At 39.8% G+C, this 72089-nt stretch overlaps 2 protein-coding genes and 1 pseudogene across 2 annotated transcripts in view; all 3 read right to left on the bottom strand.

The window, feature by feature from the left end:
- Positions 1–15607: 15607 nt before the first annotated feature.
- Positions 15608–47500, bottom strand: LOC129379621 (NACHT, LRR and PYD domains-containing protein 3-like; annotated as a pseudogene).
- Positions 47501–53836: 6336 nt separating this feature from the next.
- On the bottom strand, positions 53837–64607 carry LOC129379620 (NLR family CARD domain-containing protein 3-like). The gene is made up of 8 exons (XM_055060433.1): positions 64555–64607; positions 63486–63564; positions 63099–63324; positions 61130–62933; positions 60538–60711; positions 58446–58619; positions 54715–54761; positions 53837–54571 (listed from the first exon to the last, which is right to left on the bottom strand). Exons 1-8 carry the CDS (start codon positions 64605–64607, stop codon positions 54039–54041), a joined length of 3090 nt encoding a protein of 1029 aa, XP_054916408.1. The 3' UTR covers positions 53837–54038.
- A 3265-nt stretch (positions 64608–67872) lies between these two features.
- LOC129379619 (ribonuclease inhibitor-like) overlaps positions 67873–72089 on the bottom strand; it is a gene marked incomplete at its 5' end in the record, with an annotated part of 12197 nt that continues 7980 nt past the window's right edge. Inside the window, one exon of the mRNA XM_055060431.1 lies at positions 67873–67898. Within this exon, the coding sequence (XP_054916406.1) occupies positions 67873–67898 (26 nt within the window). The remainder of the gene's footprint in view (positions 67899–72089) is intronic.

Genomic DNA, 72089 nt, shown 5'->3' with positions numbered 1-72089 from the left:
CAAAGCTGCAGATTTCTTTGGTTTCACTAAAGAAATGATGAACAAGTTCCACCAAGCTGAACTTTTTCTCTTTCAGCACATTCAGCTCTCTGAATGTGAATGGAAATATGAACTGGATGTTCTGGTGGGCTTTGTCTTCAGCAGTCCAGAGTGAACTTCTGTGTTAGGACTGTTTTCCCAATGCCAGCCACGCCCTTTGTCATCACTGTTCTGATTGGTTGATCTCTTCCAGGTGGGACTTTAAAGATGTCTTCTTGTCTGATTATTGTTTCTGGTCTGTGTGGTTTCCTGAATGCTGTTTCAATCTGTCTGACCTCATGTTCATCATTGACCTCTCCAGTCCCTCCCTCTGTGATGTAGAGCTCTGTGTAGATCTGGTTCAGAAGGGTTGGACTTCCTGCTTTAGCAATTCCCTCAAACACTGGAACTTCTTCTTCAGACCAGATTTAAGTTGATGTTGACAAACTGGAGCAAAAAGTCCTAAATTACACAATAACAAAAATCAGATACAAAAGAAAATCATCTTTCCAATTTGATTACATCACTTCAGAAAATATGTAATTTTTCTATCATTTCTAATCTCTTTAGAAATCCTCTTACTGCTCTGCAGATGGTCAGCCAACTTTGGCTGCTTCATCTTCCTCAGGAAGTTCAGTGTGATCTTCATCACTGCCTCTCTGCTGCTCCTCCTCTGCTCTTCATCATCACCTTCCAACACCTCATCGTCTCTCTGACTCTCTGAATGTTCTGGGTAATCTGGACTCAGAACTTTCTGGATTTTCTTCAGTTCTTTCTTCACAAAAGTAACAATGTTTTCCTCCAGCAGCTGGAACAGAATAATAGATGAAGGAAACATCAGAGTGAAATCATGGAGCCAAACACCAGATGGATGTTGGACAGACTGACAGTCCTCTGGTCTACAAAGTGCAGCATGAAGGTGACTTTGAACAGAACTCATGGAACAGATCTGTACATGGTTTGTATATGTTGTTAATATACAAACCATAAATATGGAGTCCAGCTGTGTTTGATGCTGCTGGGCAGATGGACCCCTGGGAACCTCTGAGCTCTGCTGGTCCACTCTGTGGAGGAACCAGGAACAATTTGGAAGTCAGGGAAGATTAATCCAGCAGTATTCACAGAGGAAAACAGAGCATTACATGAACACAATTCAAAGTTAGGAAGATGATCCACACTCATGAATACCATTAACACCAGAATAACCCAATAGCCATGTGAAAAAGTTGATTTTGCCAGTAAAACAAAATTCATTAACTGGATTAATAAAATATCCACAACCTTACCAATGGAAAAAATTAGTTTTATTATAAAAGGGAAACTCTCGCTGTTTCAAAAATATTGCGGTCCTTTTATAGAACATCTTGAAAACATGGACATGAGAGGTATTGGGGGTGAGTTATAGTTGCGGGTTGATCCCCTGCAGTGTCCTAAGATCCATCCATCCATTTCCTTACACCCTTGTCCCTAGTGTGATCAGGAGGTACTGGTGTCTATCTCCAGCTAACATTCTGGTCGTGAGGTGGGGTACACTCTGGACAGGTCACCAGTCTGTTGCAGGCTAACACAGGGAGACAGGATAAACAACCATGCACTGACACCTGGGGAGAATTTAAAGAGACCAATTAACCCGACAGTCATGTTTTTGGACTTTGGAGGAACCCATGCATGCACAGGGAGAACATGCAAACTCCATGAAGAATCAAACCCGGGACCTTCTTGCTGCAATTACCAACTGTGCCACTGTGCAGCTCAAGGTGTCCTAAGATAATCTTCTTCATTTGTATACTTGACTACTTTTCTTGAGTTATACATTTGAGATTGTATTTTCTGAACCACATAAAATATTAAAATAATTTGGGCTACCACCTGGAAAATAGAAAAACTGTTATTGTTGTAATTGTTGTTTCTTCTCTGGGGGGTTTGATGATTGGGGGCATTGTTTTTCTATTCTCATATACTCTTAGAAAAGAGTATATTGGTGGTGCTCTAAAATATCATATAACAGCCTGGAGTGTTGATTTTGAAGTACGACTTCAAACAGTCCAAACTGTCAGCAGATCTGATGCTGGTGGAGACAGTTTCCCAGAGCTTGGGGACAGTGGAAGTGAAGGCTCTGTCCACACAAGTCTTCAGGACAGTGTGGGACATCCATCAGGTCCTGATGACTAGATCTGAGGTGATGGAGGAGATCTGAGGTATATGGGTGTATCCATGTAGGGTGCTATCCTGGATGTTTTAGAGGGGATTTTAAACTGGATCCTGTAGATCCCTGGAAGCAGTGATGGGCCGTGAGGTTCATAGCTGGTGAGACACTGATGTCATCAGAATCAGATTTGCAAATAGATTCAGCTTGATTGAAAGTCCACTTGAGAAAACTTTTGGTGTTGAAATGTAGCTATCCATGTTGAAAGTCGGGATAGGCGAGAGGAAAAAAGTTATTTCTATCTTTAATAATCTATCGCTGCACTTGACTTGCTTACTGTATCATTTAGCTTAGCTCGCTGTCACTCTCTGCAGTTGTGAGCGCCCCCTGTCATGAGGCAAGAGAACTGCCTTCCTCACCTCCAACCTGTTCTCTGCCGTTTATAATAGATCAGCACAGGAAACACTTTATACAAACACAGTTGGTGACAAAAAGCACTGTCCATTATATGTACAGCTAAATGATTGAAAATCAGTTCACATACAATTTTTTTGACGCCGTACAGCAACATGCTCTTTCCGCTTAGCAGCCAGCGCAGGTAGCCAGGTAGGTGAGGCTGAGCTCGCTGCTGCCTCACCGGCATCGCTTCCAAGCATTTGAATGGGAAATTAAGAAAATTCAGCGATTTTGAAGAAAGAATAATCGAAATTGGTGAAGAATGAAGTTTCTTTAGTACAAACCAATATATGAATATGACAATTTAAATTATTTTATTATTATATTTTTTCTTTCTTTCCATGATGGCAGGTGAGGCACTGCCTCCCCTGACCACACGTCACTGCCTGGAAGCCAGTGAGCTCACATTGTATCTGTCCACATAGAGACAATCAGGGTAAAGGTCCATGAAGTGATATCTGGATGTGAGCAGTGAACCAGGTGATCTAAGTAGTTGTAAAGATTTAATGTTCCTGCTGATCCCATTAAGAACCAGCAGAACCTCTGATGGTCCACATCAGCTCAGTTTGGTTGAGTTCCAGCAGATCTCACCAACCACATCATGAAGCTTTCCTTCCCTGCTGAACTGCTCTCACAATGCACACAGGAACCAAGTCCTGATGGACCAGAATGGCTTTACCAGGTATTTCCCAGTGGAAATGTGATCCACTGTTAGTCTGACATGGAGCCAGGAAGCAACAGAACATCATCATCAACATCCAGAGATAAAGATATGAAGGTGTTTTCATGAGAACAGAGCAGCTGATTTCTGTAGATAATGGATCAAACCTCTGGAAATATAACTGGAAACATCTGAGTCTTACTGGTTCAGTTTCCAGAGTACAGCAGTTAGAAACAGCTCACCTCTCTGATGGTGGAGATCCAGGAGATTTAAAATAAATGAAGTCTTCCTTTGACATGTCACTCTTAAAGGACACACAGCTGGTTCTGGTTCTGGTTCTGGTTCTGGTTTGAGTCTCTGATAGATCCTGACAGAAACATGATGATTAAAACTTAATCAGCAAAGAGGAGCAGCAGCAGCTTCATCACCACGTCTGTTCTGGCCTGATATAGTGAACGCTGTGTGAAAAGGGCTGTGGACAGTTAGAGATGGTGACCTCACCTCTGACCTTTGCTCTGGCTCTCATCTTCCCCACAGAGTGGTTTTAGAGGGAGGGACTCCCTCCTCTCTGTCATAAGGAAGAGGTTGCACCCTGTCCACCCTGTGGCTGACTATACATAAAACTTGTTCGACTGGAACTGACTCTGAGACAGGGAGTGACACGTTGTGTAACGAATCCTACATATTGTGAGAGCTTGCAGCTCCTAGTCAGAACTCATTGAAGCTCCTGTGCTGTGGTTACTGTGTATTCTCCATTTGCAACGACAGAAATAAAGATTTTGGTATTTGCTATTTACCAGACTCTCAACCCTGATTTGTTCAACACAGATTAAATTTTTTTTGTCCACAGTTTCATTTGGAAAAATTGGGCTAAAACAAAACAGAATAAAACACAGTTAAATGTTTCTGGTCCAAATGTCATGTCAACATTATAGTTTATAAGTGAGTCCTGACTGAGGATTTATAAGATTCTTTCTGTATGGAGTCAATAACTGTCCAATGAATGATGGTTAAATTGATGTCAGGTAAACATCAGATCAGATTTAGAGATTCTGTTAACTAGTGAAGCTCTGGGTAGAGACTGTGGATCCAAACGGACCTGTTTGATTTTTATACAAAGGATCCAGTTGAACTTTATTGTGTTCATAGTAACATGTTCATTATTGGAACATGTTTCATTGGAGACATCATACGTATTACATCTTTGACGTATGAAAAGAAAAATAACCTGAAATTGAGTCCAATGTTTTCATGACAACAGAACCCAACAGAACTTATCATCACATGGCCACAATAACAGATATAAACAGAAGTTACAGCAATTAGATACAGCTCACCTCTCTGATGGTGGAGATCCAGCAGATTTAAAGTAGATGAAGTCTTCCTTTGACATGTCACTCTTAAAGGACACACAGCTGGGTTCTGGTTCTGGTTCTAGTTTGTGTTTCTGATGGATCCTGACAGAAACATGATGATTAAAACTTAATCAGCAAAGAGGAGCAGCAGCAGCTTCATCACCACATCTGTTCTGGCCTGATATAGTGAACGCTGTGTGAAAAGGGCTGTGGACAGTTAGAGATGGTGACCTCACCTCTGACCTTTGCTCTGGCTCTCATCTTCCCCACACAGAGTGGTTTAGAGGGAGGGACTCCTCCTCTCTGTCCTCACACTGATCCATGCTGCTGAATCCACATCAGCTCACACACACTTTCTAGCTTCACCTGCAGAGGAAACACACATCATTCATCTGCACATCAACTCTGATCATCCTTTACATCATTAGTGCTGGAAAGATCAGCTGCTCCTCCTCTGATTGGCTCTTCTTCTCTGCTTCATATCAGTGTCAGGTGAATGCAGTCAGACAGCAGAGAGGCAGAGGAAGCTGCCATCAGCTGCTGCACTTCTACTATCAGTCCACTAGATGGAGACATGGAGCAACATTTACATTCACTGATTCAACCTGAACAACAGGAAATATTTTAGATAATTATTAAACCATACAAGTGGATTAAATGTGCCACTAAAGATTAACTATGTAGTAATTTGACTGAATTGAACACATTTTACTATAACAGCATTTAATTCTGAAAGGAAGCAGGACAAACTTGTGTCTGACTTTAATGGTGGAGACCAGAGTTTGATACAAGGAAATAAAAATCATGAATCATTTGTTCAGAGAAAAAACATCACGTTTATCGCATTTGATTCTAGTTCATCAATAATCCTGTAGATTAACCTTCAAACAGCAGAGATTAAAGGTTGATGTGAAATTAGATGTTAACATTTTCTCCAAACTTCTGAGAGAAAATAAGAAATAGATATTAATATTCTTGAAGACAATGTTTGAGTAGAAAACAAAGCAAACTTACAATTTGTTCAAATGATCTGAGGAGTTGTACAAGAATATGTGATCAACAAACTGAGACCCAACAGAACCAGACTGTTACCACACCTTCACAGGTGAGTTTAATCAGAAACTATTCTAAGTAGAAATGAGGCCAAACTGGTTTGACTGGTTTACTGATAAAAGTTTATCTGTTGACGTCTGAAGACATAAAATCTACTCATAACTCTCAGTTTGAACTCAAATGTTCTGCTGCTGTTATTCTGCTGATCCAGGTTCTGTTCAGTTCCAATGGAACCAGAATCTGTTTTAACTTGGAACCAACTGGACTCTTCATTGGTGGGGAAACTACAACCTGAATGACGTCTGATTATTAAACATATGAAGGGTTTTAAACTATCCAAATAGTTGTAAAAAAGTGACCAGAACCAGAACCAGTTCTGCTGTTCATTGACCAGCACATAAATATAAGATCATTTGTTCCTCAGCAGGTCTTAAAATGAAGTTAAAACAACAGCAGTAAAGATTATATTGAGTTATTATTAATTGACCTTGAACCAAAAGACTGAGTGAAAAACTAAGTACATCCTTTCTGCTTCCACAGCAGGTCAAAGGTCAGCATCTGCTGATCTGATAGAAATATAAACTTTAGCAACTTTTCTCCTTAGCACTAAAAAGCAATTATTATCGGGTTTGTGGAATTATGGCAAACAAAAAGAAAATCTAAGAAACAAGAACAAGGGTTGGCAGCTTGTTGGATGTTTGGAGGAGAGAAGCTGAAAGTTCAACCTCCAGGTTTTACAGCTGGATTCTGACTTCAGCAGCAGAAACAACGACACATGAAACCAGTGACTCCTGGAAAATGGGATTTTGGATCTGAGCAGGTCTGCAGATTCCACTGCAAATCAAGGTAGAAACTTTACACTGATGATGTAAAATCTAATCATCCTTTACATCATTAGTGATTAGTGAAAGATCAGCTGCTCCTCCTCTGATTGGCTCTTCTTCTCTGCTTCATATCAGTGTCAGGTGAATGCAGTCAGACAGCAGAGAGGCAGAGGAAGCTGCCATCAGCTGCTGCACTTCTACTATCAGTCCACTAGATGGAGACATGGAGCAACATTTACATTCACTGATTCAACCTGAACAGGAAGTGATTATAGTTAGTTAATTATTAATCTCTACGATAGGATTATCTGCTGCATCAAAGTTCAACAAATTAATAATCTGACTGAATCAAAGACATTTTAAGAATAACATTATTTCATTTTGAAAGGAAGCAACAGGACTTTCTGGCTTTAATGGTGGAGACCAGAGATTGATTCCAGGAAATAAAACCAAGCATCAGTTTGTTCAGAGAAGAAAATAAAGAAAACCAGATGTTCAACAGAGAACTTCAAACAACAGAGGTTTTAGTTGTTTAGCTGATATCAGAAGTGAACATTTTGTCCAAACATCAGAGCAGAAACAAGCAGGAATATCCTGATGACAAAGTTCAAGTAGGAAACAAAGCAAACTTACAGTTTGTTCAAATGATCCAAAGATTTGATAAAGAAAATCTGAACAACAAGCTGAAACCCAACAGAACCACGGTAGATCCAGACTGGTGCCACAAATAAACTGGTTAGTTTAAACTGAAAGTGTTAAGAGGAGAAAAGAGCCCAGACTGGTCAGACTGGTCTGACTGGTCTGACTGACTGGGAGTCAGAGGAAAGGCAAATTTATTTACATAACACCTTTCAGCCAAAGACAATTCAAAGTGACTTTGCAAGAAAGTTTAAAACAGATAGAACAAGAAAATAGTAATTAAAATAATAAATAAAAAAATCAAGAAGATTAAAAATTGACAAATTAAACATTAAAATTTTAAATGTAGTTCATGAATTAACTGTTAATTAAATGTTTAATAGGCAACTTCAAATAAGAAGTTTTTTAACCTTGTTTTAAATAAACTCAAGGTAGGCGCAGTCTTACAATGAGCAGGAAGTTTATTCTAAATTGTTGGAGCATGAAATCTAAAAGCTGCTTCACCAAGTTTATGTCTGACTGTTGGTATAGTTAATAGGTTTGATTCTGGTAGTTTAATAGGTTTGATTCTGGTGATCTTAAAGGTCTGAGTGGTATATATGGTTGAAGAAGATCAGAAATGTAGTCTGGGCTTCTATTATGAAGTGTTTTGTAAACTATTAAAGATATTTTAAATTATATTATTTGAGCAACAGGAAGCCAGTGCAGGAATCTCAGAACTGGGCTGATCTGCTGATCTTTTTTTGTTTTAGTTAGGACTCTTGCAGCAGCATTCTGGAGAAGCTGGAGCTCTTATTGTTTTTTTTGATAATCCAGTAAATATGGCACTGCAGTAATCGAGTCTACTATAAACAAAGGGACTAATTTCTCAGAGTCTTGTGGAGTCGTCTAATTTTAGCAATATCTTTTAAATGGTAGTATGATAATTTTATGATAGATTTGATGTGGTTTAAGTTCAGATCAGGATTTATGATCACCTCCAAATTATTGGCTTGTCAGAGCATTTTAATCCAACAGATTGAAGGTGGGTGATTGTTTTAAATCTATGTTCTTTTGGTCCAACACTAATATTTCAGTTTTATTTTGGTTTAGTTGGAGAAAGTTTTTGCTCATCCAGACATTAATCTGCTCAATACATGTAGTGAATATTTGAACCTGACTGTAATCTCCTGGTGAAAGACTAATGAATAACTGTGTGTCATTGGCATAGTTGTGGTTTTCTATCTCATTATTTGATATGATTTGAACTAATGGAAGCATATTGATATTAAAAAGAAGTGGCCCCAGGATGGACCCGTGGGGAACTCCATAAGTAATTTAATTGACCTTGGATTTAAAGCGGAATATTGAAACACAAAAGGTTCTGTCAGACAGGTAAGATTTAAGCCAGCTGAGAAATACACCGGAATGCCAACCCAATTTTCTCATCAAGATAATGAAATATCATGATCAACTGTGTTGAATGCAGCACTAAAGTCAAGTAGAAGTAATATTGACATTTTATTAGGGTCGGTGTTTAGATGGAGGTCATTGAATATTTTCAGTTTCAGTTGACAGAAGCCTGATTGATGAACATCAAAACAGTTGTTCAGGGTTAGAAAAACATTTATCTGTTTAGAAACTATTTTTTCTAATATTTTAGCTAAAAAAAGGTAAGTTTGATATTGGTCAATTATCGCTTAGAATTGATGAGTCCAGATTCTGTTTTTTGAGAAAGTGTTTTAACCACCACAGTCTTTAAAGCCTGAGGAAAAACTCCAGAGGAGAGTGAATTATTAATTATTTGTAGAAGATCAGGAGCAAAAACATCTGAGACCTTTAAGAATAAACTCGTAGGTATGATGTCAAGGGAACAGGTGGATGAATTCATGATGTAAATTGTAACTCAAATGTTTTTGAGTGACCAGGTTAAAGTGGGTCATTATAGGTAAGTCCTGTTTGGTGGAAAACAGTTAATTGTTTCCTAACAAAAGACACAGAGGAGTTCATGGTCTCCCTTATTTTCACCATTTTATTTACAAAATAGGTGGCAAGTTTGTCACAGACCTCAGAGGAGAAAAATTCATGAAAAGAAGAAGGTGGATTATCAATCTGTCAACAATTGAGAACAGAGCATGAGAGTTGTTGATAGAGGTGGAAATGACAGTTGAGAAAAAACTCTCTTGCATTTCTCAGTTCAGAATTAAACATTTTGAGTTTATCTTTGTAAATATCTTAATGGTTTTGCAGTTTAGTTTTACTCCACTGATGTTCTGCTTTCCTGAATTCTTTCTTCCCTTTTCGAACCGACTCTAAATTTCTCCAAGGTCGTTTATGTTTCCCAGAGATTACTTTTGTAGTAACAGGAGCAATGGTGTCAATAACCTTCTCAATTTTAAACATAAAGTTGACAATTAGATCACTCAGAAGTACAGGAGTTTATAGCAGATGAAGGAAAAGCCTGAATAAATTGATCAGCTGTAGTTTAATGCATCTTTTTGAAATGACTTGTTTATAGTTGTCTTTTTGAGCAGGGAGAAAACTGTCCCAAAAAATACAAAAGTGATCTGAAAGTGTTACATCAAGGACTGAAATTTTAGATATAATGACTCTTTTAGAAATAATAAGGACCAGAGTGAGTCCATGATTATGTTTGGGTTCCAGGACATGTTGGAGCAGTCTGTAGTTATTCAGGATCTGATGTAGCTCTTTACTGTCTTGATCCAATGGATTGTAGATATGAAAGTTAAAATCACCAACAATAAGAACAAAATTAAAATCAAGCAAAATTACAGACAATAATTCAGTGAAATCATCAAAGAAATTTGGAGAAAATATTCCCCATCATTTGAACTCAAAGTTTAATCTCTCTTCCTTTTAATCTACAGGATTATTAGATTACTGATGAACTGGAATCAAACAACATGATGAGCAGCTGATGTTTCTTTGTTTTCTTCTCTGAACTGATTCAGATTTTTATCTGGTATCAAATTCTTTTCTCCACCTTTAAAGTCAGAATCAACAGTTTCCTGTTGCTCCCTTTCAAAATAAAACAAATATTGTTAAAATGTGTTTGATTCAGTCAGATTATTAAATAGTTAATCTTCTCCACTTGTAGAGTTTAATGATTGTGAACTAAAATATTTCCTGTTGTTCAAGTTGAATCAGTGAATGTAAATGTTTCTCCATGTCTCCATCTAGTGGACTGATAGTAGAAGTGCAGCAGCTGATGGCAGCTTCCTCTGTTAATCTTTTTTAGCTGCTGTTGCCAACAGCAACAGCAGTTTAATGTCTGAACCATGTTGGAGAAAGAAGAGAGGAAAATATTCTGCTTCTCTGACCTAAAGAACAGGCCTTCTGATGGTTGTCATTTTATTATCAATTTGCTCATAAAAAGTTCATATTTTAGTAAAGACCGTCACCGGTTCTGTAAGAAGGAACGGACGAACTCCAGCAATGAATCATGAGAACCTTGTGGAAGGAAACCAGAACATTTGACCCAAATTAGACTGAAGGAGATTCTGACCAAACCTGAGGAGATGGAAGCAAACTTCTGAATATTAAGTTATGAAACTGTCTCCAATACATATTTATATTATTATTCTCTTATTTCTGAATCATGATTCATTTCACATTCCTGGGTAAAAAGTTACTCAAAACATCAAAATGTACAAATAATATGAATTATAATTTACTAGAAGTTACCTGTGGAAAACCACAAGGGTCAGAACTGGATCCTAAACTTTATTACTTTACATAAATGATTTATGCAATGAATCTAATTTGTTAACATTTACTTTATTTGCTGATTCATTATTTTGATCTGGTCAGTTTGGAGCAGCAACAGTTTAATGGAAGGAGAATTACAAATATTAATGATGTGACAAAAATAATTATAACTATTATGGAAACGTTTTAATATTTAGTAACAAGAAAATAAATAAATGAAAGTGCAAACTTTAAAATGTTCTGATTTAGTAGAGATCAGAACAACATTGATTATTTACAAAGTCTATAATAAACTTTCATGGTGTAAAGAAACATTGTTAGAAATGAAAGAAACTATAAACTAATAGAAAATGATTTATTTAGGATGAATATTAAAACAATTGTAGTTCAGTTAGAGGGATTTCTAGTTTGCAATAATTTAGTGAGGAGATAAAAGTGTTTTTCTCTCTTTAAAATATTTGCTAAACAAATAAAATAAGATTTATGATGTTTTTTTAGTTTCTCTACAAACTTAGCTGGAAATCCTTGAAGATGTTTTATAAAAATAAACAGGAAATATTTTGCTGCTTTGATTTGGATGATTTATGTAGAAAAGAGTGAAAGTTTGAAGTTTGTTTTTCTATCTGAACTTTTTCAGTCTACACTTTGTATTCTTGCCATTAACAGTAATTTGAACTATTTCTATAATAAAATTGCCCCTCCCTCTGCTTTTGGACAGCTGGCTAAAAACCCTTGATCCACCGACTCTCTTTTTAATTTCTGCTGCTCCAAGTCGTTAAGATGAGTCTCTTGCAATAGAGATATTGAACTTTTAAGCCATTTTAATTCAGCTAATATTTTCTTCCTCTTTATCGGATGACCCAGTCCTCTCACATGATAACACACAATATTTAAATCACTCATAATATATAGTTGTTTTAATCATGTCGACCTCGACCTCTACTTTTTGACCCTTTGACCTTAATTCTGGATGTTGCATCTGATCTGTTTCTGCCTCCTGTTGGTCACTCAGTGTGGCCACAAACATGTCAAGGAACAAGAACATAGTAACACAGAAATAGTTTGAACACATGAAGCCCCAAGGACTCCCATCAACCCGCCTGGTTCTATTAAGACCACATATAATCTGTGGTGGCCTCCTGACCAGCCCCCGATGTAACCAAGGCAGAGCGCCGTGTGCCCGTAGTCGCTCTGGGGAAAAAGCACTAAGTGCTTCCAGATCACAAAGAACAGCAATAATTCCCTGCTGAGATCTCCACCCAATTGGGATAACGATAGTAACCAGGTGATATTGGTGACCCATGAGATCAGAAACATTTGAAATACAGATTCACTATATAACTATGTAACATTGGCTGTTTCCATAACGTCTTCTTCTCCCCTAATAATTGTTGCTAAAACATCCCTTATATCCTCCAGAGTTCCTCTGTTTATGAACATTTTGTTCTCCTCAGTCTTCAATGTAAACTTTTAGATGTGCATCAGGTTGTCCCCCTTTTCCATGTCTCCTGTTGTTGACTCTCGGAGTCCAGGCCTCTCTGGAGGCTCCGCTTCCATCCTCTCTCTCTCACTCATCTGCACCGAGACGTCCAACCTCTCCAACGTCGGTACCGCGTCCACAAGAGGAGGGAAGCTTTTTGTTCCCAAGTCCATTCTGAGTTGCGCCGGAAAACCACATTTTGCCTGTTTTCCTTTAAGTTGCTTGATGAAGCTCCGCAGTCTCACTCTCTTCTTTTGGAGCTGGAGAGAAGTCCTAGTCAAAGTATATTGTTTTCCCTTGGAGAACGATGTGTTTTAGTGACCCGGCCCGTTGCAGCTGCGCTTCTTTTCTGGTGTAATCCATGAAGCGGCCAATGATGGAGCGAGGCGGGTTGGTGTCAGCGGGCCTCGGTCCCGGCGCTCGGTCTGCTCTTTCAATGCGGAAATCCTCCTGCAGAAGAAGCCAGGTTCTGATTCATTCCTTTACGAAGCCGATCATGTCCTGTTTCTGGCTTCTCTCCCTCCAGAACCTGCTAGATTCTGAGATGGTTCCGGCCCAGATGGTTCTGCATTTCAGGGTTTTTTAACCTTTTCTGAGCCAAGGTTCATTGTTTTCATTGAAAGAATCACGAGGCAAACCACCGACCAAAAACATAAACAAATAATACTCTATAGCCGCAGATATTAAATATATAGTAATTATTATCAAAGTGTCTTGAATAGAAATCAAATAAACACAAATATTTATTTTTTGTCATATTTTATATTTCTTATTTCAAATTGCACTTAACATGTTCACTTCAAAAATACAGCTGAACAGAGGCACAACAATGCAAGCAGCTTTGCGTAATTGGACCCTCATTTGTCAGATATACTCTGAGTTCCTCCTGCAGCTCATCCACACGAGTCAGTACCTTGTTACCATCGGACCTCCGTAGGAAACGGCAAGATTTGATGCTCCGCTCCCATTTCCTCACACAAAGATGCAAATATGCGGTTTTTCACAGGTCGGACTTTCATAAAGTTTACCATCTGCACAACATCATTCAAGGTGTTGGGTCTGCTGGTAAAGTGTTGGACATGAGGGCCTCACGGTGTGAGAAACAGTGTGTAATGATTACATCTGGGTTTCTTTCCTTCACTCTGCTTACAGAGCCTTTGGTGCCCGACCATGACTGCAGCTCCATCAGTGCAGAGACTCTGCAGTTTCCCACTTAAGTCCTCCTTGTTCAAGATGTTCTGATGGGACCTGAAACATTTCCTCTCCTGTTGTCCTTTCTGGCAATGCCTTGCAAAATAGGAAGTTTTCTCTGATTGCGTCTCATCCACAAAACGCACATTGGCCAAGAGTTGAGCATGTCCACTAATATCAGTACATTCATCAAGTTGCAATGTAAATTTCAGGCGGGTAATATGAATGTCTCTGCCACAGTGTGGGACCTTTTTGATTTAGCTACAGGTTCAGCTACATGCTAGCTAGCTAGCTTTCAGGCTATTGTTGAAATAGGGTTGTAAATTAGCACAATAGTGCACAGGATAGCCTTGATGCATGTGAGGTATGCCATGGAAGGTTGGAGTGCACTCTATGTTCACATAAAATTAGATAAAGATCCAAACTAAAACAACTGCTCACTCTCTGAACTTACATAAATCTATAGGGGAGGGTTTTACAGATAGACAGGCCTGCACTCCCTTAACAGACAGAGAGGCTGTCTGCCAGGCAATTAACAAATTCCTTTAGTATGGTTCAGAAGTTCATTAGGACATTAAAACTTAAAAAAAATCTTATCCATACTAGAATTAAAAATATATATAATAAGGGATGTTCCTTAAGCATTAAACAACATGTTTTGAATTAGTTATTTTGTAATCACACTATTTGCATGCATTTTATATTACAATAGATTTAGAAAAACTACTTTTAAATATTTTCTGACATTCTAAAAAATATTTTTTTCTTTAAATAGAAAACATTTTAGTTCTTATATCCAAACTTATAGTTATTATTTAGCATTAGATTTTGTGCGAGTTTGTTTAAAAATACAAACTATTTTCTTGTTGAATCATTTTGAGGCAGAGAAAAATCCAGCTGCACGTCATAAATCATGGTCTGGGCAAGAGGCTGGTACGAGAAGATCTGGGTGTTTCAGATCTTAATTTTATTACCCTTAGGGGTAATAAAATTAATATTAAGACAGCCCCCACAAAGGAAAAAACACACCTTCTAATTGCATATGGAAATACACAGTTTTTTAAAACGCTTTGCTTACAACAGAGGAGTTGAATCTCTTTGTGCTGAGTGAGTGATTCCCAAAGATGCATCTTTGTTTTTCTTTTCAAACTCATTGCAGGTATTTTTCTATTTGTCATTTTTGTGGACTTTTGATTTCTGGGTGAGATGCTGATTGTAACATTCTGTATGCATTTGAATTCTCTGGATAAACTCTAGATATCTGAAGTCTGATGTCGTATGATTGCTCTTTCTCACTGTGCACGCCAAGACTCAAGAATCAATTAGCTAAATCAAGTTATTCCTCTTTAATTCTTAACACTCATTTACTTCTGTGGTTTTTCTCATTAAAGTTACCTGTTTCTCAGTGTTTACGCAGGACAACAAAATAGTCTTTATTCTTGTTTTGAAGCAAAGGCTGTTTGGTTTTCAGATTAACTTTAAGCTGCTCGGTATCTTAGAACCGCTGGATCGCTTCTCACCGCACACCGAGCACAACGGAGTCGGTGTCGTTGCTTCCCAGTCAAAGTAAATCCACATGAAATGGAACTTTCGCAACACTGTCTCCAGCTCACGGGATTTGCCTTCTTATTATATTAAATAATGTCCAGTAAATATGGAAGCCCGTTCCCATCATTCTGTTAAAAAAAAAAGAAGATCTCATTATAATGAGATAGTGTTTCTGGTAAGCTGGCTGATTAATGCAGGTAGAAGTTCTGAATGAAACAGAAAATATTAAGATTTTACCACTTTATGCTTCTAAGCATTGACCTCTGACCTTCATGGGATGGGAATGTTTTACTTTAATTAGGACTTTCTGAAATGCAGAGCTGATAAAAAAAAAAATTTTAATGCAAATATTTTAATCTGAACAGGAAAAGAACAGAATGAGCAGCAAAAGAACCAAATGCAGAAGAAAAATGTTTTTATTTAAAACACATGAAGAAAAACCTCAGCAAATTTACAAAAGGAAGATTTAATATTCAAATCTGACATGTTGAGAAAAATAGGAGCCGATAGAAACAGAAAATGATCAGATTGAAAAAAAATGATCAATATTTCAATAAAATCTGATGAATGAAAGGAAAAAATGAGAGAAACAACATCTTGATATTCAGTGTGAAGCTTTGACTGGAAACAAAGAGAAAAACATGAGGATCCTGGAATAATCCTGAATAATCCTGGAATAATCCCAGCTTCAAAATTTAAAGGACTGGAAGAAGAAACGTTTCCAAGGACTCAATCAGAATCGTTTCACCAAGAAATAGATTGTAGAGACTGAACTATCTGTTCAACAGTGAGAGAGTTTCTCTGACAGGAGGAAAAACTTTAGACTCTTTAGATTCAAATCAGCTCAGAAACATTGAGGAACCATAAGACCAGATCCCAAATCCAGGAATCAGAGGTTCAGTGAATGTGGTGTTGAAGGTGTGGAGGAGGATCAGTGAGTCAGAGGAGACTCTGTAGAAGGACAGAATGCCAGCAGGACAGTCCACATACACTGCTACTCTGTTAGAGACAGAGGAGGAGAGACGAGTTTTTATCATTGTGCCAGACAGAGTAACCAACATCAGAGCATCTCAGACTCCAGGAATGATCATTATATCCAAACCAACAGTCTCTACTGTCTCCTTTCCTATTGATTCTTCTGTAACTCACTGATATATGAACATCTCCTCTCCACTCAACCTCCCAATAACAGCGACCAGTCAGACCAGTTCTACACAGCAGCTGAGGGTCATCAAATCTGTCTGGATGATCAGGATATGGCTGAAGCTCCTTCACACATGTCACCTTCCTGGTGTCTTCAGACAGTTTGAGCTCTCTGTTAACTGTGTTTGTGTCGATGGTGAGTTTACAGGAATCTGATGGAGAGAACAAACACAATCCAGCTGCAGTTATTGATCATTTATTGACACTTTGACTCCTGAATGAGTGATGTGACAGTTTGAAGATGGTTGAATGTGAGCTGCTTTGTTGTCATGAATCAGATGAAAAAAACACTTACATTTCCTCAGACCTGGAGTCAAGAATCGGCCTTCAGCAGGCTCCACCCTGAAAGGAGGAGGGGGGTCAGACCATCAGTCTCTTTCAGCAGCAAACCTGGACATTACATGTCTCTCAGACACACATTGTCCTCCACTGAGAAAGGAACAGTCCAACATCTGGATTGCAAACTGCAGTGGATGTAGGAAGGACAGTTGGTGCTGCTGCAGCACAACTCATTTCTCCAAACACAGGAAAAGCTCCAACAGAGATGAGAAAGGAAATCCCTCAGTAACAACCTGAAGAAACTCACTGAAGCCTAAAAGTTAAAACTTAAAAAAAAAATCTTATCCATACTAGAATTAAATATATATATATGAAAACTAAGGAAACATTTCTGGAAGCTCAACCTGATTTAATAATCAGCATTAAAATACAATCAATCTAAACTCTGATCAACACCTGGATACCTGATTCATCCACACTCCCACACACAGATGAAGGAATGAAACACTAAACAGCCCTGCTGCTGAAAACCTGCTGTGGCCTCACTGTAATATCCAGAAATACAAACATTAAAAAGGAGAAGCTGCATCACATTCAACAAAGATTCAACAAGAATCGCAGATTTGAAGCTGATAAACATTCAGCTTCAAACTAAATGTTTCCCAGCAAACTGACTAAAGACATTTTTCCCTCTTCCTCCTCTATCAGACCTCCTCTGCTCCTGCAGCAGGTTCCTCCATACCTGAGAGCTTCCAGTCTCCAGTGTGGATCCTTCAGTCCAGCCGACAGCAGCTTCACTCCTGAGTCTCCTGGATGATTGTAGCTCAGGTCCAACTCTTTCAGATGGGAGGGGTTGGAGGTCAGAGCTGAGGCCAGAGAAGCACAGCCTTCCTCTGAGACCAAACAGCCTGATAAGCTGCAGACACACAATTCATCACATGATGAGAAAATGACAACATTATGCTTCTTTTTGCAGCAATTTGTCAAGAGCCCGGAGTTACCTGAGAGTTTCCAGGTTGCAGTTTGGACTCTGCAGTCCAGCAGAGAGAAGCTTCACTCCTGAATCCTGCAGGTTGTTGTTACTCAGGTCCAGTTCTCTGAGACTGGAGGACTGGGAGCTGAGAACTGAGGACAGAGCTTCACAGCTTCTCTCTGAGAGGTTACAGCCACTCAGTCTGAGGAGACAGGGAGGAAAATCTGTTATTAAACAATTCCTAAAAATTGTCTTTTTTCCAGTCAACTCTGTTCCTCCTAGCAATTGTGGTTGGGTCACAATCTTTGAAGGACTGATTTAAAAAGAACAAGGAGGTTGGCAAAAAAATTTTTGAATTCCAGAATAAAACTAAATTCATCCAGTCTCAGTTTTAGCAGAAAGATACATTTTGCTTAATCTATAACGATGATAGGGTAGTTACGGTGATCGTGATACATGTATCCCTCATGTATCCCTATGAGCAACATCTGCGAGACAATGCATCAATAAATAAAATAAAACAACATGAATCAATATTTAACGCATCATTAAATGTTTTTACTTGATCAATAATAAATACAGTAACATGCTGTGTCCTTACAGAACTTTCTTGGAGGCTTTAACTACTGGCAGCAGCCTCAGAAGAACCTCCTCTGAAGCAGAGTATTTCTTCAGGTCAAACACATCCAGATCTTTTCCTGATGTCAGTAAGATGAAACCCAGAGCTGACCACTGAGCAGGAGACAGTTTATTTGTGGAGAGACTTCCTGAACTCAGAGACTCTTGGATGTCCTCCACTAGAGAACAATCATTCAGTTCATTCAGACAGTGGAACAGATTGATGCTTTTCTCTGCAGACACATTCTCATTGATCATCTCCTTGATGTACTGAACTGTTTCCTGATTGGTCTGTGAGCTACTTCCTGTCTTTGTCAGTAGACCTTGTAGGAGTCTCTGATTGGTCTGCAGTGAAAGTCCCAAGAGGAAACGGAGGAACAAGTCCAGGTGTCCATTTGGACTCTGTAAGGCCTGGTTAACAGCTCTCTGATGGAGAGATTTTAGGTCAGATTCATTAAGCAATGCTAATTTCTTAGATCTTTGTGTTTCTTCCATCAAGTTGACACCAGACTTGATGAAGGTCAGATGAACATGAAGAGCAGCCACAAACTCCTGAACACTCAGATGGACAAAGCAGAACACCTTGTCCTGGTACAGACCTCTCTCCTCTCTAAAGATCTGTGTGAACACTCCTGAGTACACTGAGGCTGCTCTGATATCGATGCCACACTCTGTCAGGTCTGATTCATAGAAGATGAGGTTTCTTTTCTGCAGCTGATCAAAAGCCAGTTTTCCCAGAGACTCAATCATCTTCCTGCTCTCTGGACTCCAGTGTGGATCTGTTTCAGCTCCTCCATCATACTTGACCTTCTTCACTTTGGTCTGAACCACCAGGAAGTGGATGTACATCTCAGTCAGGGTTCTGGGCAGCTCTCCTCCCTCTCTGGTCTCCAACACATCCTCCAGAACTGTAGCAGTGATCCAGCAGAAGACTGGGATGTGGCACATGATGTGGAGGCTTTGTGATGTCTTCATGTGGGAGATGATCCTGCTGGCCTGTTTCTTATCTCTGAATCTCTTCCTGAAGTACTCCTCCTTTTGAGGGTCATTGAACCCTCTGACCTCTGTCACCATGCCAACACACTGAGGAGGGATCTGATTGGCTGCTGCAGGTCGTGTGGTTATCCATAGGAGAGCAGAGGGAAGCAGTTTCCCCCTGATGAGGTTTGTCAGCAGAACATCCACTGAGGTGGACTCTGTAGCATCAGTCAGGATCTCCTTGTTGTGGAAGTCCAGTGGAAGTCGACTCTCATCCAAGCCATCAAAGATGAACAGAACCTGGAAGTGTTCAAAGCTGCAGATTTCTTTGGTTTCAGTAAAGAAATGATGAACAAGTTCCACCAAGCTGAACGTTTTCTCCTTCAGCACATTCAGCTCTCTGAAGGTGAATGGAAATATGAACTGGATGTTCTGGTGGGCTTTGTCTTCAGCCCAGTCCAGAGTGAACTTCTGTGTTAGGACCGTTTTCCCAATGCCAGCCACTCCCTTTGTCATCACTGTTCTGATTGGTTGATCTCTTCCAGGTGGGACTTTAAAGATGTCTTCTTGTCTGATTGTTGTTTCTGGTTTGTGTGCTTTCCTGGATGCTGTTTCAATCTGTCTGACCTCATGTTCATCATTGACCTCTCCAGTTCCTCCCTCTGTGATGTAGAGCTCTGTGTAGATCTGGTTCAGAAGGGTTGGACTTCCTGCTTTAGCAATCCCCTCAAACACAAACTGGAACTTTTTCTTCAGACCAGATTTAAGTTGATGTTGACAAACTGGAGCAAAACGTCCTAAATTAAAACAATAACAAAAATCATATATGAAAGAAAATCTTTTGTGTTTGATTACATCCCTTCAAAAAATGCGTAAATCATCCATCAAATCGAATCTCTGAAAAAAATCCGCTTACTGAGCTGCAGAAGGTCAGCCAGCTTTTCCTGTTTCATCCTCCTCAGGAAGTTCAGTGTGATCTTCATCACTGCCTCTCTGCTGCTCCTCTGCTTTTCATCATCACCTTCCAACACCTCATCATCTCTCTGACTCTCTGAACGTTGTGGGTAATCTGGACTCAGAACTTTCTGAATCTTCTTCAGTTCTTTCTTCACAAAAGTGACAATGTTGTCCTCCAGCAGCTGGAACAAAATAATAGATGAAGGAAACATCAGAGTGAAATCATGGAGCCAAACACCAGATGGATGTTGGACAGACTGACAGTCCTCTGGTCTACAAAGTGCAGCATGAAGGTGACTTTGAACAGAACTCATGGAAAAGTATTTGTTGTTCATATACAGACCATAAATATGGAGTCCAGCTGTATTTGATGCTGCTGGGCAGATGGACCCCTGGAAACCTCTGAGCTCTGCTGGTCCACTCTGTGGAGGAACCAGGAACAATTAGGAAGTCAGGAAATATTCATCCAGCAGTATTTACAGAGGAAATCACCAGGAGTTTCACATTAAAAGTCCTTAATATAGAAAAACAAAGCATGACATGAACACAATTCAAAGTTAGAAAGAGGAAAATGATCTACACTGATGAATACCAGTAACACCAGAATAATCCAGTAGCCATTTTAAAAAGTTGATTTTGAACTTGGACTTCAAACAGTCCAAACTGTCAGCAGATCTGATGCTGGTGGAGACAGTCTCCCAGAGCTTGGGGACAGTGGAAGTGAAGGCTCTGTCCACACTGGTCTTCAGGACAGTGTGGGACATCCATCAGGTTCTGATGACTAGATCTGATGTGATGTGGACATGGAGGAGGTCTAAAATATTTGTGTGTTTCCATGTGGGATCCTCTCCTGGATGTTGTAGTTTGGGATTTTAAAATGGATCCTGTAGATCCTTGGAATCCAGTGAGCTCACATTGTATCTGTCCGCACAGAGACAATTTGAAGGTAAAGGTCCATGAAGTGATATCTGGATGTGAGCAGTGAAACGGTGATCTAAGTAGTTGCAAAGTTTTAATGTTCCTGCTGATCCCATTCAGAACCAGCAGAACCTCTGATGGTCCACATCAGCTCAGTTTGGTTGAGTTCCAGCAGATCTCACCAACCACATCATGAAGCTTTCCTTCCCTGCTGAACTGCTCTCACAATGCACACAGGAACCAAGTCCTGATGGACCAGAATGGCTTTACCAGGTATTTCCCAGTGGAAATGTGATCCACTGTTAGTCTGACATGGAGCCAGGAAGCAACAGAACATCATCATCAACATCCAGAGATAAAGATAAGGTGTTTTCATGAGAACAGAGCAGCTGATTTCTGTAGATAATGGATCAAACCTCTGGAAATATAACTGGAAACATCTGAGTTCTTACTGGTTCAGTTTCCAAAGTTACAGCATTAGAAACAGCTCACCTCTCTGATGATGGAGATCCACGAGATTTAAAGTGAATGGGAGGATCCATTGACCCGTCACTCTTAAATGAGACACAGCTGGGTTCTGCTTCTGGTTTTAATCTCTGATGGATCCTGAAAGAAAACTCATTAGAAACTTTCTGTTAGGTTTCAAGATAATTTTTTATGTGACTGTAAACCAGGGGTATCAAACTCCAGTCCTCGAGGGCCACTGTCCTGCATTTTTTCGATGTGCCACAGATACAAAACACAGGAATGAAATGACTTAATTACCTCCTCCTTGTTCTCAAGAGCCTTGCTAATGACCTAATTATTCTATTCAGGTGTGGTGCAGCAGAGGCACATCTAAAGGTTGCAGAGCACCGGCCCTCGGGGACTGGATGTTGACACTCCTGCTGTACACCAAATCAGAACCAGACAGATCATCAACCTGATGTTCTAAATGATTCCTATCAGAACCGGTCCAATCCTCCAACATGTTCCTGATCATTGATCTCCTGAATAATGTTCAGCCTTCTTTAAAGAGCAAAAGATTTGGTTCTGAGACCAACATGTTGGTTTAAATGACTGAGAGAACAGTTTGGTGATCTTAGTGTTGAGCTCTGACAAGGAGCAGAACCAGGAATCATTTCCACTCTGACCATCCAAGGAGGATCTGATGGAGCTTCAATCAGAACCAGATGGTCCGTTAGAGACACTGAAGCCCACTGCTCAATCAGATCCACTAAATATTTAGTTTCACTGTAGAAATGGTTGATAATCTGCCATGTTGGATGATGTTTGAACTTCAGAGGTGGAATCATAAAAATAATTGATAGAAAATGTTTTATTTCAGAATGAATCTGTCTTTTGTCAGATTTTAGAGAAAGATGCAAATATCAACCTAGAAATAAAATTAATTTCTATTTGTTCTTGTGTTAATATTAATATCAGACAAAATAAATGAATGTTTCATTTGGAAAAATTAGTCTTAAACAAAACAGAATAAAACACAGTTAAATGTTTCTGGTCCAACTGTCATGTCAACATAATAGTTTATAAGAGTGAGTCCTGACTGAGGATTTATAAGATTCTTTCTGTATGGAGTCAATAACTGTCCAATGAATGATGGTTAAATTGATGTCAGGTAAACATCAGATCAGATTTAGAGATTCTGTTAACTAGTGAAGCTCTGGGTAGAGACTGTGGATCCAAACGGACCTGTTTGATTTTTATACAAAGGATCCAGTTGAACTTTATTGTGTTCATAGTGACATGTTCATTATTGGAACATGTTTCATTGGAGACATCATACGTATTACATCTTTGACGTATGAAAAGAAAAATAACCTGAAATTCAGTCCAATGATTTCATGACAACAGAACCCAACAGAACTTATCATCACATGGCCACAATAACAGATATAAACAGAAGTTACAGCAGTTAGATACATCTCACCTCTCTGATGGTGGAGATCCAGGAGATTTAAAGTCAAGAGGATGACCCTTTGACATGTCACTCTTAAAGGACACACAGCTGGGTTCTGGTTCTAGTTCTGGTTTGAGTCTCTGAAGGATCCTGACAGAAACATGATGATTAAAACTTAATCAGCAAAGAGGAGCAGCAGCAGCTTCATCACCACGTCTGTTCTGGCCTGATATAGTGAACGCTGTGTGAAAAGGGCTGTGGACAGTTAGAGATGGTGACCTCACCTCTGACCTTTGCTCTGGCTCTCATCTTCCCCACACAGAGTGGTTTTAGAGGGAGGGACTCCCTCCTCTCTGTCCTCACACTGATCCATGCTGCTGAATCCACATCAGCTCACACACACTTTCTAGCTTCACCTGCAGAGGAAACACACATCATTCATCTGCACATCAACTCTGATCATCCTTTACATCATTAGTGCTGGAAAAAGATCAGCTGCTCCTCCTCTGATTGGCTCTTCTTCTCTGCTTCATATCAGTGTCAGGTGAATGCAGTCAGACAGCAGAGAGGCAGAGGAAGCTGCCATCAGCTGCTGCACTTCTACTATCAGTCCACTAGATGGAGACATGGAGCAACATTTACATTCACTGATTCAACCTGAACAAGTCTTATTGTTCACAATTAGTAATTTATACAAGTGGATTATTTGCTCCATTAAAGATGAACTATTAAATCATCTGAGTGAATCAAACCCATTTTAATAATATTTTATTTTGAAAGGAAGCAACAGGAAACTGTTGTTGACATTAATGGTGGAGACTAGAGTTCAGTACCAGAAAATAAAAACATGAATCAATTCTGAGAAAAAACAGTGAAACATCATCTGTTCATCATGTTGATTGATTCCAGTTCATCAATAATCTAATAATCCTGTAGATTAGCCTTCAAACAGCAGATATTAAAGTTTCATCTGAAATCAGAAAATAAACTTTTTCCAAACATCAGAGATTAGAAACAGGAAAAAGTTAAAATGATGAAAAAATTCAAGAAATAAACAAATCAAACTTACAGTTTGTTCAAACGATCCAAAGAGTTAAAGAAGAAAATTTAAACAACAGACTGAGACCAAACTAACGGTGTGGAACCACATGTATATCAGTGATTTCAAACCGAAAGTAAATGTGACGGATGCAACAGAACCAGGAAGTAGAAGCTCTGAGGTGAAATCAGAGACAGGTTGATAAATCTTCATGAGGAAGGAGAGAAGTTCTGATAAAATGAGGGTGCACTTACTTTTCATGACTGTAATGATGATTGATTGCAACAAATAATGAACAGTATTTTAGAAAATACATTTTTCAAACAAAAATTTTCACCAAGTCATCTATATCTTCATTTTAATTCAAAAAATAACTATTTACTTTGAAATCAAAATTTTTAAAAATAAAAATTTAGCTAAATATTAAAAGTTTATTTCCCAATTTAAACATTTAATTTTCAAATTCAGTATTTATTTTCAAAGCTACATATTTAATTATCTTTTTTTATGTCTAGTCGTTCAGACGCTCCATCATGTTGTCATGTTTCAGTTTTTTCTTCATTCAGCAACAGTTGGTGATCAGGGTTTAATCCAGTTTAATCTAATTGTCTTTCTTGCTACTAGTAGCAGAAGATGCAACAATATGTAACATTGATGTTTAGTGAGTAAATCCTTGGTGTTTATGTCCAGCAGAAACAGAAGAGTCTCCATGGGGAGATCTGTCCTCAGAATGTCCTCAATCTCCTGTTTCATTTCCTCCCAGAAGGTTTTTATTTGTGGTCAGAACCAGAAGACGTGTGTGATGACCGACCATTCAACACATTCCTCCAACATCTATCTGTGGTTGGAATCCTGGGAGTGAACGTTTTTAATGGAGATCTATTAAATCTGGTTTGTACTTCCCAGTCAAACTCTTTCCAGATTTGGTTTCCAATCCCTTTATGGCACAAAACTGAACAAACTGCTTCATATTTTTGTTTCCTGGTATCAAATTCTTGTCTCAATCATTAAAGTCAAAATCAACAGTTTCCTGTTGCTCCCTTTCAAAATAAAACAAATATTGTTAAAATGTGTTTGATTAAGTCAGATTATTAAATAGTTAATCTTCTCCACTTGTAAAGTTTAATGATTGAGAACTAAAATATTTCCTGTTGTTCAGGTTGAATCAGTGAATGTAAATGTTGCTCCATGTCTCCATCTAGTGGACTGATAGTAGAAGTGCAGCAGCTGATGGCAGCTTCCTCTGCCTCTGCAAATCTTTTTTAGCTGCTGTTGCCAGTTTCATCTAACAGAGCTTGGAAATTAATTTCTTCCACAACAATTTGGTGCCAACCTGGACACTCGGCTCCAGCCTCAAACCTGGATTAGGATTAAAGAGAGACGAGGGCTGCTGGTCGGCTCCACGGCTCCAACGCTGAAATCAACACATTTAATCCACTGATATCTGGTGAGACTCTCAGTCAGGTAATAAATTCTCTTAAAACTCTAAATTATAGAATCTAATATAGTAAAGGATCTGATAAACCTTTCTGCCTGAGGATTGAGATTGACCAGATTAATAGACATTACAAAGATAAAGAAAAATAAATTAAAAAGGAGGACAAGAATAAGAAGGAAGAAAAGTAAGAGAAGAAGAGAAGACAGATCTTTCTAAAAGTGTGAGATTATTTTCTTGAAGAAAATGAGAACTTATAGAGAGTTTATTGTTTTTCTTGGAAAGATGAAGAAAAATCTTTCATAGAGTTTTGATGGAACTCTTGGATGAGTCCTAGTTAAAGTCCTTACCGGATAATAGAGCAGGTATTTACTGGAGTTTTGGTTTGTAAATTCAGGGAACCAAACTTTAGAGAATCCTAAAGACCTTTTTCAGAAATAAAGAGCCTCTGAAAGGATGAGGAGACAGAGCGACCACAAAGCTGATTGGTTGGATTCTGTGAAGACTTTTGCAATCTAAAGAGGAAGTCCCACCTATTCAGAAGAATTGGTCTGAATGGTTTCCTGGTCTTTTCTCCTCCTCAGGGTGAATTGTTTCACTATATAATTATGAAATATTAAGTAAAACGTCTACATGGTGTGAATGAATGGATGAAAAGTGTCTTTTTTCCTGATGGTGGTTCATTGAAGAAACACAAGGAAAGTTTGGACGGTTGGATGAAAGAGAGAAAACAAAGAGAAAGACAGAAAAATGCTAAACAAATGGAAATGCTTTGATTTCTGTACATGAATCTTTAGTCTATAAATTTTAGGCCTCCATTTAGAAAAACAACAAAATGAACCCAAATCGATTTCTATTGGCTTCTTCTTCCCTCTGTCTGAGCCTCGCTGAGGTGCATCTGACCTCTGACCTACACCCTGTCCTCCCTCTCACACTACCAGCTGATGGAAGTGATCCAGTCGATCCAGTGGATCAAGAAGATCAGGAAGATGAAGAAAACCTTCATCACCCCCCGGCACTGAAGTGTCTCCTAATTTTAATGTTTGACACCAGAGAACTGATTAAACAATTCCACCCAGGGCACAATTGTCAGGTCTCCTGTTGGACATTTGGACTGAAACTGTGTGACTGAACTTTAACAACCTCTGCTGGTCTGCTGTCCAGCATCAGGTTAGAGAAAGAAAATACAAATAGGATTCAGAGTTGTGAGAGGAGAAGACACCACCCTGAACTGGTGATGCTTGTTTCATCTGTGGACAACAAGGACATCAACTAAGGAACAATCTGGACGACCCAAAGATCCAAGACAAGAACCAGTTGGACGGACAGGGAGCCGGAGGAGAGAGATGGGGAGGATTTCACTGCAGCAATGCTGATAGCAGGAGGGAGAGAGAAGAGAAAGGAGACATTCAAGATACACAGACACACACTGCCACTGCATGAAGACTGCTGGCTTATTAGCCCCGTTCATATTTATAAATTCTTTAGCGAGAAAAGAATGAAACTTTCTGGAAGTTTATTCAAGATTTTGTGTGCATTGAAGCTAAATTCTGCTTTAAAATGCTTGGTTCTGGCTCTGGGGATGCAGAACAGACCAGAATCAACCAAATGTTAGCAGTGGAGTGCAAAAATTGTTTGGTGAAAAAATGGCTCTGTTATGGTTTATATTTCGTTTAATCCATGCACATATTCCACACATTTATTATTTATAATATTTCAAATTAACAATATTTGATCAAAATATATGTTAATTTCTGGATATTTTTAGGTGCCACATACATTCCAAGGTTTGTCAAAAAAAGTATTATAAAGTATTTAGTCTTATAGCATAAAGTAATCATATTGCCAACTCATCCCAGGTGTAATGAGATAACACATGAATTAGAAGGACATTGTAATAATTAGCAGGACCTTCCGGCAGTCAACCAATCAGAGTAAGACCTCGCGTGAATATTTATGAGGTCTTGCTATTACACAAACCTGCCAAAGGGGGCACTGTGGTGATACGCAGACAATGCACAAAATCAGGTTGATGTGAATTAAACGTTTATCTCGATTTTTGCATTTTTGGGCTTAATGGACCAATAGAAACCTTTCTACGTTTTTAGATTTTTGTCAAAATTAGCAGGACACGCTCATGTCCTGTTAATTCAAAATGTCCTTCTAGTGTGGTGTGTATTCTGACGAAATGTCCTTCTAAACCACATTTACCAATGCACACACGCACACACACACGGCCACTGAATGAAGACTGCTGGCTTATTAACCCCGTTCTTATTTATAAATTCTTTTGCAAGAAAAGAATGACTTCAATACATTTTATGCTCAATAAACAGATAAACTCTTTCAATTGATCCTATTAATTCTAAGTCCTGAACAGAAGGACCAACACTAATGATCTTCTAAGGGTCCATGAACCACAGGTTGAGAAACTGTGAAGGGAAACGGCAATCACTTTAGTTCTGCAATAAAATAATAAAATTGACCCTCCGATGGTTGAGATTTATTTTTGTTTTCCTTGTTGAAGATCTATACTGTAGTTAGATATTAGTATGGAAATAAACAAAACATCTTTCAGGGTTAAGAATCAGAGATCATTAATACTGCAGATAATATTTGTGGCATTCAAATTGAATAGAAGAAAATTCTTATAAAATAGAGCTGTGATACATTTGAAGTAAGACGTGAAAAAGACCTTTTGTTTTCCTGGAACTATTTGTTATCACAAAACCTAAAATTAGTGAAGCTTCAGCAGAAACTGGATCAATTTGTTGCTGTGATCCTAAATTATATTGAGATTTCTGCTTTGACTGTGAACACATCACTTAAAACAGGATCCTGTAGATTACAGTTCAGTTCAAACATTAAAACATGTTAAAAGGAGAAAAATCAGACAATCTTGAAGCTTCAGTAAATTTGATAATCACAATTTGAGAAAATAGACAAAATGAGGACTGACTGGAAATTATTGACTGGGATGAAATTTTGACCGATTTCAAATTCTGACTATTTGCTTTTCATGTTGGAGTGAATGTTTGTGTATTCAGCCTTTGATAAATATTGTTCACAAAACTAAAATTAGTTAGTGTTTGATTAAGCAGCTTAAGTTTCTAAAAAAATATTGCATGAGATGATCTGAGATCTTAGTTTGTCTTCAGGATGGTAATTTTTAATGTTCATACTTTGACAAAATGATATTTTGCTGTGTTGATTCTAACAGTGTAAGGAGGAAGTAGGACTGCCTACAGTCGATCTTTGACCTGTCTGAGACTGACACCTCCTAGCTCCTCCCACCTGCTGGATTTGTTCCAGTCTTTGTTTCCATAGCAATGCTCATCGTTATCACCCCTCCTTTTGAGTTTCACAGAGTTTAGGAAGAAAGAAAAAACCTGCCATGTTTGATAGAATAAATGGATGTTTATATAATAACTGAGCATTAATTTTTATTGTTAGTATTTACATATTAAAGATAAATGAAACAGTTTCAATGGGTTTAAAATATTTTAGTTACTTTGTAGAATAATAAGTGATTTATTTGTAGAAATTATTTTTCATATTGACATAAAACACTTTTAATAAAACCAACATTTTAGCTGCTTTAGATTCCATTCCTTCCTCTTTACTTAAAAACAAAACAATCAAACTCAAAGCTTCTGAAGCTTTTAAATTCTTTCTTTGGAAATTACTTAATGAAAATAGCAAATGGCTTCTGTTATGACATAATGCACATTATAATGTATGAACCTTTTGATGAAATGCATCCTGGGATGCTTTGTTGGTTGATCCCAAATGTCACATAATATGTTACACAATGTTTTGGATTAATTAAATCCATTGAAAACAGATTTATCACTCACTGTTTTAAACTAATCTTAAAATTGGACTTTACAATAAACTTAAACCTTTCTAGGCTTCCTTTAATTGGAGTTTTACCACAAAAATAAATCTGGAGCAAATTCAGTTGATTCACCATCGTTCTCACATAAATATGTTATAATTTATAGTGTAGATGGGTAAAATAATGAATGGAGGTTCTGTTTGGTAACAAGATGCTGCTCGGATGCCAATGGCGATGCAAGAGCTGATGCTACTGCTAAGCTAGCTGCCCAGAGGCCTCAGGCAGTAACTGCCCCTTCTTTCACACATGCTGACGTTGCACTTTGCACTTTCTCTACCTGACTCACATTTTGACCATTTAATGTTGGATTTTTGTCAAATCGCACCAACTAAGGTTGAAAATGAAAGTAGATAAAAGATTGTTCCCTTCATTGGTGGGGAAACTACAACCTGAATGACGTCTGATTATTAAACAGATGAAAGGTTTTTAAATGATCCAAATATGTCAGTGATGATAAAAAGTTATCACAACCAGAACCTCGTTTACGAGGACGTGAATAAAAGATCATTTGTTCCTCAGAAGCTCTTAAAATGAACTCAGAAACAAAAAACAGTGAGTCAAAAACAAAGTCCTTCCACAGCAGGTCAAAGGTCAGCATCTGCTGTAAAAGTCTCTTTAGCACTAAACAATTATTGTTGGGTTTGTGAAATTATGGCAAACAAAAATAAAAACTACCGGTAAGAAACGAGAACAAGAGTTGGCAGCTTGTCGGATGTTTGGGAGGAGAACCTGAACATTTAACCTCCGGGTTTTACAGGAGGCAGAAGAGCTTAAAAGTTACTTAGAATTCAATGATAATGGAACACTTTGCCCTACAATTGTGTGAGATGTGGCTAAAGCATATATTAGAAAAATGTGTTAATTTGAAGAAGTTTAGAGTGAAAAATCTAACAGACTCTCAGGAAAATTTGAAAAGATTGGAGAAGCTACATTCAATTAACAAAAGCCCCTTCTTACTGGAAAAATAAGGCCTATTAAGCAGGAGATCCACAAAATTTTAAGTGAGGAAATTGAAAAAAACTTAAATATATGAGACAAAGATATTATGATGCAGGACCTAGAGCTGCTAAGGTGCTGTCGTGGAGGCTTAGGAAACAACAGGTGGAAAACACAATTTATAAAATTCTGAACTCAAAAACTAACAAAATAACTAATAAACTTAAGAAAATTCAAAAATCATTTCAAGATTATTATGCATCCCTGTATACACAGCTGGACAAAATAGATAATCAAACAATTCAAAAATTTCTTAACTCCCTGGATCTCCCATCTAAGGAAAAGACCAAAATAACAAGTTATTGGCAGAAATACCAGCTGAGGAAGTTGACCGTGGGTTATCAAATCTTAAGACCAGCAAATCACCAGACTGTGATGGGCTTTAATTACACCATGGGAGGGGGCTCTCTCCCTCCATCATGGCAATAGGCTTTTATATCAGTTATACCAAAGGTGGGGAAGGACAGAACGGATCCTAAAGGATATAGACTAATTAGTGTGTTAAATATAGACTACAAACTATATGCTGCAATATTAGCTAAGAGATTAAGTTCCCTGATGTGTTGCCTGATAGGTGAGGACAAGACAGGTTTCATTGGTAATAGGCAATTACCAATGAATTGTATAAAGAGGGCCATTCATGTTATTGATCATATAACTAAAGAAAAATCAAGTGCAGTCATTCTGAGCTAGATGCCAAGAAGGTGTATGATACTGTAGGGCGGGAGTTTCTTTTTGAAGTGATGAAGAGATTTGGGTTCTGTGATAGATTGTATAAAAACTATATATTCCTTGCCAAAAGCAAGGATTAAAATTAACGGAAGCCTTTTGAATCAATGACGTTACAACGAGGCTGTAGGCAGGGCTGCCCTTTAAGCCCACTACTTTTTAATCTTTTTATTGAAACACTGGCTCAGGTTGTTAGGGAGGAGTCTGGTTTGGAGGGGGTGACAATAGGGAATGTGGAAAGCAAAATATGCTTGCATGCAGATGATCTTTTAGTAATAATAAAAAACCCTGAACGTGGTACCCCATTGCTCATGGATATCCTGGAAACATATAGCAAACTCAACATACAAAAAAACTAAAATTTTGACCTTCAATTTTGTTCCATCAAGACAGTTAATAAATAGTTACCAATTTAATTGGCATCAATTACAAATATTTGGGGGTTATATTAACAAAACATTTGGCTTAATTATATGAAGTTGATTACAAATGCATAAATAAGAAGATATATGAGGACCTGGACAGGTGGAGCCTGCTTCCCCTTGACCTCGGCAGCAGAATCCAAACAATAAAGATAAATGTTGTTCCAAGACTATTGTACACATTTGCAGCACTTCCAGTAGAGGTAAAACAATTTAGGGAGTGGGATAAGCATTTTCAAGGTTTATCTGGAGCAATAAAAGGCCAAGAGTAAGACACTCGACCCTGCAGCTCCCTGGGGATTAGGGGGGTACGGGTCTGCCTCACCTGGCAGATTATTACCTGTTGGCCCAGATTAGACCGTTGGTGTGCTGGTGTAATCCAGCCTATGAGGCTAAATGGAAAGACATTGAGCTTTCTTTGTTGGAATTCCCTATACTATCTGTTTGGGATGTTTGGATGGGTTGCCCCAGGTATACCAATTACAAAATCTGCGTCTGAGTTTCTCCTTGAAGAAGTGGGCTGTGGTGGTTAAAAAGTTAAATCTTCACAAACAGATAGGAGTATTGAGTTGGCCTGCATTCTACCCGCATTTCCTCCCAGCATCAATAGACCATAAATGTAGAAGATGGATAGGACAGGGAATCACTGCATTCTGTAATATTATTAAAGATGGGGAGCGAGTAAATTTTGAGGATCTGTGTCAGACTTATGAGGTGGGCAGGGAAGATTTTTACCGTTATTTACAGGTCCTAAGTTTCTTTAGGAAGGAAATAAAAAGCCCTGATTTGAGGCAGAACCAAGAATAGTAAAAAAAAAATTATGGATTCATATGCTGGTAAAAATCCAAAAGCCATTATTGACAAATATTACATAACCTTAATATCTACGAATGAGATATTAAGGTTATGTTTAATATAGACAATTATGGGAAAAAGAAGCGGATGTAATAGTTTGGATGCAGATTTGGAGGAAGTCTCTGTCAACCACAAATTCCTTAACATGGCACCATTTCTGCTGGAAAAATATAATCAGAATTTGTCTTGCACCAAAGCAGAGATGGAAGCTGCATGGATCCTAGTCCTTGTGCTAGAGAGGGTGCAGAGTGGTCGCTAAGGGCTACTATCATATTTTTTGGGACTGTCCAGAGTTGAAGACCTTTTGGAAGGATGTTAATCGAGTAACATATAAAGTTATGGGTATAACCTTGGATTTGTTATTCTCTGCTATGTATTTTGGAATACTTCATGAGGGACTTGTCATTGCCGCAACACCCCCACCCTCTTCCTTCACTCTCTACTCTCTCAGTCACTACTTCCTCTTCTGAGAGGGGAGATGTGCTACCAGCTCTCCATCTAATGGGTAAATTGAGTTTCCTAAATCTTCTGGGATTTACCCTATCCAGAACTGCAGTCCACTAGATGGAGACCTACATCCAGATGTCTCACCCTTCTTCCCCCTGTGAATTAGCCAGACTGAGCAGCATACAGCCAACTAGTTTCACGGAGCACATCTGTTAACGGTCGCTCCTTCTTTTTTACAACTTGCACTTGTTACTGAATCAGGTTGGTTTTAGTGACTCGGGCGAGTCCCATGGATGTTGTTTTAAATTTGGGCTAAGGCAACCTATTAAACATCACCTAGTTTTCCCCAGAATCAAACATCATAGCTATTTTACTACCATCAAAGCGCAGGACAGTCTTTGGCTCTTTGGCCCCAGCTCTTCTTCAGCGGCAGAGTTCTTTGTCCATCTCGGTCTTGACTCGAAGCTGCCTGGAGGATCCAACCAACGATTCCTCTTTTGCTCTCCCCTTACATAGGGTTTATACCCACTTTCAGTGCATTTTCATTGGCTAACACTGTCGCTGTTCTTGCTTTATTGGGTAACTTATTTGGACAGATGAACTCATGTCATCTGTTCATCCATCAGGACAAAAGTTCTTAGAGGTCTTGTCCTGATGTCTTGGCTAATGTCTCAGGGTTGCTCAACGTTCCTCCTATGTCCTTTCTCTGACAAGTTTAAGTTGTTCAACAATCTATGTCCTAATAAGGCATTGGACATCTCTACTTTCCGTTAGTCCCCATTTTACCCCTGACCTTTCACCTACTATCTATCTCCAACACATCATCAGTGATCTTTAGTAGCAGTTACACGTTTTACACCATTTCAAGTTCAATGTCAAAATCACATTCATAACCCTTTTAGTTTCTTTAATTTAGCATTAATTTATAATTTTATGATGACCACAACTTATTACTCTTTATTTGATACCAAAGTTACAGTTACTTGTTTTACTTGTACGTTTTTTCACAAGTGTAAGTAAGTATTGTTATAAGTAAACCAATATTAACATAAGTTCTTTATCTTAAATCTTATCTAAATACTCAAAATGTTTAGATTTATCCTTTAAAACTTTTTTGCTTTAAACAAGGACTGGTCTCATCTATTTTTATACAGCTGCAAGCTGGAAACATACTTCTCTTTTCCAGAAAACCTGCTCTTCTGTCTCATCTCTCTCTCTGACCATGATTTCTTATGATTAGATAAAAAAATAAGTATAATTAAAGCTAAGTTGGCAGGAGACCAAAACAACACACACAACCAGATTTATTTTATTGCAGTCTGGGTCTACTGTTGGATCTAGATGTCACTTGTGTGACTAGTTTTAAAGGTAGCTTTATTTGTTGTTACTGTTAACTAAAATCTCCAGCATGGGGAAGTGGGATGATCTCGGATTTTCTTGACACCCCCTCTTCAAGGTCAGACCTTTCGTATGCTGGGAGTCCAACACCCTCCTGCAGTTCTATGTCCTCATTCCCTGGAGAGAAGAAGAGGTTCATCTGGGATGCTGGGATGTGAAGATGCAGATTCTTCATCAACAATTGTCCCGAAGGTCTCAGTAAAGTCATCAAAACTCCACTTCTCTTGACAGACTCAGTGATGGGGACACATAGCTGTTGAAGATATTTCTGATCACAAGCAAGAAAGCGATTACTATATGTTGGCTCGAGTCTAATCCCCTACCCTGAACCTTCTGGTGAATATTATAAACTTGATCCATGATATGAAAATGCTGACTTTTACAAGAAGAAGGGAGAGAAACTTTGGGAAAGATGGGATTATTTTATTGTCAAAGGCGTGTAACAGTTAATATCTGTGACTCCACATCATTCGAACGGATACCTGAGAGTCTTTATCTGGTTACTTTTTATGACTTCATACATTGAAATGACTGTAAAACTGTAATGCTCATCAGTATGTATGCCTGACACCTGCTCTAGGCCTCATGTTTGATTGTACATATCTGTATGTTTAAAAACAAATAAAAATAAAGTAAAAAAAAACCAAAACCCTAATATGTCTGCTGCTATCAGCAGCAAATAAAGTAGATTCAATTTTGTTAACAAAATCATATTTTAAATTAAAATGTGTTTATTGGTCATTAAAACACATGAAGTAGAACTGCAGTAAATATACAAAAAAATAACATTTGAATCTAAGACGAATTAAATAATATAGGAGATAACAGAAACAAAAAATGTTCAGTGATTGAGAAAAACTGCAGTAAATTCAGAGTCTGATGATAAATGAAAGGAAAAAAATCAAGAGAGAAACAAAACATCCAGAGATTCATTGTGAATCTTTGACTGGAAACAGAAAAAACAACATGATGATCCAGTTATGATCCTGGAATAATCCTGGAATAATCCCAGGATTGTTAGAAGAGTTTAACCAAGAAATAGTTTGGTTCCATGAAAATATGTTTCTGAATGAAACAGACAGAGACTGAACTATATTTTAATCAGTGAGAGATCTTCTAGAAGGATGAAAAACTTTAGACTTTTAGACTCAAATCAGCTCAGAAACATTGAAGAGGAACCAGATCTGGTCCACCAGATTCCAAATCCAGGAATCAGAGGTTCAGTGAATGTGGTGTTAAAGGTGTGGAGGAGGATCAGTGAGTCAGAGGAGACTCTGTAGAAGGACAGAATGCCAGCAGGACAGTCCACATACACTGCTACTATGTTAGAGACAGAGGAGGAGGAGAGACTGGTTTCTATTCTATTGTGCCTGACAGAGTAACCATTAACATCACAACATCTCAGCCTCCAGGAATGATCATTATATCCAAACAAACAGTCTCTACTGATTTTTCCTGATTCTTCTGTAACTCACTGATATATAAACATCTCCTCTCCACTCAACCTCCCAGTAACAGCGACCAGTCAGACCAGTTCTACACAGCAGCTGAGGCCAGAAATCAAATCTGTCTGGATGATCAGGATATGACTGAAGCTCCTTCACACTTGTCACCTTCTTGTTGTCTTCAGACAGTTTGAGGTTTCTGTTCACTGTGTTTGTGTCGATGGTGAGTTGACAGGAATCTGATGGAGAGAACAAACACAATCCAGCTGCAGTTATTGATCATTTATTGACACTTTGACTCCTGAATGAGTGATGTGACAGTTTGAAGATGGTTGAATGTGAGCTGCTTTGTTGTCATGAATCAGATGAAAAACACACTTACATCTCTTCAGTCTCCATGGACCTGGAGTCAAGAATCGGCCTCCAGCAGGCTCCACCCTGAAAGGAGGAGTGGGGTCAGACCATCAGTCTCTTTCAGCACTTCCTCTACCAACCAGCACCACCAGGTGGCGCTGCACACATTTACAATGAGCCCAAGAAGAAGAAGCAGCATCCTGAATCCATCAGCTGCAGTAATGGCTTGTGAAAGTAATCCTTCTTCCACTGCAGAAGTTCTGGATGAGCTGATCTTGTCTTTTTATCTTTCCTAGTAAATTTATCCGAACTTTGGATCTGAACCAGTTTTTGCTCTCATTTTTACATTTTCTACTTTTTCCATCATTCACTGCAGTTCTTTCTTCCTTCTGGAAAACAAGGGATTTCTTTTATTCCATGATTTCATTCATACATTTGATCATTTTCCAGATGTCGCCCCCTGGTGGAGATAAACTGCCACATAGATGGATCTACTAAACTTCTAAATCTCTTTGCATTATGAATAGTTTTCTTCACTTTTTCATTTGTTTTATATTTTAAAACACAAATTCATTAAAGTTGAGAGGTTTGCTTTAAATCTGAATTTTTTATTTCACTCTGAGATCTTTAAACATCCATCTGATCACCATGGAGCTGCTTTTCTTCTCCTCTTTGCTTCTGGGGCTGATTGGTCTGAAGCTCCATCCAACATGGTTTTAATGTTTCTATCCTCAGTAAATCATCATAGGAATCTAACAGCTGAACTCCTTAGACTCCTGAATGAGTGATGTGACAGTTTGAAGAAGTTGAATCAGAATAAATTCATTATTATCTCCAGTTCCTATTTACCTCCAGGCTCTCCTCAAATTCTTAGTCAGAAGAATTTCCACAATCAGCTGAAATCTTCCTAAACACGAGTGTTAAATCAAGAACTGATCCGTTTCCTTCATCAACATCTTTTGTCTCTTTTCCATCATTCAAACATCATCAGTTCGTATCTCTAAATGTTCTTCTGCTCTTTCAGTTACTTTCAGTTTTCTGTTTCCATCCCATTATATTCCATATGCATCAAAGTTACTACATGTTATTGATAATAATTATATCTTTCTTGATCAGTTTCTCTATTTATGTTTCTTGTTTCTTTCTTCCTGTCACTGAAACATTTAAACTGATTCTAAAATCTATATTTGCTCTCAGCCATGTCTCTTTATTACTAATTATTAGCGACTGTCAAACAAAATATCTGATCAGCTGAATAGAGGAATCATTGTTGATGATGATCAAAACTTAATTCCAAGCTGCAGTTAAGAGGATTTTATTTCCCTCAATATCATCAAAGATCCAGAACATCAGTGGAAAACAGATATTTGTGTCCAAAAGCATTAAAACCAGATTAACAGGTTTAAACAAAGATCAGAGATAAAAACATAAAAGCTTAAAGTGATCAGTAAAACTAAACCTCTCCATCATCACTGACTAAAGTCACCAGGTGAGCAACAGCTGATCTATAATCACTAATAACACCATGTGATCCAGCACTACATCTATACACAACATCAATAATATCTGATTTATGATGTTATTAATCTTCATATTTTAACTTCCTGTCCATCAGCCAATCAGCTTCTTGTATTTTCTCAGTAGATCCATCAGTGGAAGCCCCGCCCAGCCCATGATGCTCCTGGTTTGTGAAGACAGAGAGACAAACTGAACTCTGATGGGAAACAGTTTCAACTGATTTTCTCTCTCCAACCTCTTGGTTCCACATGGAGCTATATTTGGCCCCCTGCTGCTCTGAATACCATGTTATTGTGGTTCAGTAGATGGGTTGGTTTCCCAGGTTCATTCAGAACCATGTGAAAGATTCCTACAGTTTTTAATTAGATGTAGTTTGCAAACTTATAAAGCCAAAATTACCAGCAATATTTATAATTTAACTGTAATAAATACAAGCCAGATACTGAATTAGCATAATAAATTTTAATCTTCAACCTAAATGTTTCGCAGCAGACTGACTAAAGACATTTCTTCCTCTTCCTCCTCTATCAGACCTTCTCTGCTCCTGCAGCAGGTTCCTCCATACCTGAGAGCTTCCAGTCTCCAGTGTGGATCCTTCAGTCCAGCCGACAGCAGCTTCACTCCTGAGTCTCCTGGATGATTGTAGCTCAGGTCCAACTCTTTCAGATGGGAGGAGGTCAGAGCTGAGGAGAGAGAGAAGCACAGCCTTCCTCTGAGAGCAAACAGCCTGATAAGCTGCAGACACACAATTCATCACATGATGAGAAAATGAAAACATTGAGGTAAAACCCAAAGACTGATATTTTTATGGGAGGCAAGCATGCAAAAAATTATATTAATTATGATATAAACACTCAAGAAACTGGAAATTCACCTGTTAACAACATAAAATAGAAATAAATCTTTATTTCATTCTGTAGGTGATCAATTAAAAAAATTTTTCATTTGTAAAATGGATGAGAAAGTCTAACAACTGGTTGGAGGAAGAATCTACAATAATTTTTCTTTGTGGATGTGCAGTATTCATCAATCTGTCAAGTGTCCAGCGTTACACTAACAGTTAAAGTCTGATCTCCATCTTTCTACATTCCTCTCTTCTTGGTTCTTTCAGCCTGGAATAAATGAAAACCAACTGAGTTTATATGTTGAGACTTAGTGTTACGGTCACTGACCTCTAGGGGCTCTCTTCATAAGAGAGTCCTCTCTCTGTGTGTTTCAGATGCACAGGTGAAATGTGTTGGAGCTCATCAGCCACCCCATAAAGAGCTTCATACAACCAGTGTTGGATCCCTTCTTGTTTGGGCCTTGACCTGACCTGACACTTTGACTGTCGACTGAGTGATTTTGTCTGTGAGCCTGTTGAAGTGTGTTTAACCAAAACCTGTTTTTTTTTTTACAGTGGAAGCTGGTAGGGGTTCTCTGCCATTTGTGTTCAATCATTTTTTCTCCTGTTTTGATGGCTAGCCAGGGAGTTCAGGTTTTGTATTTTCTTTTTCCTATCTACCATTAGAAAGTTCTTTTTAATTTCTTAGCTAGATGGGGGGGTTTGTTTGTTATTTTGGCCTTGGAGACCCTGAAGATAACTTCACTGTGTTCTGTTCTTTGTTTTAGTTGACTTACCTGCACTGTAAATAAATTATCCACATTTTGCTACAGACAACTGTTTGTTTTTTGTGTTACAAACAGTGCCGGATTTTACCCTTATTTGTCTTGGGGGGGGGGGGGGGGGGTTGTAACATAAGTGGGGGTTCGTCCGGGATTATTTTGTTTGTGTATGGCGCAGTTTAGTTTGAAGGAGTTTTTAGATACTCCTACTGTTCAACAGTTTGATGTCTGTAGAAAGGATGATTTGTATGAAATTGCTTCGTATTTTGGTCTCCATGTCCCTAAGTCTTTGCTCAAACGTGAACTGAAGTCTCTTGTTTTTAGTGTCTTGGTTGAAAAAGGTGTGCTCTCTGGAGAAATGGAGAAAGAGGACACCACCTGTTCTAAATCTGCTCATCAGTCTGAGGAGGTAGAGAAGACACCACCTGTCATCAAGCCGGATGGAAAAAAATCACCAGCCTCTCTCCCACGGTTTGAGCCCTTCTCTATTGAATCAAGTCCTAGTGTTGAGTCACGTCTAAAGGTACGTCTAGTTCGTCTAGAACTTGAAGCTACAGAACGAGAACGGAAAGATGAATTTGAATTCCAGCTTAACTGCCGGAGAATCGAAGCTGAAACTGCCATTAAGTTGCGTCAGCTGGAGCTACAGTCTCATAAGCCAGCCACTGTTCACACTACAGGTTCTGGTGACAATGAAGACATCATTATGTCACCAGATAAACCTCCCTCTTCTCTAGCATCTTCTACATTTGACCTCAGCAAAAATATTTCCCTGGTCCCACCATTCCGGGAGACGGAGGTGGAGGCATATTTTAATGCGTTTGAACGTGTTGCTGTTGCCCTTCACTGGCCCACAGATGTCTGGTCTCTTTGTTGCAGTGAAAACTGGCTGGTAAGGCACAGGAAGTATGTGCAGCACTCACAATTGAAGACAGTCTTGTGTATGACAAAGTTAAAGCTGCCATACTCAGGGCATATGAGTTGGTGCCTGAGGCCTACAGGCAACGATTCAGAGCCTTAAGAAAATCCTCTACACAAACATTTGTTGAATTTGCAAGGGAAAAAGGAATGTTATTTGACAGATGGTGCCAGGCAACTAAAGCTGCTGATTTTACCTCACTACGTGAGCTGGTATTGTTGGAGGAGTTCAAAAACTGCCTTCCAGACCGCACAGTTTTATACCTAAATGAGCAAAAAGCCTCCACCCTACAAGAGGCAGCTGTCCTGGCTGAGGAGTTTGCCCTTACTCACAAAAATGTTTGTGTGTGTAAATCTGACCAACCATCTCGTGACAAGACATGGAAAGATGTGCCACCATCTCCAATTAAGAACCCTCCAATTTCCAAATCAGAAAGACAATGTTTTTATTGCCACAAGATGGGGCATATTGTTTCTGACTGTTTGGCCCTGAAACGTAAACAGGCACCCCAACCACCAAAACCAGCTAAGGGGGTTGGCCTAGTCAAGATGCTCAAATCTTCCCCACAACTTTCAAACCTGAGTGAACCTGATGACTGTTTTAAGCCCTTCATTTTTGATGGTCTTGTCTCATTAACAGGTCGTCCTGAGGATGAGAAACCAGTGAGAATACTGAGGGGGCGGTTGTAACACTTAGCATGATTAGCCTCATCACAGTCAGACATCTACTGATGTTATAATCTGATACTGAAATAAAATGTACATAATATCTTATAGCAGGTAATGGACAGAAATCTGGTTTCACCAGGATGTAGAACATTTTACCTGAGAGTTTCCAGGTTGCAGTTTGGACTCTTCAGTCCAGCAGAGAGAAGCTTCACTCCTGAATCCTGCAGGTTGTTGTTACTCAGGTCCAGTTCTCTGAGACTGGAGGACTGGGAGCTGAGAACTGAGGACAGAGCTTCACAGCTTCTCTCTGAGAGGTTACAGCCACTCAGTCTGTGGAGACAGGGAGGGAAATATGTTATTAAAGAATTCTTCAAAATGTCTTTTTTCCAGTCAACAATGTTCATCTTTACTGATTTAATGGACTGTTTTATTTATAATCATGTTGCTTTTTGTTATGAACTGGTTCAGTATATATTTGGGTCTCCAGTCATGAAGGACTGAACTAAAGGCAACAAGGAGGCTGGCAAGAGAAACATTAAAATCTACAATAAACTGCATTAATTCAGTTGCTGATGAGAGTCTGTCTCTCTTTTACTAGCAGCAGACTAGGAAAAAATGTACCTATAAATAAGTTAATACCAGTAGATGGTTTGGTTTCCTAGGTACATTAAGCACCAGGTGAAAGAATCCTAATGTTTTAATGGGCTGCTGTTTGCAAAGTTGTACAGTCCATTTAATCCCAAAGTTTTTTCTGCAAAATAAGAGCATGCATTTCCATCCTTAGACCTTCCTAACACATGATATTTATGAATTAATTAGAGGTGAGACGACTGATCGGCCTCCAATCGTAAACTGCTGATTTGTGTGAAAAAGTGTATGATCGGTGATCACCGATTTCTGTCTCCTGTTGTTGATCACATTAATCTCACTTCTTAGCCTGCATGTGCAGCTCATCTTTCCTTCTCACTGCACAGCAACAAATCCTGTCATGAGGAACTATAACACTCTAATAGTGAATGGGGAAGTTTGTGTGATGCAGCTGAAAATTACATCGGAGGTGAAGCATGTTAAAATGTATCAGTACAATGAATCTATGACATTTAATAAACAAGATTTTGATGGAGTTTGGCTACATCGAGGCTCAATGCAGCAACAAAATGACATCCTGACCAGACAGCAGGTAAAGCAGCTCAACTACCAACAGTCACCTGGATCAGCATCACGGTCAGAAAGATAAAATAACCTGATAAATAATCCAAGTCTTCAAGCTGGTGGTGAAAGACGCTGGTTCTGCTCCTGCTGTTGAACCTTCACTATTCATTACTGGTAGTAATATTTTATAAACATTGCGCTCTTCCCGTCATTCGCTCTGAACCAGCAGCTCCCAGAGGAGAAATGCTGCTGCCAGTCATTTTAAGGATGTCGATTAATCCCCCAAAGATGATGAAATAAATATCCCAGGGATTATCATCAATCAATAAAATCCCCAACGGCCAAACTTGAAAATTGGACGTTATGCCGCTAACACTTAACTTTCATCAACAACTCAGAGGCAGAGGTCAGAGCTCCGCGCAACTCAAATAATGTTCTGGCGGGAACAAGGTGAACAAAAAACCCCAACAAATTATGTTTCATAGGAGGCAGATACAATTTTCTTGAGGAATTTTAATATTCGAATCATTCGGGGAATCGTTTCAGCCCTATATTTTACACCTATTTATATTCATGGTATAATCCTCCAGTTTTAAAGGACAGAATGACAGGAAACAAGAAGGCTAGAAGGAGAAATATACAATTCCATAAGGAACTAAGTGAATCAATTTTAACATTAAAAGGAGATATTTTACTACTTGAATATGTAACATTATGTCCAGATGCTCAAGGAAATCTGTCTCCCAGAGACACTTTGAAGACACAATGCACTGATAAATAAAATGAAACATGAATATTTACCTCATCAATAGCAGATTTCTATCAAATAACTACATTAACAACCTGTGTCCTTACAGAGCTTTGTTGGAGGCTTTAACCACTGGCAGCAGCCTCAGAAGAACCTTCTCTGAAGCAGAGTATTTCTTCAGGTCAAACACACCAGATCTTTTCCTGATGACACTAAGATGAAACCCAGAGCTGACCACTGAGCAGGAGACAGTTTATCTGTGGAGAGACTTCCTGAACTCAGAGACTGTTGGATCTCCTCCACTAGAGAACGATCATTCAGTTCATTCAGACAGTGGAACAGATTGATAATTTTCTCTGCAGACACATTTTCATTGATCTTCTTCTTGATGTACTGAACTATTTTTTGATTAGTCTGAAAGCTACTTCCTGTCTGTGTCAGCAGACCTTGTAGGAGTCTCTGATTAGTCTGCAGTGAAAGTCCCAGGAAGAAGCGGAGGAACAAGTCCAGGTGTCCATTTGGACTCTGTAAGGCCTGGTCAACAGCTCTCTGATGGAGATTGTTGATATTTGAAATATTAAATAACATAGAGAAAAAAGTTGTTTGTTTTTCTTCCAACAGGTTGACACCAGAGTTGATGAAGGTCAGTTGAACATGAAGAGCAGCCAGAAACTCCTGAACACTCAGATGGACGAAGCAGAACACCTTGTCCTGGTACAGACCTCTCTCCTCTTTAAAGATCTGTGTGAACACTCCTGAGTACACTGAGGCTGCTCTGATATCGATGCCACACTCTGTCAGGTCTGATTCATAGAAGATCAGGTTTCCTTTCTGCAGCTGATCAAAAGCCAGTTTTCCCAGAGACTCAATCATCTTCCTGCTCTCTGGACTCCAGTGTGGATCTGTTTCAGCTCCTCCATCATACTTGACCTTCTTCACTTTGGTCTGAACCACCAGGAAGTGGATGTACATCTCAGTCAGGGTTCTGGGCAGCTCTCCTCCCTCTCTGGTCTCCAACACATCCTCCAGAACTGTAGCAGTGATCCAGCAGAAGACTTGGATGTGGCACATGATGTGGAGGCTTTGTGATGTCTTCATGTGGGAGATGATCCTGCTGGCCTGTTTCTCATCTCTGAATCTCTTCCTGAAGTATTCCTCCTTCTGTGGGTCATTGAACCCTCTGACCTCTGTCACCATGCCAACACACTGAGGAGGGATCTGATTGGCTGCTGCAGGTCGTGTGGTTATCCAGAGGAGAGCAGAGGGAAGCAGTTTCCCCCTGATGAGGTTTGTCAGCAGAACATCCACTGAGGTGGACTCTGTAGCATCAGTCAGGATCTCCTTGTGGAAGTCCAGTGGAAGTCGACTCTCATCCAAGCCATCAAAGATTAACAGAACCTGGAAGTGTTCAAAGCTGCAGATTTCTTTGGTTTCACTAAAGAAATGATGAACAAGTTCCACCAAGCTGAACTTTTTCTCTTTCAGCACATTCAGCTCTCTGAAGGTGAATGGAAATATGAACTGGATGTTCTGGTGGGCTTTGTCTTCAGCCCAGTCCAGAGTGAACTTCTGTGTTAGGACTGTTTTCCCAATGCCAGCCACTCCCTTTGTCATCACTGTTCTGATTGGTTGATCTCTTCCAGGTGGGACTTTAAAGATGTCTTCTTGTCTGATTGTTGTTTCTGGTCTGTGTGGTTTCCTGGATGCTGTTTCAATCTGTCTGACCTCATGTTGATCATTGACCTCTCCAGTCCCTCCCTCTGTGATGTAGAGCTCTGTGTAGATCTGGTTCAGAAGGGTTGGACTTCCTGCTTTAGCAATTCCCTCAAACACAGACTGGAACTTCTTCTTCAGACCAGATTTAAGTTCATGTTGACAAACTGCAGCAAAATGTCCTAAATTAACACAATAAAAATCAGACATGAAAGTAAAACTTTTTTTGAATTTGATTACATCACGTCTCAAGATGTTTTAGATAAATGTTATTCCATCTTTTCAAATTTCAGCAAATGTGTAATTCATCCATCAAATCAAATCTCTTTAGAAATCCTCTTACTGGTCTGCAGATGGTCAGCCAGCTTTTCCTGCTTCATCATCCTCAGGAAGTTCAGTGTGATCTTCATCACTGCCTCTCTGCTGCTCCTCCTCTGCTCTTCATCATCACCTTCCAACACCTCATCATCTCTCTGACTCTCTGAACGTTCTGGGTAATCTGGACTCAGAACTTTCTGGATCTTCTTCAGTTCTTTTTTCACAAAAGTAACAATGTTGTCTTCCAGCAGCTGGAACAGAATAATAGATGAAGGAAACATCAGAGTGAAATCATGGAGCCAAACACCAGATGGATGTTGGACAGACTGACAGTCCTCTGGTCTACAAAGTGCAACACGAAGGTGACTTTGAACAGAACTCATAGAAAAGTTGTTGTTCATATACAGACCATAAATATGGAGTCCAGCTGTGTTTGATGCTGCTGGACAGATGGACCCCTGGGAACCTCTGAGCTCTGCACAAGACGTTAAACGACTATATGGAACAGTGAACATGTAAATGTAAACTCAGAGCCCAGAATATGACCAAAAACAAATTCTCAAAAATAAATGAATAAATAAACTGGTGCTTCTGGTGTGCAATAGGTTGTGCTGGGTGGGGGCAGTTCAGTGCCATTTCCTTCTGCTTCACTGTCTTCCTCCCCAGAGTCTGACTCTGAATCTGTATCACCCTCATCTCTCTCTGGAACTTAATAACTCTCTGTCACAGCCTCTAACCCGCTGATGATACACTTGGGCCTGGAGTCTCCTGGCTGGATTCTCCAGGTTGGTCACTGCTGCAGGGTTCTTTCTGGTCCTGGTCACTGCTGCAGGGTTCTGTCTGGTCCTGGTCATTGCTGCAGGGTTCTGTCTGGTCCTGGTCACTGCTGCAGGGTTCTGTCTGGTCCTGGTCACTGCTGCAGGGTTCTGTCTGGTCCTGGTCACTGCTGCAGGGTTCTGTCAGGTCCTGGTCACTGCTGCAGGGTTCTGTCTGGTCCTGGTCTGGCCCTGGTTTTTGCCTCTTTAAGAAGAACTGGGAGATATTCCCTTTTCTCTACACAAAATAAGAGCCTGGTATTTAGACTCCATGACTGTTTGGCAGAGACAACACTATTTTAACTATTATTTAAACTATAGGTTTTAGTTTTCAGTAGCTAGCTAAAATAATATTAAATTAAAAATGCATTAATTAAAATTAATCAATATAACTAGTTAGGTTATAATTCAAAGCTTTCATATGAGATAGCCTACTTACATTTCAGTCATTATAAAACTTAATGGTTTTTCTCATATTCTTATCACACATTTCAAGCAAGAGCTGGGAGAAATAAAACATTAGAGGGCAGCTTGTGCAATAAAACATATGTTAAAAGAATCTGTCTAAAACACGATCTATCAGCACTAGTATGGCTAATATAATAAACGAGGCACTATGCAGGGGTAGACAACCATTTTTTTTTCTTTTAGAAATGTATGACAAGTGCCGCCTCTCATTAGGAAGGTAACAGAGGTTACAGCTGAGTGTTGAACAGGGGAAAATGATTGTTTTCTTTTATGGTTGATTATTATTGCTTTTTTTATTTGCTTTGCATGTATATTGTTTTTGGGTTGTTGCTTTTCTTTTTTCCTTTTCCCCTTTGACAATCCAAACACCCTGGACTGAAGGTGGTTGTCTCGGGAGGCAGGGCGCACTAATTGGCCACCCGGACAGGTGTCAGCAGAGGCTGATTAGAGCCAAAATAAAAGGAGCCTGGCTGGGAAGAAGAGGGGAGAACTGGTTCTGCAGCCACTGGAACTGACACGCTGTGGGGAGCAGACGGAGCCCGCTCATCCGGCACAAGCGATCGAGAGTTGGACAGACGGCCCATTACAGAGAATCAGGGCAGAGGGTAACCTCTGCCCGCGCCTGTAAGTAAAGTTTCTTTCTGGTCGAGCTGATCCTGCAGAGAGCTGGCAAAAAGCACGTCTTCCGACGGAGTTCTGGTGCGGGGATGCTGGCGCTTTCCTGTTCTTTCCTTCTAGTTGGACCGAAACGTAAGGGGGCGTGGCACGCCGAGGAGTGGAGCGGTGGTGGAGCGCTGTGCGGCCGGCTGTAGTGTGCGCTACACATAGATCACCGCCACGAACAAGAAAATAAGCGGAGCCCAACCTGTGGCCTTCAACGGGTGACCTTTTTTTATGCAACATTGGATTTTAAAGAACAGTTTTTATTGTGCCACTACTTGTGACTCTTTTGATTAAAATACCTTGCACCTGACTGCTCCGCTGTTTGGGTTTTTCGAGTTGTTTGCTCCCCCTTGTGTTGAAGACGGACTGTGGGCCAATTTGGCCTAACATCATTTTGGAGCTGTGAGCAGGACACAAGTAGGGAGCAACGCTCATACCCAAAAATAAGGGCACAAACTGATGATGCCAGTCTTTCCTGGTGCACCTTGGGTGCCCAAGTACAAAGGGATTGAAAGTGAACTTAAATATTTGGACTGGAAAGAACAAGTGCATGGACTTTTAAATGCTCAAGAATTAACAGAGGCAAGGAAAGTGGACATTTTAATAGGGGCTCTCGCTGGGGAAGCGAAGCAACAGATCAATGTTTTAGATGAGGCTGAGCGAGACCAGGTCCGCAAGATTTTAAATCATTTGGACACATTGTATGGTGATAATACTCCAGTTGCTTTGTTAAGGTCTCAATTTTATGGTTGCATTCAGAAACCTGATGAATCTGTAAAGTTTTTTACTTTAAGGTTGAGAGAACTGTGCCGCAGGTTGCGGCAGCACAGCCCTGATGATGCACCTACCGATGCAAATTTATTGGACCAGATGCTACTTGGCCTGCGTGAAGGTCCCCTGTCTCACACACTCCGAGCCTATGTGCGACACAATCCTAGAGAGGACTTTGTCGCTGTTCACCGAGAGGCATTGCAGCTCGAAAAGGAACATAATGGCTCACAAAGATTACAGAATATGTGTTTTGCAGTAGGTGAGTCAACACAGAACCGATTGTCTGACTCCAACTGGAAAGAAGATTTCAAAAAAGAAATGATGCAGGATGTTAAAGAACAAATGAAAGATTCGGCAAAAGAAGTAATTAATGAGATCAGACCTTTTTTACAACAAAGTCAGGGAGCTGTTGCTGCTTCAGGGGTGTCAAGACCACCACAAAGACTGTCTGGGTATTCCCGTGGCTGGACCAGGGATGGACAACCTATCTGCAGGCAGTGTAAGCGGGCGGGGCATTTTGCCAGGGATTGCCAAGCACCTGATGGGGAACAGCCAGCTTTAAACTAGGTAACCCTACTGCTGAGGCCCAAGCAGTGGGGACTGGTTGTATAACAAATGACCAAGGGCCCACAGCACCATTTATCGGTAAATGTCCTACCATAGAGTTATCTATGGGTGGAGTGAGAATGACAGCTTTGCTAGATACTGGTTCTCAAGTCACACTGGTGCAACAGCAAGTAATGGATTGTCATTTCCCACAAATGAAAAGTGACAGATCCTTGGTGTTCACATTAAAAGCTGCAAATGGCCTCACCATCCCATACTTGGGGTATGCTATCATGGACTTTGAAGTTGAAGGGTTTAAAATACCCGAAAAAGGTGTTGTGATTGTAAAAGATGACTGTTCCACTCACCCACTTATTGTGGGGATGAATGTGATTGGTGCTTGTTGGACACTGTTTTTAAAGGTGGAACGTCAGCTTTCTCCCCTCAGAAGTGGAAGTCCCACCAGGTCTGGGAAGAAGCATTCACTATCTGCCAGAGGATTTCTGCTACTAAGATGGAAGGGGGTTCCCTAGGGTACGTTTGACCTGCATGCCGCCAAGGAGTACAGGTACCCCCTAATAGTGAAATAATGATTTGGGGCTGTGCTCCTCAGAAGATGAGGTCCAGAAAGGGGTTGGTGTTGGTGGAGGCAATACCTGGATCGGAACAATGGGGGGTGGCAAGAACTTTGTCAGTGGTTGATCGGGGTCGGCTTCCTGTCAGAGTCTGTAACCCCCACTCGTACCCAATAAAAATAGGACGCTACGAGAAGTTAGGCCGACTGTATCAAGTGGAGGAGACTGAAATCCAGGGCACCGGCGACCTTAGTTTAACTATGGGATCTGATGGAGTGGTTGAAGTTGGTGTAACAGAAGTTGTAGGGATGCAAGAACCCAACAGCTGTGAAGAGGTGAACAAACTCCTAACTTCTGTAGATTTACCCCCACAACAGAAGGGAGAGCTCCAGGCCTTCCTGCAGAGGTGGAAAAAGGTGTTTTCTGTGGATGAAGAAGATGTTGGCCGTACAGACTTGGTCCAGCATAGCATATACACAGGTAATGCAGCACCTATCAAAGAGAGGTATCGACCCTTGCCTCCTTTAATGTACAAAGAAATGAAGACACTTCTGGCAGATATGCTGAATAAAGGAATTATCTGTGAGAGCAAGAGTCCATGGGCTGCACCTATCGTTCTAGTGAGGAAGAAAGATGGGAGCCTGCGGTTTTGTGTAGACTACAGGAAGCTTAATGCTGTCACTCATAAGGATGCTTTTCCTCTTCCTAGGATCGAGGAGACCTTGACATCTTTAACAAAGGCAGAATGGTTTTCAACGCTGGACTTGGCTAGCAGCTACTGGCAGGTGGAGTTGGACCCTAAAGACCAAGAGAAGACTGCATTTACCACACCACTTGGCCTTTTTGAGTTTGAACGCATGCCATTTGGGCTCTGTAATGCTCCTGCCACATTTCAGCGTTTAATGCAACAATGTTTAAGCGGCCAACTTACAGATTCTGCCTTGGTCTATTTGGATGACATCATTATATACTCACCAGACTTTTCCTCCCATTTGCAACACCTTGAAACTGTTTTCCAGAGACTTTGGCAGCATGGTCTGAATCTCAGATTGGACAAATGCAAGTTGTTTCAGTCTCAGGTAAAGTTTCTTGGCCACCTTGTGGACAAGAATGTGGTGAGACCTGACCCTGAAAAATTAGTGCTGTTAAAAATTATCCTGTGCCAAGTACCATTCGCCAGGTAAGAGCTTTCCTGGGCCTGGCTGGGTATTATAGGAGGTTTGTCCCTGGTTTTGCCAAAATGGCTCGCCCTTTGAACTCTGTTGATTGGGATACCTGCTAATAAGAGGTCAGAGGTAAAGATTACTTGGACAGATGAGTGTCAGGAAGCATTCGAATGGTTAAAGACTGCACTTACACAAGCCCCTGTTCTTGCTTATGCTGACTTCTCCCTACCATTTGTCCTTTACACTGATGCCAGTAAACAGGGCTTGGGTGCTGTCCTAGCCCAGGTGCAAGGTGGGAGAGAACATGTGATCGTCTATGCTAGTCGAAGTCTACATCCTGCTGAAAGGAATGATGCGAATTACAGTTCATTCAAGCTGGAACTTTTGGCCTTAAAGTGGGCCATCACTGAAAAGTTTAAAGATTACCTGACGGGAGCCAAATTTACAGTTTTTACGGATAACAATCCAGTGGCACATCTTCAAACTGCCCACCTGGGGGCAACAGAACAACGCTGGGTAGAACAGTTAGCCTCCTTCGATTTTATTGTGAAATATCGGGCTGGGAAGGAAAATGTGAATGCTGACGCCTTGTCCAGATTTCCTGAAGACCTGCCATCAGAGGACCAAGCTGTCTATGTCACCAATGTAGCAGCTTCTTCAAATCCTCAGGAGGGTGGACTACAGACACAGGATTGGAAGATGGCTCAAGAGTTGGATGTGGACCTGAAAGTTGTGCAAAGGTATGTGAGACAGGGGACTCCACCTGAAGCACAAACCAGGAAGAACTTGTCAGTCATCACATGCAAGATTTTGAAACGGCGGGGGAAACTCGTACTCCAGGATGGTGTTGTTTGTAGAAAAGTAACAGATTGTAAAACTAACGAGACTTTTTTTCAAGTTGTATGCCCAACAAGTAAACGCAGAGAGGTGTGGGAGAAGTATCATCAAGCAACGGCCCATGCAGGAGTGGAGAGGACATTGTCCAGAATTCGTCAGTTCTTCTATTGGCCCAATATGGAGAAGGAGGTGCATCAGTTTCAGTTGGGCTGTGCTGCCTGTAGCTTGCAAAGCAGGGCGGAGCCTAAGGCCCCACTGCATCCTATACCAGTGTCTTACCCCCTTGAGGTTATAGGCCTAGATTTTCTTTCTCTAGGCAGGCCTACAGATAGGTACCAGAATATTTTGGTCATGACAGATTGGTTCACATGCTATTCGTGGGCTGTCCCAACAAAAGATCAAACTGCCCAGACAACAGTTCAGGTGCTGTGGTCACATGTGATACAGACATTTGGTTGTCCAGCTAGATTCCATACAGAGGGCCAAATTTTGAGTCTGCTTTAATGCAAGAGCTTTGCAAGTGCTATGGTATCACTAAAAGCAGGACCACTCCTTATCATCCGACAGGGAACGGAAGTGTGGAGAGAATGAATCAAACTCTCCTGAATATGTTGCGGTCTCTCGGAGCAGAGAGACAACACAGGTGGCCAGAGTATTTACCTGAACTGTTGCAGGCTTACAACAATACTGTTCATGGCTCTACAGGTTACGCCCCTTCATTTTTGATGTTTGGCAGGCACCTGAGGCAGCCGGTGGATGTGAGTTTAGGAGTGGGACAACTCCAGCCTCATCATGACATGGGAGGATTGGTTAAAGACCATCATGCAAAGCTGTCCTTTGCTTATGAACTTGCTAAAAAACATATGGAAAAAGCTGTTTTTTATAGCAAGAAGCAATATGACAGGAAAGCGCAGGCCCTGCCTTTGGCACCGGGTGAGAGAGTGTGGGTGAGAGACAGAAATAGGAAAGGACAAGGTAAATTGCATCCAGGATGGCATGATGAGCCTCATGTTATCCTTGAGCAAGTAGGTGAAACAGGGGTGGTATATAAAGTGCAGCCAGAGAAGGGAGGCCGTGAAAAGATGCTGCACCGCAATGCACTGAAACTTTGTATCACGCCTTTAAAGGACGAACCCCAGCTGGTAGCCAGCAAGGAGAGTGTGGCAGAGACTTGTATTAGTCCCCCGTTTTATGGTGTCATGTTTACCCCCTCAGCTCCTTTTCAGGAAGAGGTTTCAGGACCTCGGCGCTCTGCCAGAGCAAACCTAGGATGACCACTTGCTCGCTACAGAGCAGAAGATTAGTGACAGGGACTGTCATTGTAAAAGTGTGGGGGGATGTTGAACAGGGGAAAATGATTGTTTTCTTTTATGGTTGATTATTATTGCTTTTTTTATTTGCTTTGCATGTATATTGTTTTTGGGTTGTTGCTTTTCTTTTTTCCTTTTCCCCTTTGACAATCCAAACACCCTGGACTGAAGGTGGTTGTCTCGGGAGGCGGGGCGCACTAATTGGCCACCTGGACAGGTGTCAGCAGAGGCTGATTAGAGCCAAAATAAAAGGAGCCTGGCTGGGAAAAAGATGGGAGAACTGGTTCTGCAGCCACGGGAACTGACACGCTGTGGGGAGCAGACGGAGCCCGCTCATCCGGCACAAGCGATTGAGAGTTGGACAGACGGCCCAGTACAGAGAATCAGGGCAGAGGTTACCCTCTGCCCGCGCCTGTAAGTAAAGTTTCTTTCTGGTCGAGCTGATCCTGCAGAGAGCTGGCAAAAAGCACGTCTTCCGACGGAGTTCTGGTGCGGGGATGCTGGCGCTTTCCTGTTCTTTCCTTCTAGTTGGACCGAAACGTAAGGGGGCGTGGCACGCCGAGGAGTGGAGCGGTGGTGGAGCGCTGTGCGGCCGGCTGTAGTGCGCGCTACACATAGATCACCGCCACGAACAAGAAACAAGAAAATAAGCGGAGCCCAACCTGTAACCTTCAACGGGTGACCTTTTTTATGGAACATTGGATTTTATAAAGAACAGTTTTTATTGTGCCACTACTTGTGACCCTTTTGATTAAAATACCTTGCACCTGACTGCTCCGCTGTTTGGGTTTTTTGAGTTGTTTGCTCCCCCTTGTGTTGAAGACGGACTGTGGGCCAATTTGGCCTAACAGAGTGACAACAAACAACTGTAACTTCAGGAAATTCAAAGACAGTACTTTGAGAATGTGTATTGTGAATGCCTCTTGTTCCATGCAACACAATTATCTTGCATGTGATAATCTCGTTCCGGACACATCAAACAGAATAAGTAGTAAATCTTCACAGTATCAGTTTTACAGCATTCCAGCAACTTAACAATATAGAAACATTCATAATCCTATAATGAGATCAACTTAAAGGAAAGCATAAAATAAAGATACATTATAAAGATGAATGAGAACAACAAATATTTGATTAATTATATCAGAATTTCTCCAACAAGAATGACTTTTGTTCTCTCCATATATTTGGCTTTGGATTTTAACAGGTCTCAAGCAGGGTAATAAAATTAACATTAAACAGCCCTACAAGGGGAGGACACACCTTCAAATGCATATATTTAAATTAAGGGAATATACATCCTCATAAAAAGGTCTGTTTTACAGCAGAAAATCAAATTGCTTTGTGCCCGAGTGAGCGATTCCCAAAAATGCATTTTTGTGTTTCATTTTCAACTTGTTGCAGGTAATTCTATGTTTTGTCATGTGTTGGACTTCTTGATCATCTGGGTGTAATGCTGATGTAACATTCTGTATGCATTGAATTCTCTGGATAAAGCTCTAAATATGTCTGATGTCGAATAGTTGTTTCTTTATCATTTCCCCTGCACATGCGGAGACATTTGGATCTGGGAAACCAGAGGAAAATTACCGAGCCAAGTGAAGTTATTACTCTAAGTTTTAACATTACCTGGCTGATTAATGCTGGTTCTGATTGGCTTTTGGATTTTTTTCTCCAAAGACAAAAATGTTCTGCAGGTTCTGAGTTTCAGGTAGAAGTTCTGAATGAAACAGAAAATATGAAGCTTTTCCCACTTTATACTTCAAAGCATTGAACTCTGACCTTCATGTAACGGGAATGTTTTACTTTAATTAGGACTTTCTGAAAGGCAGAGTTGATAAAAAAATATTTTTAATGCAAATATTTAAATCTGAACAGAATGAGCAGAAAATGAACCAAATGCAGAAGAAAAATGTTTTTATTTAAAACACATGAAGAAAAACTGCAGCAAATTTACAAAAGGAAGATTTAATATTCAAATCTGACATGTTGAGAAAAATAGGAGCCGATAGAAACAGAAAATGATCAAATTGAGAAAAACTGATCAATATTTCAATAAAATCTAATGAATAAAAGGAAAAAATAAGAGAAACAACATCTTGACTGGAAACAAACAGAAAAACATGAGATTATTGGAATAATCCTGGAATAATCCTGGAATAATCCCAGCTTCCATCTTTAAAGGACTGGAAGAAGAAAAAGTTTCCAAGGACTCAATCAGAATCGTTTCACCAAGAAATAGATTGTAGAGACTGAACTATCTGTTCAACAGTGAGAGAGTTTCTCTGACAGGAGGAAAAACTTTAGACTCTTTAGACTCAAATCAGCTCAGAAACACTGAAGAACCAGAACTGGACCAGACTGTAAATCCAGGAATCAGAGGTTCAGTGAATGTGGTGTTGAAGGTGTGGAGGTGGATCAGTGAGTCAGAGGAGACTCTGTAGAAGGACAGAATGCCAGCAGGACAGTCCACATACACTGCTACTCTGTTAGAGTCAGAGGAGGAGGAGAGACGAGTTTTTATATCATTGTGCCACACAGAGTAACCATCATCATCATCATCAGAGCAACTCAGACTCCAGGAATGATCATTATATCCAAACACACAGTCTCTACTGTCTCTTTTCCTCCTGATTCTTCTGTAACTCACTGATATAAAAACTATTCCTCTCCACTCGACCTCCCAGTAACAGCGACCAGTCAGACCAGTTCTACACAGCAGCTGACGCTCATCAAATCTGTCTGGATGATCAGGATATGACTGAAGCTCCTCCTCCCATGTCACCTTCCTGTTGTCTTCAGAAAGTTTGAGTTTTCTGCTCACTGTGTTTGTGTCGATGGTGAGTTGACAGGAATCTGATGGAGAGAACAAACACAATCCAGCTGCAGTTATTGATCATTTATTGACACTTTGACTCCTGAATGAGTGATGTGACAGTTTGAAGATGGTTGAATGTGAGCTGCTTTGTTGTCATGAATCAGATGAAAAACACACTTACATTTCCTCAGACCTGGAGTCAAGAATCGGCCTCCAGCAGGCTCCACCCTGAAAGGAGGAGGGGGGTCAGACCATCAGTCTCTTTCAGCAGCAAACATGGACATTACATGTCTCTCAGACACACATTGTCCTCCACTGAGACAGGAACAGTCCAACATCTGGATGGCAATCTGCAGTGGATGTAGGAAGGACAGTTGGTGCTGCTGCAGCACAACTCATTTCTCCAAACACAGGAAAAGCTCCAACAGAGAGGAGAAAGGAAATCCCTCAGTAACAACCTGAAGAAACTCACTGAAGCCTAAAAGGACATCAGGAAACTAAGGAAACATTTCTGGAAGCTCCACCTGATTTAATAATCAGCATTAAAATACAATCAATCTAAACTCTGATCAACACCTGGATACCTGATCCATCCACACTCCCACACACAGATGAAGGAATGAAACACTAAAAACCCCTGCTGCTGAAAACCTGCTGTGGCCTCACTGTAATATCCAGAAATACAAACATTAAAAAGGAGAAGCTGCATCACATTCAACAAAGATTCAACAAGAATCAAAGATTTGATCTCTGAGCTCAGACTCACAAACCAGGGAGAGGCTTCCATCATCACACACCTCTGACAAACACCTCCAACCTTTCAGCACTTCCTCTACCAACCAGCACCACGAGGTGGCGCTGCACACATTTACAATGAGCCCAAGAAGAAGAAGCAGCATCCTGAATCCAGCAGCTGCAGTAATGGCTTGTGAAAGTGTCCAAGGAGCATCTGGAACCAGAACCAGCAGATCCAACAGTCCAGAGAGTCTTTGTTTGTATCTTTCCTCTAAGATTTCCAAGCTGCTCTGAGAGGGAAATGACATCATCACTCTACTGATGATGTCACGCTCTGATGTCACTGATCAGGAGCTGCTGGACTTCTACATTCCAGCATGGAGGACAGAGAAGATCTCAGCTCTGATGAGGAGCTGGCCTGCCTTCACACTGATTGAGGGTCAAAGAAATATTTCCAGATGAAGTCAGACTAAAATGTTGGATTGTCCTGCTGTTGCAATCAGAGGCCAAGAAGAAGCTTCAAGTTCTTCTCCTGTTCAGCTCCACGTTCCTGTCAGAGACTTCAGCTCCTCATGAGGAGAACAACTAAAGCCTGGAACAGACTAACACCAACAACCTGACATCTCATCCCTGAACAAAGCTTTGCAGCATCAAGGTGACTCTTAGCGCCATATATGGGCAGATTTCCTCTAAAGGGGGCGGAGCCTGGAATGGAGGAACCAGCAGCAGCTTCCAGGATCAAACCTTGGGGAAACCAGCAGACTGACTAAAGACATTTCTCCCTCTTCCTCCTCTATCAGACCTTCTCTGCTCCTGCAGCAGGTTCCTCCATACCTGAGAGCTTCCAGTCTCCAGTGTGGATCCTTCAGTCCAGCCGACAGCAGCTTCACTCCTGAGTCTCCTGGATGATTGTAGCTCAGGTCCAACTCTTTCAGATGGGAGGGGTTGGAGGTCAGAGCTGAGGCCAGAGAAGCACAGCCTTCCTCTGAGACCAAACAGCCTGATAAGCTGCAGACACACAATTCATCACATGATGAGAAAATGAGAACATTGAGGTAGAAACCAAGGACTGAACTGGATATTTTCACAAGAGGAAAACACACAAAAATTATATTAACTATAATGTTAATATCATGAAATGGTAAAACTTTACTGAATTCTGTAGGTAATAAAAATCAAAATTTGTTATTTGTAACGTGGATGAGAAAGTCTAACAACTGATTGGAGGAAGAATCTGCATTAATGCTTCTTTGTACTCTGATGATGCAACAATCTGTCAAGTATCCAGCGTTACAAACAGCCTGATAAGCTGCAGACACACAATTCATCACATGATGAGAAAATGACAACATTGAGGTAGAGACCAAGGTCTGAACTGATGGATGGATGGATGGATGGATGGATGGATGGATGGATGGATGGATGGATGGATGGATGGATGGATGGATGGATGGATGGATGGGATGGATGGATGGATGGATGGATGGATGGATGGATGGATGGATGGATGGATGGATGGATGGATGGATGGATCTGTAATTATGCTTTGTGGGTGTCTCACAAAGATAGAATTCTTTCTCCACCTTTCTGTCTCACACACAAGATAGTTGACAGAGGATTAATTACCATAGCAATGGCAGACGGGAGGGGAGGGCTGTTGATTAGGACTACAAATTCTCCATATTTGTAGTTCTAAATAAAAATCAGTGAAAACAGAGGGCTGAACTGACATGTAGAACTACTTGCTGTTTTGGCCAATATATACTGATTTCTCCTAAACACTGTTACTCATAGGGTTAGGGTAGCACTTTAAAATAAAGCTTACTGAAAATTTCAAATAAAATCCTGAAACTTACTCAGGCCTTTCACAAAAACTAACTGCTTCAAACAGTTAGAATTATGTCTCCTTGTGTGTCTTACTCACATGATAGTTGAGCTGCTCTTTAGAACTACAATGACTGAATTGAAGAACTACAACATGGCGGAACTGTCACTTTCTACTGAGGAGGACTAAGCTGTCCTTTAGAACTACTTGTGTTTTATAACTGAGATTAACAAACTGTTGTTACAGATGGGATTACCTCGGCAATTTCAAATTAATCTTAATGAAACTTTCAAAATAAAAGCCCTGACAATCTTTATATCAGATAATTGCTCTTTGGAGCAAAATATAACTGATTTAACCCAATCACTGTTACACATGGGATTAGTTTGGCCCTTTGGAATGAAGCTTCCTAAAAATTTCAAAATAAAGCCTTTACATTTTTACATCAGATTATTGTTATTTTTGCAATTACGAAACTGATTTAACTGAATCATTGTTACACATGGGATGAGTTGGGCCCTTTGAAATGATGATTACTGAAAATTTCAAAATAAAAGAGGTGACAATTTTTGAAACAGGTAATTGCTCTCTTGGGCATTATGTGAGTTCTTCAACAAAACTACTGTTACACATTGGATATGTGTGGCCATTTAAAATGAAGCTTATTGAAAACTTCTAAATAAAAGCCCCCAAATTACCCTGAGGTTAATGCACTGCCGTGACATCAGTCAAATGTACAACAATGGATTAGGAAGTCTAACAACTGCTGGGAGGAAGGATCTGCAATAATGGTCCTTTTGTGCACCAGGATGCAGCAACCTGTCAAGAATCAGAAGCTACACTATCAATGTTTGCCTGAACCCAACCTTTCTAAATATCTCTCTTCTTGGTTCATTCATTCTGCAGGAAAGGAAAACCCGCCAGGTTTGTGTGTTGAGATTTAGCTTGGTTACTCATCTCACAGTAAGACATCTATTATTATTTTACTCTACTATTGAAAAACAAATTAAATCATAACTGATAGAATGAAATGGACATAAATCTGGTTTCACCAGAATTGAGAACATTTTACCTGAGAGTTTCCAGGTTGCAGTTTGGACTCTTCAGTCCAGCAGAGAGAAGCTTCACTCCTGAATCCTGCAGGTTGTTGTTACTCAGGTCCAGTTCTCTGAGACTGGAGGACTGAGAGCTGAGAACTGAGGACAGAGCTTCACAGCTTCTCTCTGAGAGGTTACAGACACTCAGTCTGAGGAGACAGGGAGGAAAATATGGTATTCAGCAAATCATAAAAATGTTTGCTACTTTCCAGTCAATAATATCCTTCTCTGCTCCTGCAGCAGGTTCCTCCATACCTGAGAGCTTCCAGTCTCCAGTGTGGATCCTTCAGTCCAGCCGACAGCAGCTTCACTCCTGAGTCTCCTGGATGATTGTAGCTCAGGTCCAACTCTTTCAGATGGGAGGGGTTGGAGGTTAGAGCTGAGGCCAGAGAAGCACAGCCTTCCTCTGAGACCAAACAGCCTGATAAACTGCAGACACACAATTCATCACATGATGAGAAAATGACAACATTGAAGTAGAACTGATCATTTTCACAAGAGAAAAAAGTCAACATATTAACTTGTCAATAAGATGAAATAGTAATAACACTCTAAATCTGTAACATGACTAATTAAAAGCAACATTTGTCACTTATAGACCGGATCAGAATAGAAACATCCTTCATTGAGCTACAACAGGGAGTTCAGGTTTACCAGCAACTAGTTTAAGGTAAATGAAAGAATCAAACATTGAAGAAAAGGTAAAAATAAGCCATTATAGGAGACTGTAGAGTAAGGACACATCTATAATAGAGGAATATAAATGCTGTACATTTAATAAAACAGAATAAACAGTTTGAAAATGCACAGCTGAGTAAAAAAAATTAAATCATATGTAAAATGTGTATATTTGTATGTTGAAACATCAATAGATTATTTAAAAGACAGTTAATATGACTGCATTAACAGCCAGGATGTAAATAATTAATGAGTTTTATGGCAGCAGTTCTGGTTAGAAAGTCTAACAACTCCTGGGAGGAAGGATCTGCAATAATGCTCTTTATTTCTTACTAAGCTGGATATCAAGAGTCTTTGTTGGTCTGAGTGTTTCACTGGCCTGGTGGAGCAAATTTATTCCTATTGATATGTTTATAGTTGATGCATTTAAAACAAGGAGAATGGACCAATCACACAGCTGGTGCCTCTACATGTTGCCTCCTGCTGCCACTGCTTGATCCTTTAAGCTTGGATCACCTGCACCTCTTTTCACTCAAACTGGACACAGGCTGACCTGAATGGATATGGCCGTAAATCCCAGGTGGGTTCGGGGGGTCCGGATCCTGGCAATCTTGAAATTGTCCCCCCAAATAAATTATGGAAGAAACCTTTTTATTTAAATAAGATCAATATAAAAATGCAATAGAAACAAAGAACAAAGTAAATCTTCCATTCATCTAAGAAAAGAATAAGAATTAATTTTAAGGTACCTCCACCATTCTTACAACAATGGTTCAGTTCAAACTGTAGGAGGAGCAACAGCACAGGCTCCATTAGAATCGCTAAAGTGAGGAGCTAGCTGTTAGCTGTTAGCTGTGGCTCTGCAGTAAAAACAAAAAACCCTCCAGTCAGTAAATACTTAAAGCAAAAGACATGTAACACATTTTATTTACTTTCACTGATCAATAGGCAGAAACACACTAACAAAAATCAGACTGCAGTTTGTTCATTTCATTACTTTGGTTAAATCATGATTAACTGCATTATTATGCCTTGAATCAAAAGTAGCACAACTGACTTCATGGCTTTCATAGACTTGCTCCTTTTTCTGTCGAATGTGGCCAATGTTTCAATTCTGTTTAGCTCTCTAACTCTTACTTTAATAAAAAGAGTTTAAAACTGGAGGGGCTGAGTGTTTCCACTAGCCGACAGCTTCGTATGTGAGCCGAGAGCAGAGGGGCTATTGAAGCTGATAGTAATACAAAACAAAGAATGACTTTATTTCATATCGTCTTCAATGTAGAGACTTTAAAACAAAAAAAAATGCAACAGTTTTTCTAGAAAACTCTGGTGCTCAGCCTTAAGTTCTAGTTATGATAGTTGGAATTATAACAATTCAATTTCTACATATTTATCAGTTCTCAGTTGTCTAGGATATGAAATAAAAACATTTGTTGCACATCCTATTACATTTCCACACTGGAATTCACTGAGTTCCTGAAGGCAACCCATTCTTTCACAAATGTTTGTGAAAACAGTTTACATGCCAAGGAGCTTACTTTCATACACCTGTGGCAATATAAGTCATTCGAACACCTGATTACGATTATTTAGACTGGTGGTCAAATACTTTTGGCAATCTCTGCCAGCAGCTACTGGATAGAAATCACTAGGATTGAGAACATTTTACCTGAGAGTTTCCAGGTTGCAGTTTGGACTCTTCAGTCCAGCAGACAGAAGCTTCACTCCTGAATCCTGCAGGTTGTTGTTACTCAGGTCCAGTTCTCTGAGACTGGAGGACTGGGAGCTGAGAACTGAGGACAGAGCTTCACAGCTTCTCTCTGAGAGGTTACAGACACTCAGTCTGAGGCGAAAGGGAGGAAAATCTATTATTAAAAAATTCCAAAGAATTTATGTTCTTTCAAATCAAACATGTTTTTATTGGAGAGAGAAGGAACTATCTTATTTCACCCAACCTTTGCATTTATTGTAAACTGCTTCATTCTATAGTTGGACCTCCAGCCTTAAAGGACTGAACTACAGAAAGTGCATTATAAAATTCCACAATTAACTTTATTAGTCCACTTTCAATATTAAAAGTGGAGGAGTTTTACTGCTTCAATATGTAACACTATGTCCACCTGCTGAAGGAAGTCTATTTCTTTTTTGTGCAACTCCCCAGTGGAACACACTGAAGAGACAATGCGCAATGCACTCATATTTACCTCATAATTAGCAGATTTCTATCTATCAAAAAATGCAAAAACAATCTGTGTCCTTACAGAGTTTTGTTGGAGGCTTTAACCACTGGCAGCAGCCTCAGAAGAACCTCCTCTGAAGCAGAGTATTTCTTCAGGTCAAACACATCCAGATCTTTTCCTGATGACACTAAGATGAAACCCAGAGCTGACCACTGAGCAGGAGACAGTTTATCTGTGGAGAGACTTCCTGAACTCAGAGACTGTTGGATCTCCTCCACTAGAGAACGATCATTCAGTTCATTCAGACAGTGGAACAGATTGATGCTTTTCTCTGCAGACACATTTTCATTGATCTTCTCCTTGATGTACTGAACTGTTTTCTGATTGGTCTGTGAGCTACTTCCTGTCTTTGTCAGCAGACCTTGTAGAAGTCTCTGATTGGTCTGCAGTGAAAGTCCCAGGAGGAAGCGGAGGAACAAGTCCAGGTGTCCATTTGGACTCTGTAAGGCCTGGTCAACAGCTCTCTGATGGAGATTATTAATATTTGCTTTGTTAAAATAAAATAAAATAGTAATAGTAAAAAATGATGGTGGATTGTCTTCCATCAGGTTGATACCAGAGTTGATGAACGTCAGATGAACATGAACAGCAGCCAGAAACTCCTGAACACTCAGATGGACGAAGCAGAACACCCTGTCCTGGTACAGACCTCTCTCCTCTTTAAAGATCTGTGTGAACACTCCTGAGTACACTGAGGCTGCTCTGATATCGATGCCACTCTCTGTCAGGTCTGATTCATAGAAGATCAGGTTTCCTTTCTGCAGCTGATCAAAAGCCAGTTTTCCCAGAGACTCAATCATCTTCCTGCTCTCTGGACTCCAGTGTGGATCTGTTTCAGCTCCTCCATCATACTTGACCTTCTTCACTTTGGTCTGAACCACCAGGAAGTGGATGTACATGTCAGTCAGGGTTCTGGGCAGCTCTCCTCCCTCTCTGGTCTCCAACACATCCTCCAGAACTGTAGCAGTGATCCAGCAGAAGACTGGGATGTGACACATGATGTGGAGGCTTCGTGATGTCTTCATGTGGGAGATGATCCTGCTGGCCTGTTTCTTATCTCTGAATCTCTTCCTGAAGTACTCCTCCTTCTGAGGGTCATTGAACCCTCTGACCTCTGTCACCATGCCAACACACTGAGGAGGGATCTGATTGGCTGCTGCAGGTCGTGTGGTTATCCAGAGGAGAGCAGAGGGAAGCAGTTTCCCCCTGATGAGGTTTGTCAGCAGAACATCCACTGAGGTGGACTCTGTAGCATCAGTCAGGATCTCCTTGTTGTGGAAGTCCAGTGGAAGTCGACTCTCATCCAAGCCATCAAAGATGAACAGAACCTGGAAGTGTTCAAAGCTGCAGATTTCTTTGGTTTCACTAAAGAAATGATGAACAAGTTCCACCAAGCTGAACTTTTTCTCTTTCAGCACATTCAACTCTCTGAAGGTGAATGGAAATATGAACTGGATGTTCTGGTGGGCTTTGTCTTCAGCCCAGTCCAGAGTGAACTTCTGTGTTAGGACTGTTTTCCCAATGCCAGCAACTCCCTTTGTCATCACTGTTCTGATTGGTTGATCTCTTCCAGGTGGGACTTTAAAGATGTCTTCTTGTCTGATTGTTGTTTCTGGTCTGTGTGGTTTCCTGGATTCTGTTTCAATCTGTCTGACCTCATGTTCATCATTGACCTCTCCAGTCCCTCCCTCTGTGATGTAGAGTTCTGTGTAGATCTGGTTCAGAAGGGTTGGACTTCCTGCTTTAGCAATTCCCTCAAACACAGACTGGAACTTCTTCTTCAGACCAGATTTAAGTTGATGTTGAGAAACTGCAGCAAGATGTCCTAAATTAACACAATATAGAAAATCATATATGAAGGAAAATCATCTTTTGAATTTGATCACATCACTTCTGAAAATGTTTTTCATAAAACGGTTAACATCTCATCAAATTTTCAGCAAATGTGTAATTTATCTATCATTTCAAATCTCTTTAGAAATCCTCTTACTGGTCTGCAGACGGTCAGCCAGCTTTTCCTCCTTCATCTTCCTCAGGAAGTTCAGTGTGATCTTCATCACTGCCTCTCTGCTGCTCCTCCTCTGCTCTTCATCATCACCTTCCAACACCTCATCATCTCTCTGACTCTCTGAATGTTCTGGGTAATCTGGACTCAGAATCTTCTGGATCCTCTTCAGTTCTTTCTTCACAAAAGTGACAATGTTGTCCTCCAGCAGCTGGAACAGAATAATAGATGAAGGAAACATCAGAGTGAAATCATGGATCTAAACACCAGATGGATGTTGGACAGACTGACAGTCCTCTGGTCTACAAAGTGCAGCATGAAGGTGACTTTGAACAGAACTCATGGAAAATTACTTGTTGTTCATATACAGACCATAAATATGGAGTCCAGCTGTTTTTGATGCTGCTGGACAGATGGACCCCTGGGAACCTCTGAGCTCTGCTGGTCCACTCTGTGGAGGAACCAGGAACAATTAGGAAGTCAGGAAATATTCATCCAGCAGTATTCACAGAGGAAATCACCAGGAGCTTCACATTAAAAGTCCTTAATATAGAAAAACAGAGCATCACATAAACACAATTCAAAGTTAGAAAGAGGAAGATGATCTACACTGATGAATACCAATAATACCAGAATAATCCAGTAGCCATTTTAAAAAGTTGATTTTGAAGTTGGACTTCAAACAGTCCAAACTGTCAGCAGATCTGATGCTGGTGGAGACAGTTTCCCAGAGCTTGGGGACAGTGGAAGTGAAGGCTCTGTCCACACAGGTCTTCAGGACAGTGTGGGACATCCATCAGGTTCTGATGACTAGATCTGAGGTGATGTGGACATGGAGGAGGACTGAAATATGTGGGTGTGTCCATGTGGGATCCTCTCCTGGATGTTATAGAGGAATTTAAAATGGATCCTGTAGATCCCTGGACGCCAGTGAGCTCACATTGTATCTGTCCACATAGAGACAATCAGAAGGTAAAGGTCCATGAAGTGATGTCTGGATGTGAGCAGTGAACCAGGTGATCTAAGTAGTTGTAAAGATTTAATGTTCCTGCTGATCCCATTAAGAACCAGCAGAACCTCTGATGGTCCACATCAGCTCAGTTTGGTTGAGTTCCAGCAGATCTCACCAACCACATCATGAAGCTTTCCTTCCCTGCTGAACTGCTCTCACAATGCACACAGGAACCAAGTCCTGATGGACCAGAATGGCTTTACCAGGTATTTCCCAGTGGAAATGTGATCCACTGTTAGTCTGACATGGAGCCAGGAAGCAACAGAACATCATCATCAACATCCAGAGATAAAGATATGAAGGTGTTTTCATGAGAACAGAGCAGCTGATTTCTGTAGATAATGGATCAAACCTCTGGAAATATAACTGGAACCATCTGAGTTCTTACTGGTTCAGTATCCAAAGTTACAGCAGTTAGATACAGCTCACCTCTCTGATGATGAAGATCCAGGAGATTTAAATTCAACCAAAGGATGATCCATTGACTCGTCACTCTTTAAGGAGACACAGCTGGGTTCTGGTTCTGGTTCTGGTTTGAATCTCTTATGGATCCTGAAAGAGATACTCTCATCAGAAACTTTCAAGATAATTTATTTGTGACTGAAAATCAAAATTAGAACCAGACAGATCATCAACCTGATGTCCTAAATGATTCCTAACAGAAGCATTTAGAACATGACGGACTCCAGAGACATTTAAAACCTGCTGCTAATTAAACACTACTAGAGTAGTCGACGTAAAGCTTTTTTTCTCTCAGGGTTTTGTTACAAACACAGGAAAACGCCAAGAAAACGCTGTTTCCTCCGCTGTTAAATCCAGCGTTTTAGTTGGATCTTTACATCGCAGAATAAATGGTAAAAGGAAAGGCGAAATATTTATTTAATTAACGTTGTCTTACTGATTATCTTTTGGGCTGTCTGACATTTGCCTTCTGTCAATTGCATCCTCTCTATCAGTTTATCTAATAATGCATCATCAATACCAAGAGTTTTGTTTGGAGGTCCAATCCTCCAACATGTTCCTGATCATTGATCCTCCTGAATAATGTCCAGCCTTCTTTAAAGAGCAGAAAGATTTATTTCTGAGACCAACATGTTGGTTTAAATGACTGAGAGAACAGTTTGGTGATCTTAGTGTTGAGCTCTGACATGGAGCAGAACCAGGAATCATTTCCACTCTGACCATCCAAGGAGGATCTGATGGAGCTTCAATCAGAACCAGATGGTCCATTAGAGACACTGAAGCCCACTGCTCAATCAGATCCACCAAATATTTAGTTTCACTGTAGAAATGGTTGATAATCTGCCATGTTGGATGATGTTTGAACTTCAGAGGTGGAATCATAAAAATAATTCATAGAAATTGTTTTATTTCAGAATGAATCTGTTTTGTCAGATTTTAGTAAAAAGATGCAAATATCAACCTAGAAATAAAATTCACTTCTGTCTATTTGTTCTTGTGTTAATATTAATATCAGACAAAATAAATGAGTGTTTCATTTGGAAAAATTAGGTTTAAACAAAACAGAATAAAACAGTTAAATGTTTCTGGTCCAACTGTCATGTCAACATAATAGTTTATAAGAGTGAGTCCTGACTGAGGATTTATAAGATTCTTTCTGTATGGAGTCAATAACTGTCCAATGAATGATGGTTAAATTGATGTCAGGTAAACATCAGATCAGATTTAGAGATTCTGTTAACTAGTGAAGCTCTGGGTAGAGACTGTGGATCCAAACGGACCTGTTTGATTTTTATACAAAGGATCCAGTTGAACTTTATTGTGTTCATAGTAACATGTTCATTATTGGAACATGTTTCCATGGAGACATCATACGCATTACATCTTTGACGTATGGAAAGAAAAATAACCTGAAATTCAGTCCAATGATTTCATGACAACAGAACCCAACAGAACTTATCATCACATGGCCACAATAACAGATATAAACAGAAGTTACAGCAGTTAGAAACAGCTCACCTCTCTGATGGTGGAGATCCAGGAGATTTAAAGTTAAACATGTCATCCTTTGACATGTCGCTCTTAAAGGACACACAGCTGGGTTCTGGTTCTGGTTCTGGTTTGCGTTTCTGATGGATCCTGACAGAAACGTGACGATTAAAACTTAATCAGCAAAGAGGAGCAGCAGCAGCTTCATCACCACGTCTGTTCTGGCCTGATATAGTGAACGCTGTGTGAAAAGGGCTGTGGACAGTTAGAGATGGTGACCTCACCTCTGACCTTTGCTCTGGCTCTCATCTTCCCCACACAGAGTGGTTTTAGAGGGAGGGACTCCCTCCTCTCTGTCCTCACACTGATCCATGCTGCTGAATCCACATCAGCTCACACACACTTTCTACCTTCACCTGCAGAGGAAACACATCATTCATCTGCACATCAACTCTGATCATCCTTTACATCATTAGTGCTGGAAAAAGATCAGCTGCTCCTCCTCTGATTGGCTCTTCTTCTCTGCTTCATATCAGTGTCAGGTGAATGCAGTCAGACAGCAGAGAGGCAGAGGAAGCTGCCATCAGCTGCTGCACTTCTACTATCAGTCCACTAGATGGAGACATGGAGCAACATTTACATTCACTGATTCAACCTGAACAAGTCTTGTAGTTCACAATTAGTATCTATACAAGTGGATTATTTGCTTAATTAAAGATTAAATATTTAATCATCTGACTGAATCAAACCCATTTTAATAATATTTTATTTTGAAAGGAAGCAACAGGAAACTGTTGCTGACATTAATGGTGGAGACTAGAGTTCATTACCAGGAAATAAAACATGAATCAGTTTGGAGAAGAAAACAGTGAAACATCAGCTGTTCATCATGTTGATTGATTCCAGTTCATCAATAATCTAATAATCCTGTAGATTAGCCTTAAAACAGCAGATATTAAAGTTTCAGCTGAAATCAGAAGTGAAACTTTTCTCCAAACATCAGAGATTAGAAACAATCAGGAAAAAGTTAAAGTGATGAAAACATTCAAGAAATAAACAAATCAAACTTACAGTTATTTCAAACATTCCAAAGAGTTAAAGAAGAAAATTTAAACAACAAACTGAGACACGACGAACAGACTGGAGCCACACCTGAACAGGTAAATTCAAACAGAATGTAAATGTGACGGATTTACATAACTGATGACGTCACAACTCACCTGGTTGGTAGTTTCTTCTTTCAGAGCAGCAGAAGGTTTGCTGTAACATCAGAGGCAGGTTGATGAATCTTCATGAGACAGGAGAGAAGTTCTGATGAAAATGTTTCATGATGGAGTCATGAGGAGAAAAGAGTCCAGAGAAAAGAGCAGCTGGTTGATTCCTGCTGCAGTAACAGGTCAGAATATAATGCAAACAGGAAATAATCAGAAAAACTAAACTATAATCCTTAACATCACCACTACTGCAGCTGAAACCACACATTGTTCTAATGCAGATTATTCCTAAAGCTCCTATATAATCATTGATCATGATGTTAGTGTGGTGAGCAGAGTGAGGACAGTCTCTGGTTAAAACCAGGATCAGCTGAGGAGGTTCTGCTGATCCAGGTTGAAACCCTGATTTCATTTCAATCATCAACCTGAATTTAAAGTCAGAGTCAGATCAAGCAGCAGAGAGGTGGCAGCTTGTTTCAGACTCATTATTTACACATGCAGCTGTTTTCCAGCTGTTCTCCTCCACAGCTGGAGGAAGGGGGGATGTTTGGAGGAGAGAACCTGAACATTCAACCTCCAGGTTTTACAGCTGGATTCTGACCTCAGCAGCTGGAACAACGACACAGATGAAACCAGTGACTCCTGGAAAATGGGATGTTTGGTGGAGAGAACCTGAACACTGATTCAACCTGAAATACAGGAAGGATTTTGGTTAGTTTATTATTAATCTCTACAAGTGTATTAAATGTGCCACTAAAGATGAACTATGTAGTAATTTGACTGGATTGAACACAGTTTACTGTAACAGCATTTAATTCTGAAAGGAAGTGAGACAAAGTTGTTGTGTCTGACTTTAATGGTGGAGACCAGAGTTTGATACAAGGAAAGAAAAAAACATCAGATGTTCATCATGTTTGATTTTAGTTCATCAATAATCCTATAGATTAACCTTCAAACAGCAGAGATTAAAGTTTGGTTACTGGAAATTAAAAGCAATTAATGATTAGGTTTATAAATCAGTCCACCAATTAAATTTTGTCATGAGGGTCTATATGGTCTCTCTGTAAGAAAATCCCTGATTCATTCACATTAAGGAGAATAAAACATATCTTCACCGTATTGGGGCATTAATGTAGCATCTAAACACAGACATTGTGGAGATGAGCTGCAGAACAGGAATCTGAAGAAAATCAGCTCCAGCTCTGGTCCTTATGGACCTGTCCTGATGAAATCCCCCCGGTTCCGTCTCCGCGCTGCTCTCTGGATTAATGGACTTTCAGTCCACTTCAGGTTCACTGTTTTATAAAACAAATTGTTTTAATCTACACAAATCATCAGAAACATCTTACAGACAGCTGACTGACCTTAAAGTGACCAAGACTGACCACAAACAGCGACTTGTCTAGATAACCATGTCAACAATAAACAAACTGCAAAAATCACCTGTTACAGGTTTCTCATTTCCTCTCCCTCTTTAGAAAAACAACATATAAAATGTGAAAAGCCCTGCGTCTGTCCATATTGTTGGTTGAGGATTTAAGATATAACTCAGTTTTTCATGACAGGATTTCTGCTTTTTGGGCTCGTCAGTTCTCTGGTATATCATACAATTCAGAAAACATTGGCAGCTGTTCTGCCCATTGACATGCTGCCTGTCTCATATAAGGAAATGCCTTGCTGTGAATAATCAGACTCAGATGCTGTGTGAGCAGAACCACAAACAAGAACTGGTTCTTACTGAGAGGAACAGTTCAGTTGCAGTTCCTGAAACCTCAGGAATAAACCTTGGAGAATTTGCAAGATCTATCTGAACTTTTTTCAGTCTACACTTTGTATTCTTGCCATTAACAGTAATTTGAACTATTTCTATAATAAAATTGCCCCTCCCTCTGCTTTTTGGACAGCTGGCTAACCGATCATAAGTTTGTCTGACTGGAGTTGGCATTGAGGTGTAATAGTGAGAACAATTATTGTCATCTGAGTCTGGCTCCCCACTGAGATGCTAGCGTCGCCGGCTCCCCTTCCTCATCCCCCACAGAGCAACCCAGGTTGCTGCAACGCACCAGGTTGCTGCAATGCACCAGGTTGCTGCAATGCACCAGGTTGCTGCAATAAACCAGGTTGCTGCAATGCACCAGGTTGCTGCGTTGCTCACCTCATTTCTCCATCATTTCTCCCTCTCTCTTACCACATGTCCTGTTTTTTATATTGTCAACATGTTGCTTTTCATATCTAGAGGTTTTTTACAACCTCACTGTGTAATTAGACAAAGTTAGAACATCAGTCTTCAGAAACAAACTGTAACATAAATCTTTTTAAGCCTGATAATAGTATTTTCTACCATCATAATGTTAAAAATAATAATAGTACATGACTGAATATCAACATGAATTTGCAGCATTTTATTTCAGGAAGGGAAAAAACCAAAACATGCAGACAAGATGGTGAATCACTGATAAACACTTTGGTTTCTGATGGGTTTGGGGAACCAGGCTGAACTAAGAACAGCAATTTATCCTCTGCCAGGTTATTGGCAGAGGATAAATTGTCACATATGTGGATAATTGGATAAATGTAACATATGTGTTATTGCTTTTGAGAAACCAAATCAAGGTGTAATTAAGTCAGAATATCTGATAAATCATGGTTTAATCTTCTATCTTTTTTGGTTAAACAACTCAAAGTTTGAATCCAGGAAATAGAAACATGAAGTAATTTGTTCAGAGAAAAACCAAAGAAACATCAGCTGTTCATCACTAATCTAATAATCCTGAAGATTAAACTTTAAAAGGAAGAGAGATGAAACTTTGACCAGAATCAGAAGTGGATGTTTTCTAAAAACATGAGAGAGAAAAAACAAACAAGTAAATCAAAGTTCAATTAGGAAAAAACAAGAAAACTTACAGTTTGATCAAATGATCCAAAGAGTTGATGAAGAATATATGAACAACAGTCTGACTCTAAAACTGAAAGTAAATGTGAGGGATGTGGTGGGACTGATGACATCACAACTCACATGATTTTTAGTTTCTTCTTTCAGAGCAGCAGAAAATCTGCAGTGAAATTAGAGACGTGTTGATAAAACCTTCATGAGGAAAAGAGAAGTTCTGATGAAAATGTTTCATGATGGAATCATGAGGAGAAAAAAGTCCAGAGAAAAATAACAGCTGATTCCTGCAGCAGTAACTGAACTGACTATAAATACAAACTGAAAATAATCATAAAGATCCAACAAAATAATCAGTAGTTCCTGATATCACCAAACTACTGCAGCTGAAATAACATTATTATAATACAGATTATTACTATAGCTCATATAAACTGTCTCCAATATATATTTATATAATTATTCTCTTATTTCTGAATTATGATTCATTTCACATTCCTGGGTAAAAGTTACTCAAAACATCAAAATGTACAAATAATATGAATTATAATTTACTAGAAGTTACCTGTGGAAAACCACAAGGGTCAGAACTGGATCCTAAACTTTATTACTTTACATAAATGATTTATGCAAGGAATCTAATTTGTTAACATTTACTTTATTTGCTGATTCATTATTTTGATCTGGTCAGTTTGGAGCAGCAACAGTTTAATGGAAGGAGAATTACAAATATTAATGATGTGACAAAAATAGATTAACACTAAATTATGGAAACATTTTAATATTTAGTAACAAGAAAATAAATAAATGAAAGTGCAAACTTTAAAATGTTCTGATTTAGTAGAGATCAGAACAACATTGATTAATTACAAAGTCTATAATAAACTTTCATGGTGTAAAGAAACATTGTTAGAAATGAAAGAAACTATAAACTAATAGAAAATGATTTATTTAGGATGAATATTAAAACAATTGTAGTTCAGTTAGAGGGATTTCTAGTTTGCAATAATTTTTCTCTCTTTAAAATATTTGCTAAACAAATAAAATCAGGTTTATGATGTTTTTTTAGTTTCTCTACAAACTTAGCTGAAAATCCTTGAAGATGTTTTAGAAAAATAAACAGGAAATATTTTGCTGCTTTGATTTGGATGATTTATGTAGAAAAGAGTGAAAGTTTGAAAAGTTTGTTTTTCTGTCTGAACTTTTTTCAGTCTACACTTTGTATTCTTGCCATTAACAGTAATTTGAACTATTTCTATAATAAAATTGCCCCTCCCTCTGCTTTTTGGACAGCTGGCTAAAAACCCTTGATCCACCGACTCTCTTTTTAATTTCTGCTGCTCCAAGTTGTTAAGATGAGTCTCTTGCAATAGAGATATTGAACTTTTAAGCCATTTTAATTCAGCTAATATTTTCTTCCTTTTTATCGGATGACCCAGTCCTCTCACATGATAACACACAATATTTAAATCACTCATAATATATAGTAGTTTTAATCATGTCAACCTCGACCTCTACTTTTTGACCCTTTGACCTTAATTCTGGATGTTGCATCTGATCTGTTTCTGCCTCCTGTTGGTCACTCAGTGTGGCCACAAACATGTCAAGGAACAAGAACATAGTAACACAGAAATAGTTTGAACACATGAAGCCCCAAGGACTCCCATAAACCCGCCTGGTTCTATTAAGACCACATATAATCTGTGGTGGCCTCCTGACCAGCCCCCGATGTAACCAAGGCAGAGCGCCGTGTGCCCGTAGTCGCTCTGGGGAAAAAGCACTAAGTGCTTCCAGATCACAAAGAACAGCAATAATTCCCTGCTGAGATCTCCACCCAATTGGGATAACGATAGTAACCAGGTGATATTGGCGACCCGTGAGATCAGAAACATTTGAAATGCAGATTCACTATA

The sequence above is a fragment of the Poeciliopsis prolifica genome, unplaced genomic scaffold (assembly GCF_027474105.1).
Source record: "Poeciliopsis prolifica strain line A6 unplaced genomic scaffold, Auburn_PproV2 SCAFFOLD059, whole genome shotgun sequence".
NCBI classification, from domain to species: domain Eukaryota; kingdom Metazoa; phylum Chordata; class Actinopteri; order Cyprinodontiformes; family Poeciliidae; genus Poeciliopsis; species Poeciliopsis prolifica.
This window is presented reverse-complemented; position numbering and strand designations above follow the sequence as displayed.

Bases quoted from the DNA above. Each gene is read 5' to 3' on its own strand.
- LOC129379620 (XM_055060433.1), bottom strand. From the start codon at position 64,607: ATGGATCATCCTTTGGTTGAATTTAAATCTCCTGGATCTTCATCATCA. The intron at 63,565-64,554 runs GTGAGCTGTATC...GTTCCTCCACAG, and splicing joins GGATCTTCATCATCAGAGAG to AGTGGACCAGCAGAGCTCAG. The intron at 54,762-58,445 runs GTATGGAGGAAC...TCCTCCTTTCAG, and splicing joins TGGAGACTGGAAGCTCTCAG to GGTGGAGCCTGCTGGAGGCC.